Here is a 63,331-nt window from a genome sequence, read left to right on the forward strand (position 1 = left end):
TAAGAGACTTTAAATGCACCAGAATTATATACCTCTTACGTGTATTCTGAATTCTGTTACAATTCCAACTCACAAGTCTTATCATAATTTACTATGCTGTCCTTAGTGGAAATGGTATTCATTTAGTTCATTAGTTTCCCATCACCTACATGACCTTAAGACTTGTTTGCTGTATAAACGAGGTGAGTTGTGGCTCCACTTCGATGTCATAAACCAATGCCCAAAACAATATACAGACACTTGGATGTCAGCATCTCTTTAGTACAAAGACAACAGATCCACTAGGGAGGGAGGGAGGGAGGGAGGCAGGGAGGGAGGGAGGGAGGGAGGCAGGGAGGGAGGGAGTCAGGCAGGCAGGCAGGCAGGCAGGCAGGCAGGCAGGCAGGCAGGCAGGCAGGGGAGGGAGGCAGGCAGGCAGGCAGGGAGGCAGGCAGGCAGGCAGGCAAGCAGGGAGGTAGAGAGGCAGGAGGGAGGGAGGCAGGGAGAAGCAGGGAGGTAGAGAGGCAGGGAGGGAGGCGGGAGACAGGGAGGGAGGGGTGGAGAGAGGGAGGGGTGGAGAGAGGGAGGGGTGGAGAGAGGGAGAGAGGGAGGGGTGGAGAGAGGGAGAGAGGGAGGGGTGGAGAGAGGGAGGGATGGAGAGAGGGAGGGGTAGAGAGAGGGAGGGGTGGAGAGAGGGAGGGGTGGAGAGAGGGAGGGGTGGAGAGAGGGAGAGAGGGAGGGGTGGAGAGAGGGAGGGGTGAAGAGAGGGAGGGGTGGAGAGAGAGAGGGAGAGAGGGAGGGGTGGAGAGAGGGAGGGGTGGAGAGAGGGAGGGGTGGAGAGAGAGAGGGAGGCAGACATAATAATAATTTTAACAGATTGGAGGGGACACAATGTAGACTGGCTAGCGACTGACTAACTGCCATGGAATGCCTGTTGGAGATCATCACTGTTACATAAGCCTGTACCATACACGAACAACACACACACAGAAAACAACACACACACACACAGCAGGGTGTATGTGAACGCACACTATGCAGAGCACAGAGGGTTACACACATACACACACATGGTCACATGCACACAGACACACACACACACACACACACACACACACACACACACACACACACACACACACACACACACACACACACACACACACACACACACACACACACACACACACGCGCACACACACACACACACACACACACACACACACATAGAAGAGTGACAGTGAAGAGAGTACCTAGTGATTACATGTTCTAAAGATGAGGGGAGAGCGATGGAGGAGGGAGAGAGGAGAGAGAGGACAGTGTTTACATTACGAAAACAAACTGCTGTCTGAGGACAAAGACAACACTGATTACTATTGTTGTCTCCTACCTCCAACTCTCTTCCTCCTCTCTCCCTTTCTTTCCCACTCTCCATTCCTCCCAACTCTCACCTCTCTCTTCATCCATACAATTTATACTGTCTCTCTAACCCCTTTATTTCCCTCATACTCTTGCCTTGTTTTCTGAAATATCTCTCTCCATAGTTCTTTACCTCTCCCCCACCCCCCCTCTTGTTTATTCCACGGCCTTCCACAGACCATTAAATCCCAGTGTTATTTCACTCAAGGCAAACTCCAAACAATTGGCCAGCCTACTGGCCCTCATTTGAATATTACCCTACACCCTCAACTGTCTCCATCACATTCACAACTAATTCAGATAGCAACAGTCACTTTGCAATAGTCCAGACATATAGGGTATATTTCAATAGTCAAATATGACTTCCTTTCTTTGTCTGTCTTTCATCTGCACTGACGTGAAGGAACTAGACTGGTAAAAACAGGTATAGGCTGGTATAGGCTGGTATAGGCTGGTGGTGGCTGGTATAGGATGGTATAGGATGGTATAGGCTGGTATAGGCTGGTGGTGGCAGGTATAGGCTGGTATAGGCTGGTGGTGGCTGGTATATGACGGTATAGGCTGGCATAGGCCGGTATAGGATGGTATAGGCTGGTATAGGCTGGTGGTGGTTGGTATAGGCTGGTATAGGTTGGTGGTGTCTGGTATAGGCTTGTATAGGCTGGTATAGGCTGGTATAGGCTGGTGGTGGCTGGTATAGGCTGGTATAGGATGGTATAGGCTGGTATAAGCTGGTGGTGGCAGGTATAGGCTTGTATAGGATGGTGGTGGCTGGTATAGGCTTATATAGGATGGTATAGGCTGGTATAGGCTGGTATAGGCTGGCATAGGCTTGTATAGGCTGGTGGTGGCTGGTATAGGCTGGTATAGGATGGTATAGGCTGGTATAAGCTGGTGTTGGCAGGTATAGGCTTGTATAGGATGGTATAGGCTGGTATAGGCTGGTGGTGGCTGGTATAGGCTTGTATAGGATGGTATAGGCTGGTATAGGCTGGTTGTGGCAGGTATAGGCTGGTGGTGGCTGGTATAGGCTTGTATAGGATGGTATAGGCAGGTATAGGCTGGTGGTGGCTGCTATAGGATGGTATAGGCAGGTATAGGCTGTTGGTGGCTGGTATAGGATGGTATAGGCAGGTATAGGCTGGTGGTGGTTGGTATAGGATGGTATAGGCTGGTATAGGCTGCTATAGGCTGGTATAGGCTGGTATAGGCTGGTGGTGGCTGGTATAGGTTGGAATAGGATGGTGGTGGCAAAAGCATATTAAAATGTCAATCTAATGTCAAACTCTGTATTGGTTTGTGTGTGGACTGACAGCATATTGTGAGTATCGGTTAGGTGTGCTGGGCAGGGTCAAGATTTGCTCACCACAGAACAAATACCACTGGAACCATGCTGAGGGGATGAGGAGGAGAAGAGATCATGAGGAGATGGAGGAGGAGAAGAGAGGATGAGGGGATGGAGGAGAAGGAGGAGGAGAAGAGAGGATGAGGGGTTGGAGGAGAAGAGAGAATGAGGGGATGGAGGGATGGAGGAGAAGAAGAGAAGACGAGGAGATGGAGGAGGAGAAGAGAGGATGAGGAGAAGGAGGAGGAGAAGAGAGGATGAGGGGATGGAGGAGAAGAGAGGATGAGGATATGTGTTCACTGGTTATGAGAATCCACAGAAACCCACTGCTGCCCAAAAACCCTACAGCGATAGCTGAACTCAACTATGTATTGTACTCTGTGTGTGTGTGTGTGTGTGTGTGTGTGTGTGTGTGTGTGTGTGTGTGTGTGTGTGTGTGTGTGTGTGTGTGTGTGTGTGTGTGTGTGTGTGTGTGTGTGTGTGTGTGTGTGTGTGTGTGTGTGTGTGTGTGCGCGCGCACGTGCGTGTGTGTATGAGAGAGAATGAGAGTGCAACAGAAAGTCTGACTGTGCACTTGTGTAGCCTGTGCATCCATTTCTGTGTGTTTCTGTGTGTGGGCATGCATGTCTGATACTGTGAGTCTGTCTGCAAGGTTTTAGCATGCTTGAGTGTGAGGGTGCAGAGTAGACTGATTATTTATGACTCATCATGACAGGAGAGGAGAAGAGGAGAGGAGAGGATTAGAGAGGAGGAGAGGAGGAGAGAAAAGAGGAGGAGAGAGAAGGGAGAAGGAGAGGACAGGAAGAGATACTTGTATCAATCACATCATCACATCTAGGGCGGTGGCGGTTACGAAATTCCATCAGCCGGTGATTGTCAAGCAAATAACTGTCGGTAATTGACCGTTAATTAACATAAACACATTTAGCATCCAGGCTTCCTCGCATAGCCTACAAGCCACTGATTCAGACCTTCGGAACATCTACATTTAAAAAGTCTAATAAATCCATGTAATAAGGCCTACACCATCACAATAAATTCATTATTTATTTTAGACAGGTCTAAAGAAACATGAAATGAAGAAAATGTAGTTTATTTCAGAAGAACAGAATAGCATACTCTGAGTTGTCCTTGTGTTAGGTCCTGATCTGGCTATGTCATATGGCTGTGGGCTACACTAGTTCATTTAGCAGACAAGATTTGCTTAGAATTCAGTGGCATTATTTTATATTACTTTATACTATGAAGAATTCAATTGAACAAAGCTGAATAAAATAAAACAATATTCTCTTCAAACGATTTGAGGGAGTGTGCACATGAGGCTATTTTGTGTTGAGCGGTTAACAAAGAAATAGGTACTGCTATATGCTTAATTAAGAGCTATTTATGTAACTTTTTTTGTTCTGCAAACATTGGTCTAGGCTGCATGGCACAACTAATGAGGATTTGAAAAAAGTCACTTGAAAGGCATGAGCTCAGCTTTGTGTTTTTTGGGCAGGCTGTACACACTTTGTCAGTCTCTCATTAACAATTTCAGAAGCACTTGATAATACGTCGAATTTCCTGGTGGCATTCCCTTTGTGTGGCCATAATGCACCCTAAAAAAAACATGCCTTTTGCAGCCCGTCTCCCTGAATGCTGCCTGCTCCGAAGACATTCTCACTCACACAGCTCTCCATCACATGATCTGGTCTTTCTCACAGGCTACAAGTGAAGACAGACACATCGGGGACGCAACTGCGCGCATCCTTATCTAATTCCGAGGTGCATATTGAAGATATTGGAAGAACTGTCCACATTTACTTTTCGTCAGCCAACAAGATGAGTAGACCTATCAAACAGCAAAAGCACTTGCCTATGTCAATCTACTATCTCCCATAGTTCAAAAGTTCACCTATTCTATTCTGTGCGAGAAATACATATTCCAAATATAGTCTGGGACAGTTGTGGGATGTGATAGATCCCAAATGAATAAAACCACCAGCATTAAACAACATTTTTGACCCACTAAGGCTGATGCAAGAGATCAGAACATTTAGCTTAAAATGTTGATAAACTATTAGGCTATTTCTTCACATTATAAGTGCAGAAATGCGCACATGGTAGTAGGCTGTAAGCGCAAATATTATCAAAAGTGACTGAAAATGTGATTATGCATGTAATGTTTTTATTATAAGGGTGCATTTTTATGGTGAAAATGATCTTCCCAAACCTGAAACCGTCCACCAAAACTCATGGACCAGGCAAGGAGGGAATTATTCAGAGAGAACAAAGTTAACCCTGAAGGAGCTGCAAAGCTCCACAGCGGAGATTAGAGTATCTGTCCATAGGACCACTTTAAGCCGTACACTCCACAGAGCTGGGCTTTACGGAAGAGTGGCCAGAAAAAAGCCATTGCTTAAAGAAAAAAATAAGCAAACATGTTTGGTGTTCGCCAAAAGGCATGTGGGAGACTCCCCAAACATATGGAAGAAGGTATTCTGGTCAGATTTAGCTTTTTGGCTATCATGGAAAACGCTATGTCTGGTGCAAACCCAACGCCTTTCATCACCCCGAGAACACCATCCCCACAGTGAAGCATGGTGGTGGCAGCAACATGCTGTGGGGATGTTTTTCATCAACAGGGACTGGGAAACTGGTCAGAAATGAAGGAATGATGGATGGTGCTAAATACAGGGAAATTCTTGAGGGAAACCTGTTTCAGTCTTCCAAAGATTTGAGACTGGGACGGAGGTTCACCTTCCAGCAGGACATTGACCCTAAGCATACTGCTAAAGCAACACTTGAGTGGTTTAAGGGGAAACATTTAAATGTCTTGGAATGGCCTAGTCAATGCCCAGACCTAAATCAAATTGAGAATCTGTGGTATGACTTAAAGATTGCTGTACACCAGCGGAACCAACTTGAAGGAGCTGGAGCAGTTTTGCCTTGAAGAATGGGCAAAAATCCCTGTGGCTAGATGTGCCAAGCTTATAGAGACATACCCCAAGAGACGTGCAGCTGTAATTGCTGCAAAAGGTGGCTCTACAAAGTATTGACTTTGGTGGGGTGAATAGTTATGCACACTCAAGTTTTTGGTTTTTGGTCTTATTTCTTGTTTGTTTCACAATAAAAAATATTTTGCATCTTCAAAGTGGTAAGCATGTTGTGTAAATCAAATGATACAAACCCCCCAAAAATGAATTTTAATCCCAGGTTGTAAGGCAAAAAAATTGGGAAAATGCCAGGGAGGTGAATACTTTCACAAGCCACTGTACTAAATAATATACACTACCATTCAAAAGTTTGGGGTCACTTAGAAATGTCCTTGTTTTTCAAAGAAAAGCAAATTATTTGTCCATTAAAATAACATCAAATTGTTGTAAATTACTACGTTAGCTGGAAACGGCAGATTCTTTTAAAGAATATCAGACCCAGTCATCCGACAATGACAAAATGAGACCTAAATACAGCCTAATCCAGGCCAAAAATAGGCTAAATACAGTCTAAATACAGCCTAAATCCAGGCTAAATATAGGCCAAAAATAGGCTAAATACAGCCTAAATCCAGGCTAAATATAGGCTAAATACAGGCTAAATACAGGCTAAATATATCCTAAATACAGGCTAAATACAGCCTAAATCCAGGCTAAATATAGGCTAAATACAGGCTAAATATATCCTAAATACAGGCTAAATATATCCTAAATACAGCCTAAATCCAGGCTAAATATTGTCTAAATATAGGCTAAATATATCCTAAATACAGGCTAAATCCAGGCTAAATATAGGCTAAATATAAGCTGAATCCAGGCTAAATATATCCTAAATCCAGCCTAAATCCAGCCTAAATATAGGTTAAATATAGGCTAAATCCAGACCAAATATATCCTAAATACAGGCTAAATACAGGCTAAATCCAGGTCAGACTTCTGTGACTGCCAATGCATTGCAGGTGACTCTGATCCTGCCTACACCCTCACACTAACTCTCTCTCTCATCACCAGTATCTACTATGTCTTAAGCCGTGTTTCATATTCCCATTGATAATATAGTGGCCCAATAGCTGACCGCCTGCAACCCTGTCCAGGCTCCACATCCATAAATAAGCTCTTTGATTGGCTGAGGGCTGTGCCAACAGCCCCACCCTCGACCACCCCTGACATTTGGCAGATGACATTAACAGTTCCTCTGATGGACGGGTTCAACACAGCTTTCACACATAGGCTAACCATACAGTAGCCTTGACAACAATGAAAACAACAACAGTGAATAGCTTCTGGAGGAATGAGATGCAAAGTAACTTATCAGCATTACTGGAAACAAGATATCAATCAGAGTTTTCTGCTCTAATCTGCTCTTACTGTCTGTTTATTATATATCCTGATTGCCTAGTCACTTTTACCATATTACCTCAACTACCTCATACCCCTACACATTGATTCGGAACCACTACTCCTTGTATATTGCCTGATTTGTGTTATTTTATTGTGTTACTGTTTCCTTTTTTGTGTGCTAACTTTCTTTTTTTAACGCATTGTTTGGAGATGGCTCGTAAGCATGTCACAGTAACGTCTACACCTGTTGTATTCGGCGTGTGTGTGTGTGTGTGTGTGTGTGTGTGTGTGTGTGTGTGTGTGTGTGTGTGTGTGTGTGTGTGTGTGTGTGTGTGTGTGTGTGTGTGTGTGTGTCAGATGAGAGTCCCGTGCTAAAGGCATGTAGGGGAACAGTCGCATGGCCCACAGCTACCAAGTTCCTGACGTGCCTGCCCTCTCTCCCTCTCTTTCACTCTCCCTCTCTCCCTCCCTCCCTCTCTCTACCCCCTCCCTCCCTCCCTCTCTTGCTCTCTCTCTCCCTCCCTCCCTCCCTCCCTCCCTCCCTCCCTCCCTCCCTCTCTCTCTCTCCCTGGCTCCCTCTCTCTCCCTGGCTCCCTCCCAATATCTCCCTTTCACACATTCATCTATCAATCTCCCTCTCTTTTCCTCTAAGTCCTCCTGCTCTTATGCTTGTGTCATCATACGTTTCAACATTTGTTTTGAACGACATAAAAATATATATGATTTGCCAAGAGGATATCCGAACACCTCAACAAGCAGTACACAAGTCAAAATCATGTCTGTCACTCCCTGTCATGACAAGGATAAAATTACTTTTCAATAAGCCTACACATCCCATTCCCCTCAGATCAAACACTAGGACATGGAGGTAGCTAACACACAGCTCAGATCAAACACTAGGACATGGAGGTAGCTAACACACAGCTCAGCTACAACTTATGTCATATGGGTAGAGTATATACAGTGCATTCGGAAAGTATTCAGACCCCTTAACTTTTTCCACATTTTGTTACATTACAGCCTTATTCTAAAATGGATTAAATCGTTTTTTTCCCTCATCAATCTACACATAATACCCCATAATGACAAAGAAAAACGTTTTTTTTTAATGTTTTCACTTTGTCATTATGGGGTATTGTGATGTCATTATGGGGTATTGTGTTGTCATTATGGGGTATTGTGATGTCATTATGGGGTATTGTGATGTCATTACTGGGTATTGTGTGTAGACTGATGAGGAACAACATTGATTTAATCCATTTTAGAATAAGGCTGTAATGTAACAAAATGTGGAAAAAGTTAAGGGGTCTGAATACTTTCCGAATGCACTGTATGTAGATATATGGGCTATAGACAGAGAGCCATGTGTCCTATAATGTAGCAGGCCTACTGTTTTACGTAAGCAGTTCTGATTAGTAACCTAGCTACGGTACAGTACCAGCTCCCGACATGTGGCAGGCTAGGTTCCACTCTTCCAAGTCATATTGCAATCTGAGCATCAACTATTTAAATAAAATATCAACCGTGAGAATATGGGATGAGCTAGACTCCACTTTAACTCTGAGAGATAGATACTGAAAATGCAGTGTCATCTTCACCATGTTAAGAGAGATATGCTTGTCTCTGGCTCAGGGGGGAATATGTTGAGGCTACAAGACATCAACCATAATAATCAAATACAATGAGCCAAAAGCCAACACAAAGTCTGATAGCAAATCAAATCAAGTGCAGAAAATAAGCCAGCATGTATGCGATGCATAAAGGTTTATAATGAATTCACTGTCATATATAGTTAAGTTTAAAAAGACTGAGCCATGACCCACCATGAACATGACCTCTCTCTCTCTCTCTCTCTCTCTCTCTCTCTCTCTCTCTCTCAAAAAGGTTACCAATCTAATTACAGCAGTAAAAATACATGTTTTGTCATACCCTTGGTATACGGTCTGACATACCATTGCTGTCTGCCAATCAGCATACAGGGCTTGAACCGCCCGGTTTATAATACCTGTTGGCTCATAGATAGTACAGCTGTGCAACCAAATGTGGACAACAAGTGAAACAGCACTTGGGGACAGAGTTTATGCTTACCTCTTGCAGATAGCTTTTTGGTGTTGATTATTTTGGCAGCATATTCCTGTCCAGTACACAGCTTGACACATCTGCGCACCACTGAAAATGCTCCCCTGGAAACAGAGAGAAAAGAAACAGAACAGCCAGTCAGACATATTTCATAGTTAAAATGAGGGAGCTATACAGTAGTTTCTCTGAATTGTATACACAGTAACCTACGGCATAATAAGGCTTTCTGCCAGCACAGCAAGTGTCTCCGCCTTCTATACCTGGCTGGGCTGGCATGATAATGATGGTAACAGAATATACTGTAAGAGTTTGTCTACATAACAGGTTCCCCTGAGGTTCACTCCACAAAGTCAGCAAGTACTGTATCATATAAGATGATTTTGTGTGTGTGTGTGTGTGTGTGTGTGTGTGTGTGTGTGTGTGTGTGTGTGTGTGTGTGTGTGTGTGTGTGTGTGTGTGTGTGTGTGTGTGTGTGTGTGTGTGTGTGTGTGTGTGTGTGTGTGAGAGAGAGACACGTGAGAGAGAAGGTGTGTGTATTTGTGTATTTGTTGCTGTTGTTTGTTGTTTTTACATATGCCTAACGCAAAATCAGCGTTGCCAAGATTTGCTTTTCGTGTCAATTTTAATGAAGTATCCAAATTCAAATGGAAGCAGTTTAGATTTGATTATTAGTCACATGCACAGGGTCGCAGATGTAATTGCAGGGTACAATGAAATTCTTAAACACAGAGTTCCAACTGCAGGTCAAAAAGAAAAGTGAATGAAACAATAATACATATAATTCTGATACACATTTACAACTGTAACAATGATAAATGTCCATTGGGGGGTGGGGGCAGGGTAAATATCTGTTGTGGCCTTGTCAAATAGATGTAATTTACTATGATTTGTTTAAGGCCCAGTGCAGTCAAAAACGTGATGTTCCTGTCTTTTATAAACTCTGCTGCTGCTACTCACTGTTTATTATCTATGCATAGTCACTTTACAAATTACCTCGACTAACCTGTACCCCCGCACATTGGCTCGGTACCGGTACCCCCTGTACATAGCCTTGTTATTGTTATGTCATTTTCTTGTGTGACTTAAAAAATAAGTTTATTTAGTAAATATTCTATTTCTTGAACTGCATTGTTGGTTAACCTCTACAGGATCGGTGTCCCTATACCGGGGCGGTTGTTGCTAACGTGCGCTAATGTGAATAGAATGACGTTGTAAATAACATCCAACTTTCCAGGACATAGACATGTCTTATGAACTCAGCAAAAAAAGAAACGTCCTCTCACTGTCAGCTGCGTTTATTTTCAGAAAACTTAACATGTGTAAATATTTGTATGAACATAACAAGATTCAACAACTGAGACATAAACTGAACAAGTTCCACAGACATGTGACTAACAGAAATTGAATAATGTGTCCCTGAACAAAGGGGGGGTCAAAATCAAAAGTAACAGTCAGTATCTGGTGTGGCCACCAGCTGCATTAAGTGCTACAGTGCATCTCCTCCTCATGGGCTGCACCAGATTTGCCAGTTCTTGCTGTGAGATGTTACCCCACTCGTCCACCAAGGCACCTGCAAGTTCCCGGACATTTCTGGGGGGAATGGCCCTAGCCCTCATGCTCCGATCCAACAGGTCCCAGACGTGCTCAATGGGATTGAGATCCGGGCTCTTCGCTGGCCATGGCAGAACACTGACATTCCTGTCTTGCAGGAAATCACGCACAGAACGAGCAGTATGGCTGGTGGCATTGTCATGCTGGAGGGTCATGTCAGGATGAGCCTGCAGGAAGGGTACCACGTGAGGGAGGAGGATGTCTTCCCTGTAACGCATAGCTTTGAGATTGCCTGCAATGACAACAAGCTCAGTCCGATGATGCTGTGACACACCGCCCCAGACCATGACGGACCCTCCACCTCCAAATCGATCCCGCTCCAGAGTACAGGCCTCGGTGTAACGCTCATTCCTTCGACGATAAACGTGAATCCGACTATCACCCCTGGTGAGACAAAACCGCGACTCGTCTTTTTGCCAGTCCTGTCGGGTCCAGCGACGGTGGGTTTGTGCCCATAGGCGACGTTGTTGCCAGTGATGTCTGGTGAGGACCTGCCTTACAACAGGCCTACAAGCCCTCAGTCCAGCCTCTCTCAGCCTATTGCGGACAGTCTGAGCACTGATAGAGGGACTGTGCTTCCCTGGTGTAACTCTGGCATTTTTTGTTGCCATCCTGTACCTGTCCCGCAGGTGTGATGTTCGGATGTACTGATCATGTGCTGGTGTTGTTACACGTGGTCTGCCACTGCGAGGACGATCAGCTGTCCATCCTGTTTCCCTGTAGCGCTGTCTTAGGTGTCTCACAGTACGGACATTGCAATTTATTGCCCTGGCCACATCTGCAGTCCTCATGCCTCCTTGCAGCATGCCTAAGGCACGTTCACGCAGATGAGCAGGAACCCTGGGCATCTTTCTTTTGGTGTTTTCAGAGTCAGTAGAAAGGCCTCTTTACTGTCCTAAGTTGTCATAACTGTGACCTTAATTGCCTACCGTCTGTAAGCTGTTAGTGTCTTAACGACCATTCCACAGGTGCATGTTCATTAATTGTTTGTGGTTCATTGAACAAGCATGGGAAACAGTGTTTAAATCCTTTACAATGAAGATCTGTGAAGTTATTTGGATTTTTACTAATTATCTTTGAAAGACAGGGTCCTGATAAAGGGACGTTTCTTTTTTTTGCTGAGTTTATATAGTGCCTTCAGAAATGATTCATACCCCTTGACTTGTTCCACATTTTGTTGTGTTACAGCCTCAATTCAAAATGGATTCAAATTTAAATAAAATCACCCATCTACACCCCATAGTAAGTGAAACACTTTCAATAGCTCATTTATTGAAAACGAAAAACACAACTATTGAATTTACGTAAGTATTCACTCCCAAGTTAATACTTTGTAGAAGCACCTTTGCCAGCGATTACAGCTGTGTCTTTCTGAGTAAGTCTCTAAAAGCTTTCCACACCTGGATTGTGCAACATTTGCCCATTATTCTTAAACAAATTCTTAAAGTTATGTCAAATTCGTTGTTGATCATTGCTAGACAACCATTTTCAGGTATTGCCATAGATTTCCAAGCAGATTTAAGTTAAAACTATAACTCGGCCACTCAGCAACATTCACTGTCTTCTTTCTAATCATCTCCAGCGTAGATTTGGCCTTATGTTTTAGGGTATTGTCCTGCTGAAAGGTGATTTCATCTTCCAGTGTCTGGTGAAAAGCAGACTGAACTAGGTTTTCCTCTAGGATTTTGCCTGTGCTTAGTTCTATTCCGTTTCTTTCCAATCCTGAAAAACTCCCCAGTCCTTAACGATTACAAGCATACCCATAACATGATGCAGCCGACACTATACTTGAAAATATGGGGAGTGGTAGTCAGTGATGTGTTGTATTGGATGTGCCCCAAACATAACACTTTGTATTAAAGACAAAAAGTTAATTGCTTTGCCACATTTTTTGTAGTGTCTTGTTGCAAACAAGATGCATGTTTTGGAATATTTATATTCTATACAGCCTTCCTTCTTTTCACTCTGTCAATTAGGTTAGTATTGTGGAGTAACTACAATGTTGTTGATCCATCCTCAGTTTTCTTTTATCACAACCATTAAGCTCTGTAACTGTTTTAAAGTCACCATTGGTCTCATGGTGAAATCCCTGAGCGGTTTCATTCCTCTCCAGCAACTGAGTTATTTGTAGTGACTGGGTGTATTGATACACCATCCAACATTTTTGTTTTTTACTCATGTTTTTTACTCAGGGTATTGTGTGTAGGTCAGTGACAAAAAAATCTCAATTTTATTAATATTTAATTCAGGGTGTAACAACAAAAATTGAGAAATTCAAGGGGGTGAATACTTTCTGAAGGCCCAGTATATTTCCAAACTATATGAAGTTGGAATTATACTGTGAAATTTAGAAAATTATGATAATGCCCTTTAAGTGTAAGAACTGTTTGAAAAGACTTCCTGAAATTTTAGCCTGTTTTGGTGGGAAGGATTTTAAGGCCTTCCGTGATGACATCACCATGCGGTAAATTAGTTAATAGACCGATAAGAACGAGAGTTCCAAACCTTTCCTGCAAATTTTCAGTTTTCCCCTACCCACTCAAACCACTCCCAGACAGTCCTATCAGACCCGGCACCAGGATAAAGTGACTTAGGGGGCAGTTGAAATCGGTGAGGGGGCACAATTTGGGGAGTTCTTGCATTGAAATGATATTGAATTCTGCTTCTATAATCACGCTATACCACAATAAATATCAAGTTAATATACCAAGACTCTGAGATCATTGAGTGATTTTGAAATCTTTAGCCTATCTCTGCTGTGCTGTATCAGCACAATATACAGCCCCCTACAGCTAGGCCGGTTTGGTAATGAAAATAGGCTACAAGATAGATAGTCTGTTTTTAAATTGGTGAATGCCCTATGTGAACGCAGCCGTACACACAGCTGTCTTGCCAAAATAATGAGATCTAAATGCAGAAAGTAGTAGACTAGTTATTCATGCATCCAAACAAAAATACTGAATAGCGTTTTGAATACAAACGCAACTGTGAATGCGAACCAATGTCAACAGAACAAAACAGAGGTACCAAGTAGTAGGCCTAGTAAACAAAATATCAGATCGATAAAGTTATGACACAATCTACATTTAGGCTAGTTACATTAACAGTAAACAAAATATCAGATCGATAAAGTTATGACACAATCTACATTTAGGCTAGTTACATTAACAGTAAACAAAATATCAGATCGATAAAGTTATGACACAATCTACATTTAGGCTAGTTACATTAACAGTAAACAAAATATCAGATCGATAAAGTTATGACACAATCTACATTTAGGCTAGTTACATTAACAGTAAACAAAATATCAGATCGATAAAGTTATGACACAATCTACATTTAGGCTAGTTACATTAACAGTGAACAAAAGGGGAGTGAAGATCCAAACAACCAAAACATAGCCTACAGTCTAGTACAGTGACATGCAGCCATGCACAGCTGTCTTACCAAATAAATAGGCCTATACTGTCAAGGCTCAGGAGAAGACCCTGATACAGACAGGCACACACCTGTCTACATAAGGTCGCACAGTTGACAGTTCATGTTAGAGCAAAAACCAAGCCATGAGATCGAAGGAATTGAAGGTTCATAAGAACACGCTGGCCTCCAGCATTCTTAAATGGAACAAATTTGAAACCACCAATACTCTACCTAGAGCTGGCTGGGATAGATGATGGTCTCATGTCCTGTCCAATACTGACCACTACTCTGGTGCATAGCCCAGTATGCATACTCTGGGTTTTCAGATGCTTCCCCGTTCCTGTTGATCTACTCCTTGGCCACACCTCTATACCAGTGAGGATGGTCCCCCACCTCCACCTCCCAGCTGAGCTTTCCTGAGCTGAACCCCTCAGAGCCCAGAACTGTGATGCAAATGGTATTCCTCTCTGGGTTGTCAGGGAGCTGCTGCCTTTTGCCTAAATGTCTCACACTGGTCAGATCAGAGAGAGAGAGCCAGCGGGAAGCAGTGTTGGGGTCCAGAATCACAGGAGTGTATTTGACAATCCCCTGCATATTCTCTCAGACTCTGAACTGCAGGTTGCTCAGGTATTTGGCCACATCTATCAGTGCTCCTGAGACCAGCTGTGGATCCGGCAGTGTGTACTGGGCTCTGGAGAATGTCTGGGTGTGTTTGTAACTCTTGAGAAATGGCACCTCTCATTTCAGGAATTCTTGTTTCACAGCAGTGATGCTTTCTGTGAGAGAAGAAATATGGTCCTGAATGTTCTTCATCTCTCTAGCAATCATTTTCCTCTTCTCCTCCTCTTCCTCCCTCAGTGCTGCCAGTCTGGCCTCCTCTGCCTCTCTCAGGAACTGGTGAAGCTTCTCAAACTCACCTCTGATCTGTCTCTGTGGATACCAGCTGCTTCTTGGAGTATTGCATTTCATTGTACGTCTTTTCAATGTTTGTACATTTGTCCCGCCTGTTCTGCAATGACTCTAAATCTGATTCTAGACATTCTAGACATGCCTTCCTCACACATGTTGATTTTGTACCCCCACACCAGACATGATCAGGCCACGCAGGATGAAATATGAAAACAAACTCTGAACCAATTATATTAATTTGTTGGCAGGTCAAAAAGCATTAAACATTTATGGAAATTTAGCTAGCGAGCTTGCTGGGATATAAACATTGGGTTGTTATTTTACCTGAAATGCACAAGGTCCTCTACTCCGACAATTAATCCATAAAACGGAATTCCTTTCATGTCATCTCTCCTCCTTCCTCAGGCTTCTTTTTGATACTTCTTTTGACTTTATATGGTGGTTGGCAACCAACTTTCCGATACATTACTACAACCGACTGGAGTGTGGATGTCAGTTCATCTTTCAATCACCCACGTGGGTATATGCTCTTAAAAACCAATGAGGAGACGGGAGAGGCTGGACTCGCAGCGCACTGAGCGTCACAAATATAACCTATTTCTGTTTTAGAGGCACGCGAGCAGTGTGGGTGAAATGACTGGATAACATCTACAGTTGAAGTTGGAAGTTTACATACACTTAGGTTGGAGTCATTTAAACTCGTTTTTCAACCACTCCACAAATTTCTTGTTAACAAACTATAGTTTTGGCAAGTCGGTTAGGACATCTACTTTGTGCATGACACAAGTAACTCTGTCACGAGTGCTGTCTTCGAATTCCCTGTCATAAATTAGCCAAGGCGCAGCGTGCCGGTAGTTCCACATATTTTATTTGTGAACTCGAACAAAACAATAAACAGCTGAAAGTGAAACAAACGTGACGTTCTGGGGCTGCACAAACACAGCTGCACAAAAACAAGATCCCACGAAAACACAGGGAAAAACAGGCTGTCTAAGTATGGCTTCCAATCAGAGACAACGATAGAAAGCTGCCTCTGATTGGAAACCATACCCGGCCAAAACATAGAAACAAAAACATAGAATGCCCACCCACCTATCACACGCTGGCCTAGCTAAACAGAGAAAACACAGCTCTCCTAGGTCAGAGCATGACAGTACCCCCCCAAAGGTGCGGACTCCCGGCTGCAAACCTGAAGCTATTGGGGAGGGTCCGGGTGGGCATCTATAATTGGCGGCGGCTCTGGTTCCGGGCGTAGCACCCCCCCCCACCCCCGCTCACTGATCCTCCCGCTTCTGTGTGTCTGGAGGAACCAGACCGTGGATCATCGCTGGAGGCTTTGGAACGCCAACCGCTGCTGAAGACTCTGGGCTGAAGGCCGCCGCTGAAGACTCTGGGCTGCAGACCGCCGTTGAAGACTCTGGGCTGCAGACCGCCGTTGAAGTCTCTGGGCTGCAGACCGCCGTTGAAGACTCTGGGCTGCAGACCGCCGTTGAAGACTCTGGGCTGCAGACCGCCGTTGAAGACTCTGGGCTGCAGACCGTCGCTGGAGGCTCCGGACTGGAGAGCGTCGCTGGAGGCTCCGGACTGGAGAGCGTCGCTGGAGGCTCCGGACTGGGGAGCTTCGCTGGAGGCTCCGGACTGAGGAGCGTCACTGGAGGCTCCGGGCTGCAGACCGCCGTTGAAGACTCCGGATTGAGGAGCATCGCTGGAGGCTCCGGGCTCAGAAGCGTCACTGGAGGCTCCGGGCTGAGGAGCGTCACTGGAGGCTCCGGACTGAGGAGCGTCACTGGAGGCTCCGGGCTAAGAAGCGTCGCTGGAGGCTCCGGACTGAGAAGCGTCGCCGAAGGCTCCGGACTGGAGAGCGTCGTTGTAGGTTCCGGACTAGGGACCGTTGTTGCAAGCTCCATGCCTTGGATCATCAATACAGGTTCCGTGCCCTGGATTATCACTGGAGGCTTCGTGCCATGGATCATCTCTACAGGTGCCGGGCCATGGATTATCCCTACAGGCTTCGTGCCATGGATTATCCCTACAGGCTCCGGACCATAGATAATCCCTACAGGCTTCTTGCCATGGATTATCTCTACAGGCTCCGGGCCATGGATTACCTCTGGAGGCTTCGTGCCATGGAACATCCCTACAGGCTCCGGGTCATGGATCATCACTAGAGGCTTCGTGCCATGGATCATCTCTACAGGCTTCGGACCATAGATTATCACTGGAGGCTTTATTCGTGGAGCTGGAACAGGTCTCACCGGACTGGGGAGACGCACTGAGGACCGAGTGCTCAAAGCAGGCACCGGCAATACTGGGCTATGGAGGCGTACTGGAGGAAGAGTGTGAGAACCAGGCACAGGACGCACTGGGCTATGGAGGCGCACTGGAGGAAGAGTGCGAGGAGCAGGCACAGGACGTACTGGGCTCTGGAGGCACACTGGAGGAAGAGTGCGAGGAGCATGCACAGGACGTACTGGGCTCTGGAGGCGCACTGGAGGAAGAGTGCGAGGAGCATGCACAGGACGTACTGGGCTCTGGAGGCGCACTGGAGGAAGAGTGCGAGAAGCAGGCACAGGACGTACTGGGCTCCGGAGGCGCACTGGAGGAAGAGTGCGAGGAGCTTGCACAGGACGTACTGGGCTATGGTGGCGCACTGGAAGGAGAGTTCGCGGAGCAGGCACAGGACGTACTGGGCTCTGGAGGCGCACTGGAGGGCAGGAATGCTGAGCGGGCATACTCCAAGCTGGCTGAGTGCCAACCTTAGCACGACAATGGTGAGGAGCTTGCACCGAGCGCACCGGGCTGTGAGTGCGCATGGGTGACACTGTGCACACCACCGCATAACACGGTGCTTGTACAGTCACTCGCTCCCCACGGTAAGCACGGGGAGTTGGCTTAGGTCTTAAACCCGCCTTAGCCAATCTACCCGTGTGCTGCCTCTCGGGCTCCTGTAGCTCTCTTGGCCGTTCTTCCCAGTATCGCCGTTCCGCCTTCGCTGCCTCTATCTCCTCCGGCGGGCGGCGATACTCTCCCGGCCTTGTCCAAGGTCCTGCCCCATCCAGGATCTCTTCCCAGGTCCAGTCCTCTGATCCACACTGCTTGGTCCTGCTCGTCTTCTTGGTGAGCGCACGCTGCTTGGCTTTCTTTTGGTGGGATCTTCTGTCACGAGTGCTGTCTTCGAATTCCCTGTCATAAATTAGCCAAGGCGCAGCGTGCCAGTGGTTCCACATATTTTATTTGTGAACTCGAACAAAACAATAAACAGGTGAATCTGAAACAAACGTGACGTTCTGGGGCTGCACAAACACAGCTGCACAAAAATAAGATCCCACGAAAACACAGGGAAAAACAGGCTGCCTAAGTATGGCTTCCAATCAGAGACAACGATAGACAGCTGCCTCTGATTGGAAACCATACCCGGCCAAAACACAGAAACAAAAACATAGAATGCCCACCCACATATCACACCCTGGCCTAGCTAAACAGAGAAAACACAGCTCTCCTAGGTCAGAGCGTGACAAACTCTTCCAACAATTGTTTACAGACAGATTATTTCACTTATAATTCACTGTATCACAATTCCAGTGGGTCAGAAGTTTACATACACTAAGTTGACTGTGCCTTTAAACAGCTTGGAAAATTCCAGAAAATTATGTCATGGCTTTAGAAGCTTCTGATAGGCTAATTGACATCATTTGAGTCAATTGGAGGTGTACCTGTGGATATATTACAAGGCCTACCTTCAAACTCAGTGCCTCTTTGCTTGACCTCATGGGAAAATCAAAAGAAATCAGCCAAGACCTCAGAAAAAAAAATTGTAGACCTCCACAAGTCTGGGTCACTCTTGGGAGCAATTTCCAAATGCCTGACAGTACCACGTTCATCTGTACAAACAATAGTACGCAAGTATAAACACCATGGGACCACGCAGCCGTCATACCGCTCAGGAAGGAGACGCGTTCTGTCTCCTAGAGATGAACGTACTTTGGTGTGAAAAGTGCAAATCAATCCCAGAACAACAGCAAAGGACCTTGTGAAGATGCTAGAGGAAACAGGTACCAAAGTATCCATATCCACAGTAAAACGAGTCCTATATCGACATAACCTGAAAGGCCGCTAAGCAAGGAAGAAGCCACTGCTCCAAAACCGCCACAAAAAAGCCAGACGACGGTTTGCAACTGCACATGGGGACAAAGATCGTACTTTTTGGAGAAATGTCTTCTGGTCTGATGAAACAAAAATAGAACTGTTTGGCCATAATGACCATCGTTATGTTTGGAGGAAAAAGGGGGAGGCTTGCAAGCTGAAGAACACCATCCAACCTTGAAGCATGGGGGTGGCAGCATCATGTTGTGGGGGTGCTTCGCTGCAGGAGGGACTGGTGCACTTCACAAAATAGATGGCATCACGAGGCAGGAAAATGATGTGGATATATTGAAGCAACATCTCAAGACATCAGTCAGGAAGTTAAAGCTAGGTCACAAATGGGTCTTCCAAATGTACCCCAAGCATACTTCCAAAGTTGTAGCAAAATGGCTTAAGGACAACAAAGTCAAGGTACTGGAGTGGCCATCATAAAGCCCTGACCTCAATCATATAGAACATTTGTGGACAGAACTGAAAACGCGTGTGCGAGCGAGCAAAGAGGCCTACAAACCTGACTCAGTTATGCTAGCTCTGTCAGGAGGAATGGGCCAAAATTCACCCACCCTATTGTGGGAAGCTTGTGGAAGGCTACCTGAAATGTTTGACCCAAGTTAAACAATTTAAAGGCAATGCTACCAAATACTAATTGAGTGTATGTAAACTTCTGACCCACTGGGAATGTGATGAAAGAAATAAAAGCTGAAATAAATCCTTCTCTCTACTATTATTCTGACATTTCACATTCTTAAAATAAAGTGGTGATCTAACTGACGTAAGACAGGGAATTTTTACAAGGGTTAAATGTCAGGAATTGTGAAAAACTGAATTTAAATGTATTTGGCTAAGGTGTATGTAAACTTCCGACTTCAACTGTATGTGCAAATGTTTTTTGCTACGCTAGCGGTGTGGTCAGCATGTTCGCTCCAGGTAAATGTTACATTTGTTCAGCCATTCCTGGACATGTGACCATCAACAAGCTACATTTGGACAGTACCAAAACAAATGATCTAATGAATCTGTCTCTTCGCAGAAAATATGAAGAGCTGGGATGGTTGTATGCCCCATATACTGTATATAACATTCTATTGGTTGCAAGAATGTTGCATAATAATTTAAATGGAAAACTGAGTTTTGAATCCGCCCTTTTTTTGCGCATCAGTTCATAAACCATGTTCCATGGAATGGTACATCGAAAATATCTTCCCAACTACTGTATCTTGCCATCTATATTGCACAGCTGTCCATTTTTTTGGTCTTTAATTGAAACTGGTATACTTTTTTTTATTTATCACAATTTTCTTTAACCAATTTTGGTATTTAATGCAGGGTCGACAGACAAGTTACTTACTTTTCCCCCGTTTCACTTACCTCTTTCATATTTGCAAAAATGCTGCAATTAGTTGGTTGTAGTTTTGGGTAGAGGAGACGTTTCCATATATTTTTGTTAGCTGCATGTGTGACAGAACTCCACCATTTTTATTTATGATATCATTTAGAAAGATTCTACGTTTAAAAAAAAAACATTAGTATATTGGAATTGAAACACAATATTTGTTGTAATATTTGTTCTGTCTTTTCTGGTGGATTAAATTGAAATTGCAACCAACTTTCTATGTCTTGTTTTAAAAATAGCGATATTTGGGGATTATTTAATTTTCAAATAACCGAAAGTGAGAGGTCATAATCTGAATAAAGGGAAAAAGGCCAGTTACACATTATTTACGGCAAACTGCCGCCCCGCTCTTCGACAGCTCAAAATGTCACTGTCTCCCGGGTCGCTTTGCCTGCTGATAGCGGACCGGGAGAGAGAGAGGGGCGATTTGGAGAGCGGTGTAGCTCGCCAACCGACGCGCTATAGTGCCCAGTGTCCAGTGCCTAGAGTATGGATACATTTTTGGATAGTTTTGACTACTTTTTTAAAGAGCGCAGGGAACAATCATTTATTGTGAGTGTGTGTGAGAGAGATAGAGAGAGAGAGAAATGAGAGTGAGACATTTGAAATGTCTTTATTATTTTGGAACTTTTGTTAGTGTAATGTTTACTGTTCTTTTTTTATTGTTTATTTCACTTTGTTTATTATCTATTTCACTTGCTTTGGTAATGTAAGCATATGTTTACCATGCCAATAAAGCCTATTAAATTGAAATTGAAATTGAGAGAGAGTTGCGCTGCTGTTGAAAAAGACAACGGTAACAACACAGCTCCCTGACGCAAACTAACGACAACAGTCAGCCAGTCACACATTCCCATTCATGCAAATAACCACAATAAATAAGCTTACTTTCCCAGCTCTTCGTATAGCTGAAAATCGTCCGTGAATCGTGTACAGGTTGTCGCAGCCATGTCTCCGTATCTCGTGCTTCTCTCACGGTTGCTCCTTCGCTTGATATGATCCTCCTGCGCGATATGTACTTTATCTCAAAATATGCGTGTTCTTTCTGAGCTGCGGCGATTCAAAGATAGACTTGTACGGCAGCGGATAGGTTTCGGTTTGATAAGGAATGCAGGCAGGCGAGCGAGCGAGCGACCAAGTTGGCTTGCTTTACCTCGTCTATCCCACTATCTATCTACTTACTGTACCCTATCGTTCCTCACCCAGTGCGCTTGACAGCAAATGGTGAAGCGCTCCAAAGACCTGTGACGAGAGCTGCTCAGCGCTGCCCTCGTTTGGGCGCTGCGCTTAACTACCCGTGTGTACAGTACTTCCAAACATGGGCAGATGTAATAAGCTATTTGTGTTTGGTGGAAGGGGTATGATGTAGATTCAAATTATTTCAATGACAGATATAAAATGCAATGGCAATGCATTACAAACAATAGCCTACATTAAAATCAATCTGTATGTATTGTAATCGTCTGTAGGCCTAGGCCTATGTAATGTTAGAATAGGCCTACAGTCATGCAAGTATATTAAACAAATAATAATATAGAAAATGTTTCAAGGTACATGGTTGTGGTATGGACTGCCCAATGCAACAGCTGCAGTAAATCATATTGAGCTGTCAAATAACTTCCTTTACACATGCTACAGGATGTGGTCTATATTGAAATAATTCTATAACAGCTTCATTCTGTTGTGACATTACCCCTCTGTCTGTAGTCCAGCTGTAATCTGATCCTCTGGGGTCTCCTCTTCAGAGTGAGGGTCTCATGTCCTGCCCAGTACTGACCACTACTCTGGTGCATAGCCCAGTATGCATACTCTGGGTTTTCAGATGCTTCCCCGTTCCTGTTGATCGACTCCTTGGCCACACCTGTATACCAGTGAGGGTGGTCCCCCACCTCCACCTCCCAGCTGAGCTTTCCTGAGCTGAACCCCTCAGAGCCCAGAACTGTGATGCAAATGGTGTTCCTCTCTGGGTTGTCAGGGAGCTGCTGCCTTTTGCCTAAATGTCTCACACTGGTCAGATCATCAGGCAGAGAGAGCCAGCGGGAAGCAGTGTTGGGGTCCAGAATCACTGGAGTGTATTCTACAATCCCCTGCATATTCTCCCAGACTCTGAACTGCAGGTTGCTCAGGTATTTGGCCACATCTATCAGTGCTCCTGAGACCAGCTGTGGATCCGGCAGTGTGTACTGGGCTCTGGAGAATGTCTGGGTGTGTTTGTAGCTCTTGAGAAATGGCACCTCTCGTTTCAGGAATTCTTGTTTCACAGCAGTGATGTTTTCTGTGAGAGAAGAAATATGGTCCTGAATGTTCTTCATCTCTCTGGCAATCGTCTTCCCCTTCTCCTCCTCTTCCTTCCTCAGTGCTGCCAGTCTGGCCTCCTCTACCTCTCTCAGGAACTGGTGAAGCTTCTCAAACTCACCTCTGGTCTGTCTCTGTGGATAGCAGCTGTTTCTTGGAGTATTGCATTTCATTGTACGTCTTTTCAATGTTTTTACATTTGTCCCGCCTGTTCTGCAATGACTCTAAATCTGATTCTAGACATTCTAGACATGCCTTCCTCTGAAACAGTATCCCCCTTCCCGCTTCACACTCTACCCTGGACTCCCATCTCTCCCTCAATCTTTGTCAGGAAGCTTCTCCAATGAAAAGTGAATTACAGCGAATCTTGAATCAAGTGAATCTTCCTTAGAAGATTTCCTCTTACAGACCAGACAGTTCTTGTACAGTGGCTTGCGAAAGTATTTACCCCCTTGGCATTTTTCCTATTTTGTTGCCTTACAACCTGGAATTAAAATTGATTTTTGGGGGGTTTGTATCATTTGATTTACACAACATGCCTACCACTTTGAAGATACAAAATATGTTTTATTGTGAAACAAACAATAAATAAGACAAAAAGCAGAACTTGAGCATGCATAACTATTCCCCCCCCCAAAGTCAATACTTTGTAGAGCCACCTTTTGAGCCAGTCTCTTGTGGTATGTCTCTATAAGCTTGGCGCATCTAGCCACTTGGATTTTTGGCCATTCTTCAAGGCAAAACTGCTCCAGCTCCTTCAAGTTGGATAGGTTCCGCTGGTGTACAGCAATCTTTAAGTCATACCACAGATTCTTAATTGGATTGAGGTCTGGGCTTTGACTAGGCCATTCCAAGACGTTTAAATGTTTCCCCTTAAACCACTCGAGTGTTGCTTTAGCAGTATGCTTAGGGTCATTGTCCTGCTGGAAGGTGAAACTCCGTCCCAGTCTCAAATCTCTGGAAGACTAAAACAGGTTTCCCTCAAGAATTTCCATGACTTTAGCGCCTTCCATCATTCCTTCAATTCTGACCAGTTTTCCAGTCCCTGCCGATGAAAAACCTCCCCACAGCATGGGATGGTGTTCTCGGGGTGATGAAAGGTGTTGGGTTTGCGCCAGACATAGCATTTTTCTTGACAGCCAAATAGCTCAATTTTAGTCTGATCTGACCAGAATACCTTCTTCCATATGTTTGTGGAGTCTCCCACATGCCTTTTGGCAAACACAAAACGTGTTGGCTTATTTTTTTCTTTAACCTGTTGGGGGTAGGGGGCAGTATTGACACGGCCGGATAAAAAACGTACCCGATTTAATCTGGTTACTACTCCTGCCCAGTAACTAGAATATGCATATAATTATTGGCTTTGGATAGAAACACCCTAAAGTTTCTAAAACTGTTTGAATGGTGTCTGTGAGTATAACAGAATTCATATGGCAGGCAAAAACCTGAGAAGATTCCTTACAGGAAGTGCCCTCTCTGACAAGATCTTGTTCTTCTTGTCTCTGTTTATTGAAGACTGAGGATCTTTGCTGTAACGTGACACTTCCTACGGCTCCCATAGGCTCTCACAGCCCGGGAAAAAGCTGAATGATATCGAGGCAGCCCCAGGCTGAAACACATTTGCGCTTTTGGCAAGTGGCCGATCAGAGGACAATGGGCTTAGGCGCGTGCACGAGTCGACCCCGTGCTTTATTTTCTTTCGTCTTTTTACCTAAACGCAGATTCCCGGTCGGAATATTATCGCTTTTTTATGAGAAAAATGGCATAAAAATGTATTTTAAACAGCGGTTGACATGCTTCGAAGTACGGTAATGGAATATTTAGAATTTTTTTGTCACGAAATGCGTCGTGCTCATCACCCTTCTTTACCATTTCGGATAGTGTCCTGAACGCACGAACAAAACGCCGCTGTTTGGATATAACTATGGATTATTTGGGACCAAACCAACATTTGTTATTGAAGTAGAAGTCCTGGGAGTGCATTCTGACGAAGAACACCAAAGGTAATCAAACTTTTCTAATAGTAAATCGGAGTTTGGTGAAGGCTAAACTTGCTGGGTGTCTAAATAGCTAGCCCTGTGATGCCGGGCTATCTACTTAGAATATTGCAAAATGTGCTTTCACCGAAAAGCTATTTTAAAATCGGACATATCGAGTGCATAGAGGAGTTCTGTATCTATAATTCTTAAAATAATTGTTATGCTTTTTGTGAACGTTTATCGTGAGTAATTTAGTAAATTTTTTGTAAATTCACCGGAAGTTTGCGGGGGGTATGCTAGTTCTGAACGTCACATGCTAATGTAAAAAGCTGGTTTTTGATATAAATATGAACTTGATTGAACAAAACATGCATGTATTGTATAACATAATGTCCTAGGGTTGTCATCTGATGAAGATCATCAAAGGTTAGTGCTGCATTTAGCTGTCTTCTGGGTTTTTGTGACATTATATGCTAGCTTGAAAAATGGGTGTCTGATTATTTCTGGCTGGGTACTCTGCTGACATAATCTAATGTTTTGTTTTCGTTGTAAAGCCTTTTTGAAATCGGACAGTGTGGTTAGATTAACGAGAGTCTTGTCTTTAAAATGGTGTAAAATAGTCATATGTTTGAGAAATTGAAGTAATAGCATTTCTAAGGTATTTGAATAACGCGCCACAGGATTCTACTGGCTGTTACGTAGGTGGGACGATTTCGTCCCGCCGACCCTAGAGAGGTTAAGCAATGGCTTTTTTTCTGGCCACTCTTCCGTAAAGCCCAGCTCTGTGGAGTGTACAGCTTAAAGTGGTCCTACGGATAGATACTCCAATCTTCGCTGTGGAGCTTTGCAGCTCCTTCAGGATTATCTTTGGTCTCTATGTTGCCTCTCTGATTAATGCCCTCCTTGCCTGGTCCATGAGTTTTGGTGGGCTTCATAGTAAAGGGGGTGAATACATATGCATGTATCACTTTTTCATTTGAAATTTGTTCGAATTTTTTGAATCAAGTAATTTTTTTCATTTGACCAATTTGGACTATTTTGTCTATGTCCATTACGTGAAATCCAAATAAAATCCATTTAAATTACAGGTTGTAATGCAACAAAATAGGAAAAATTCCAGGGGGGGATGAATACTTTTGCAAGGCACTGTATTTGTTCTGATCCCAGAATGTCTCCAGACAGCTGGAACAGTAGCTGTGATGGCAGCCTGGAGAAACAGGCTCTCTGAAACAGGCTCTCTGAAAGTCTCTGAACAAATATGACAGCCCAGAAAACAATCCAGGAGAGATCATTTATCTGCCTTTTTTCTGTCACGATACTGCTAGTATCCTACTGTCCTTCACTTTGCAAATGGCACCTCTGTTCTGTTCAGCACACTTGATGGTCTACAGACATGCTGTGATAAATGATTAACTAAGAAATAAAACAATGAAACATCAGTTTGAGGACACTTCTCAATTTTAAATATATTGATCTTTCAACAAACCTGAAAACAGTCTTAAAACCTCTTACATCTAGACTAGCGGAACGCCTCACCAATATCCAATGTTATAGCGTGGCGCGGATTACAAATACCTAAAAAATGCTAAAACTTCCATTTTTCAAACATATGACTATTTTACACCATTTTAAAGACAAGACTCTCCTTTATCGAACCACATTGTCCGATTTCAAAAAGGCTTTACAACGAAAGCAAAACATTAGATTATGTCAAGAGAGTACCCAGCCAGAAATAATCACACACCCATTTTTCAAGCTAGCATATAATGTCACAAAAACCAAAACCACAGCTAAATGCAGCACTAACCTTTGATGATCTTCATCAGATGACACTCCTAGGACATTATGTTATACAATACATGCATGTTTTTTTCAATCAATTTCATATTTATATCAAAAACCAGCTTTTTACATTAGCATGTTTTGTTCAGAACTAGCATACCCACCGAAAACTTCCGGTGAATTTACTAAATTACTCACGATAAACGTTCACAAAAAACATAACAATTATTTTAAGAATTATAGATACAGAACTCCTTTATGCAATCGCGGTGTCCGATTTTAAAATAGCTTTTCGGTGAAAGCACATTTTGCAATATTCTGAGTAGATAGCCCGGCTATCATGGCTAGCTATTTTGACACCCACCAAGTTTGGCACTCACCAAACTCAGATTTACTATAAGAAAAATTGGATTACCTTTGCTGTTCTTTGTCAGAATGCACTCCCAGGACTTCTACTTCAATAACCAATGTTGTTTTGGTTCCAAATAATCCATAGTTATATCCAAAAGCTGCGTTTTGTTCTTGCGTTCAAGACACTATCTGAAGAGTGACGCGCCGGCGAGTATCGTGACAAAAAAAATTCAAAATATTCCATTACCGTACTTCGAAGCATGTCAAACGCTGTTTAACTTGGGAATCCATAACTGAATATCATACTGTTAGTTTCTCTTTACTGATTCAGTGATATCCAGTGTGTACTCCATACTACCTGTCTGTACTATAAGTCAATAACTCTTCAGTCAGTACCTAATTCCACATAATTGCTTCCAATTAGCCTTGTTAGTTAGATCAATGACTCATTGTGAAGTTGCTGCTTCTCTCTCTTTCACTGTTTCCAAATGGCACCCTATTCCCTAAGTAGTACACTATGGACAAGGACCCATAAGACTCTGGTCAGAAGTAGTGCACTATAATGGGATAAGTGTGATATTTCGTACGCACCTTTTCTTTCCCTTGTTTCCAAACCAGTAGATTACTACTGTACCATCATGGGCCCTGGGGGGTTGCCACAGACAGTTGACATGAACACAGCCAATGACCTTTTAGAAATTGACATCATTATCATTGTTCTAATGTTCTTATTAGGTAATGCTTCAACTCGATATTACAAATGTTGTGAAGCTAAATCTGTCTGTCTCGCTTCACTGTGGACATTTACGTCAGAGACAGTTAATTAGCTGAATGCTCACTTGTTCTGAAGTCACTTGTTCTGATGTGCTTTTAAAACCTTGTGTAGGTCTATTGCCTATCACAGGAAAACTAAATAAAGTAATGTAACCCTTTCCTGCAGTCAATGGCCTTCTTTGGCCTCATGGGTTGAATGTTATTAACATAATTCCATAATTAATAAAGATTATTTTTAAAACAATGGACGAAAAACGGTGTTTCTACAGTATGCCAAGCATTTTGTTATATTTCAGTATTCTGTGATTTATACTAAACCAAAATATAAATGCAACATGCACAATTTCAAAGATTTTACTGAGTTACAGTTCATATAAGGAAATCAGTCAATTGAAATCAATTCATTAGGCCCTAATCTATGTCTTTCACATGACTAGGAATACAAATACAGTGCCTTTGGAAAGTATTCAGACCCCTTGACTTTTTCCATATTTTGTTACGTTTCAGCCGTATTCTAAAATGTATTAAATAGTTATTTTTCCCTCATCTATCTACGCACAATATCCCATAATGACCCAGCAAAAACTAGTCGTTTTTTATTTTACAGAAGTATTCAGACCCTTTACTCAATACTTTGTTGAAGCACCTTTAGCAGTGATTACAGCCTCAAGTCTTCTTGGATATGATGCTACAAACTTGGCACACCTGTATTTGGGGAGTTTCTCCCATTATTCTCTGCAGATCCTCTCAAGCTCTGTCAGGTTAGATGGGGAGCGTCGCTGCACAGCTATTTTCCGGTCTCTCCAGTGATATTTAATTGGGTTCAAGTCCTGGCTCTGGCTGGGGCACTCAAGGACATTCAGAAACTTGTCCCAAAGCCACTCCTCAATTGTCTTGGCTGTGTGCTTAGTGTCGTTGTCCTGTTGGGGTATTGTGTGTAGATTGATGAGGAACATTTTTCATTTAATCAATTTTAGAATAAGGCTGTAACGTAACAAAATGTGGGAAAAAAGGGGTCTGAATACTTTCCGAATGCACTGTGTGCATCTGTTGGTCACAGATACATTACAAAAAAGTAGAGGCGTGGGTCAGAAAACCAGTCAGTATCTGGTGTGACCACCATTTGCCTCATGCAGCATGACACATCAGGCTGTTGATCAGGCTGTTGATTGTGGCCTGTGGAATGTTGTCCCACTGCTCTTGAATGGCTGTGTGAAGTTGCTGGATATTGAAAGGAACTGGAACACTCTGTTGTACACGGCGATCCAGAACATCCCAAACATGCTCAATGGTTGACATGTCTGGTGAGTATGAAGGCCATGGAAGATCTGGGACATGTTCAGCTTCCAGGAATTGTGTTCAGATCCTTGCGACATGGGGCTGTGCATTATCATGCTGAAACATGAGGTGAGGCCGGCGGATGAATGGCAGGAGAATGGGCCTCAGGATCTCATCATGGTATCTCTGTGCATTCAAATTGACATTGATAAAATGCAATTGTGTTCGTTGTCCGTAGCTTATGCCTGCCCATACCATAACCCCACCGGCACCATGTGGCACTCTGTTCACAACGTTGACATCAGCAAATCGCTCACCCACGACACCATATACATGGCCTGCGGTTGTGAGGCTGGTTGGACTTAATGCCAAATTCTCTAAAACGACGTTGGAGGTGGCTTATGTTAGAGAAATGAAAATTCAATTCTCTGGCAACAGCTCTGGTGAACATTCCTGCAGTCAGCATGCCAATTGCACACTCCCTCAAAACTTGAGACATCTGTGGCATTGTGTTGTGTGACAAAACTGCACATTTTAGAGTGGCTTTTTATTGTCCCCAGCACAAGATGCACCTGTGTAATGATCATGCTGTCTAATCAGCTTCTTGATATGCTACATCTGTCAGGTGGATGGATTATCTTGGCAAAAGAGAAATGCTCACTAGCAGGGATGTAAACAAATTTGTGTACAACATTTGAGAGACATAAGCTTTTTGTACGTATGGGCAATTTTTGGGATCTTTTATTTCAGCTCATGAAACATGGGACCAACACTTTACATGTTGCACTTATATTTTTGTTCAGTGTACAGTACCAGTCAAAAGTTTAGACACACCTACTCATTAAAGGGTTTTTCTTTATTTTTACTAATTTCTACAGTTTATAATATTGGTGAAGACATCAAAACTATGAAATGAAGTGTAATACTGGAATACAAACTTAAAATTGAATACAACTCTATATCTGACATGGTACAGGTGTCTTCTTGTTTTAATCCCATAATCCAAGTGTGTGAGGTGTATACACTTCTTCCCTGTGGCTCAGTTGGTAGCGCATGGTGTTTGCAACGCCAGCATGGTGTGTGCAACGCCAGGGTTCTGGGTTCGATTCCCACGGGGGGCCAGTACAAAAAAAAAAAAAATGCATGAAATGTATGCATTCACTATTGTAAATCGCTCTGGATAAGAGCGTCTGCTAAATGACTAAAATGTAAATGTATACTGTTTAACACTACCAAGAAACACTCTGTGTGACCCTGATTTAGGTTACTAAATGTAATTACATTTTATATGACTGTGCATAAAAGTCATGTTTATTTCAGCAATTTGTTTGTACAGTAGAGGGTTGTACATATGCATACGTTACACACACACACACACACACACACACCACAACACAACACGGAGGGATTAGAGTGTTGTCATGGAATAAATGAACATATCAAGTACACCCTTCTGTCTTCATCCAGATGAGAGATGCTGACAGTCAGCTACACTACTAACAGTCAGAGAAAATAACAGTAGTCAACAGTTTATACACACACACACAGCTTTAACGTAAACACGTCAAACATATCTCAAGGCAATCAGATTGTTAAACAGCCATCACTAACACAGAGAGGCTGCTGCCTACATACAGACTTGAAATCATTGGCCACTTTAATAAATGGATCACTAGATCACTAGTCACTTTAATAATGCCACTTTAATCATGTTTACATATCTCACATTATTCATCTCATATGTATATAATGTATACTGTATCCTTCACTATCTATTCTTTACTGTCTACTGCATCTTAGCCGCTCTGTCACTGCTCATCCATATATGTTATACTTATTATTATATATTATATATCCCATTCCTTTACTAGATTGTGTGTATTAGGTTTTGTTGTGGAATTTCTTAGATATTCGTTTTTTTTGTGGAATTGTTAGATATTACCTGTTAGATACTGCTGCACTGTCGGATCTAGAAGCATAAGCATTTCACTACACTCACAATAACATCTGCTAACCGTGTGTATGTGACCAATAACATCTGCTAACCGTGTGTATGTGACCAATAACATCTGCTAACCGTGTGTATGTGACCAATAACATCTGCTAACCGTGTGTATGTGACCAATAACATCTGCTAACCGGTGTATGTGACCAATAACATCTGCTAACCGTGTGTATGTGACCAATAACATCTGCTAACCGTGTGTATGTGACCAATAACATCTGCTAACCGTGTGTATGTGACCAATAACATCTGCTAACCGTGTGTATGTGACCAATAACATCTGCTAACCGTGTGTATGTGACCAATAACATCTGCTAACCGTGTGTATGTGACCAATAACATCTGCTAACCGTGTCTATGTGACCAATAACATCTGCTAACCGTGTCTATGTGACCAATAACATCTGCTAACCGTGTGTATGTGACCAATAACATGTTATTTGATTTGAAAAGTTATTAATACAACAGTCAAACAAATAAGACATGACCATTTGCTGATGCCCTCCAGTACAACAACCAGTTGCATACTGTACATCAAATAAGGATACGATCATTCAGATGTGGTTGAGGTGATCTGAACAAACCCCTAGCCATCCTGCTGAAAACACCAGGGTCATGTTCATTAGGTCCCAAACAGAAGAAAAGCTGAGTGAAACATGGGAGGGATAAGCTGGACTTGTCCAATAAGAAACCAACGTTTGCGTTTCCAGTTCAAAACATTTTACAACTAACGAACCAGCAGTTGTATAGAGTTGACATGGAGGTGGTACAGGAAGTCAGCGTAGCTCGCTCCCCCATTGGGACTCTTATCTTCTACCAGGAGGCGCTGTAGAGCCTCCTCACAGCTGTCCCCCTGCTTCACCACACGCAGCTGGGGAGAGAGGGAGGGGAGCAGGGAGAGAGAGAGACACACACAGTCATTCATATCTAAGATATTAGTCAGGGGTTATTTTGTCATAACTACTTAACTTCCTCTCTCGAATGTTCATGCCAACCCCAAGAAGGAAGTTTTCCAGAGTCTCACCTTGCGAGTATAGTGTGTCTGTGAGTTCAGGGTGTTGATGAGTGACCTCACACTAACAGACAGAGGGTTGTCCAGCACAGGCAGCTTCGTCTGCACAGACACACACAGATACACATATTATAAATACTGTAGATATCGACTTTAAAATCAGCAGTGGTCCTTTCACCGCTTTCCACTAATAATTTACAATCTATTCCACTTCCACGCCCTCATCCTTCACATTCCCTCACTGTCTCCCCTCTCACCTTCTCCCTCACCCATCCTCCCTTCTTCCCCCCTCCCTCTCTCACCTCTCCAGAGGGTAGCGTGGACAGACAGGTGATGTTGAAGAGTTGGACCAGGGAGGTGTTGGCGATGTTGTGGCCCACCCAGAGTAGCAGAACCAGGGGTCCGTGGACCAGGTAGAGACCTCCATGGTCCAGGCTAGCAGCAGTGCAGCGAACAGCCTCCCCTAGGCTGAGAGGACTGGAGGTATTGCCACCTACTGGCTGGAGGTGGAAGAGACATAGTGGAGTCAGTGTGAGAGAGGGAGGGAGAGAGCTGTGACAGAAATACATAGAGAAACTGATGTGGCTATCTCAATTATTGTGATGTCGTCACCATCACCATCCACCACCCCCACCATCACTACCATCACCCCCATCACCATCCACCACCCCCACCATCACTACCATCACCCCCATCACTACCCCCACCATCACCCCCACCACCATCACTACCATCACCATCACCCCCACCATCACCCCACCACCATTACCATCACCATCACTACCATCACCATCCACCACCCCCACCATCACCCCCACCCCCATCACCACCCCACCATCATCACCATCCACCACCCCACCATCACTACCATCACCATCACTACCATCACCCCCACCACCATCACTACCATCACCCCCACCACCATTACCCCCACCACCATTACCCCCACCACCATCACCACCATTACCATCACCCCCACCACCACTACCATCACCATCCACCACCACCACTACTGTCATGACGTTGGCCTGTGGGTAAGGTTTATGACCCCCCATAAATACCTTTCTCCCTTCCCCTCTCTCTCTGACCCTACTGAAGGACTGTTGAATAGCCTTTGTTAAATATAGAGTGTCTGGGAACATCAAACAAGTGGGGGGAAAGGAACCATATTTCGGTAATAGAACCAGTTGGAAATATGCGTTGGAACTTAATGAGTATGGATGTCAGTTCGGTTGTCATCTGAGACATTATGACTGATGACAGGACGACATAAACTGTACCTGGGAAAGTCCACACATTCTAGTTATCAAATTCACTTGGAATTAGTGTGCAATTTAAATGTTTGATATTGAAACTGTTTGTTAGAAGATTAAATGTAATTTTAGCTTCCAAATGAGAGAATTGGGTTTTCATAAGGAAAGTGCCCTTCTTAATCAGTGGCCCGTCCCTGTGAAGAGACAGGGGTTATAAACCATGAAACACACCCTTCTCCCTCTCCACTATATAAGCCTTTGACGAAAAGATAACCACGAGTTCCGGTACGTGAGGTCTGCAGCCTCTGCGTTAAAAGGACACACATGTCAAGTACAGAACTAAGCCAACCTCGGCGTGAGCTTTGGTTGTGAATGGTATGAACTTTGAACTTATTCACTACAGAAGTGATACTTCCTAGCCATTGAGTTAGCAGCGGCCGCTGTAGACGTGGGCTAGGAAAGGACGGACGACGGATCCAGTCTAACACACGACGAAGATACTACAAGTATCCATTTTACCACCAGTGGCATTCTTCCGAGGACAGGAAGATCTCTGTTGGCCAACCCGGCCAGCATCTACGCCCAACCTACCGAAGCGCAGCTCAGAGTAAATATTTATTGCATTTTCCTTTTCCAAATGGGCGGTGATTTAGAATGCATACGATAATGTATTTACGATGGCATAGCTGCAGTTTCTGTGTTCCTCAGTCTTCCCGCTCTTTCATTCAAGCCCAACCCCCTTTCTTTGTTTAACAAGCCGCCATGCCGGTTTAGCCCACTAGGGCACATTCTTCTATCATTTCCTTGTAACCATATCTGTTTGTTTTGCATTTCTGTGAATTATTTAGTTAGTAAATAAATAATTAAACCCAATTTTGTATTGCTGATTCAACTTGTTAGCCAGGATTCGTGCAGATAACCAACAATTTAAGACGTTTGGAATGAGACTGGTGTGAGGTAAACTAACATATCATTAATCAGAGGACTCATGGATCAGATATTATAATATCTGAAAGTTATATTAGGAAAATTATAACTTTGTAATCTGAATATTTTCCTTGGTGCCCCGATCTCCTAGTTAATTACAGTTACACGATTAATCAGTTTAATCGCGTAATAAAGAGAGTTATTTGATAAACATGTCTTCAGTTTAATGATGCAGAAGACACGACATATTGGAGCCCCCATGCGAGGAATCTAAAATAGGATGACGCTTTCATTTTGATTCAGCCTATATAAAATTGAAAAGCTGATTACATAATATACCAAGTTTATTATATACATTATGGGAGTTGGAGACAGGAATTATTGGTGGGGTGTGCTGGAGATTCCCCGCCTCCGTGTTGTTCTCTGATGTAGTCAGTGGGTAGCGTAAACGAATACACTTCTGTATTTGGGCTGATAAAGCTATCTGTGAAATAGTGTTTGGCCAAACGCAGGGCTATTTCTGCCTCGCGCGTTTCAGACGCGTGTAGGCTCGGTCATTATTAATTTCTCGAGCGAGGACAAAGAGCCAGCCGATTGAAATTTAGTAGAGATTAGCTTGACCAGCGATAAGTATCTGTCTGTCTCTCTCGTGTTTCCACGCGAGTAGACCACGGCGCATTTCGTTGTTTGCCGCGAGTTCCGGTTAAAACATCGTCAAATATCGCCGAAAAGGGTTTGAACATAATACGTTATGAGTAAAACCTTTGCCCTGCCAAGGGAATCCTATGTTATGCCTGAAAAATGCAAAAAGTAGGATTAGCTTGCTCGAGATGCTAAGCTAACAAAAGGGAAAACAGCCATTTTGTTTTGTGCCACATTGTAATTCCTCCGCCTTGCGGAACGGAAGTCCTGCCCTGGGTACTTCCGTTTGATTTCAGTGTGGGCAATCAAGGACCTCTGAAGTGTCACCAGTACTTTCCTTCAAGAAGAATTAGTCAGGTGACACTCAAGTCGTTACTCGTGATATCCAGACGGATTTCGATGTCTTATTCAATTGAACTAAGAAGTGAAATTGCCAGATTTACATTCTCAAGTGGATCTTTTAAATAAGTTTTCTAAATGAGACATTGTCAACTTTTTCCACGTTAACCTAGATGAATAAAACCTCTCAGGTTAATTAAAGTTTAAATCCCAAATAGCCTATACAGGTTTGATTTATCATTAAAATTGATCAATCAGTAAAATGTGGTTTTTGCAAAACCCATTCAGTAATCCAGTACTGACAGAAGTCCCGCCCCAGCGGGAATCCCATGTGGCTTCGGCCCAAGGGAGAAGTGTACCATAGTGGGGAGTGTTCCCAACATTTGATCTACTGTTTACACTTATGATATCCAATCAATGGAGATTGTATGGATTATCGTCTCATTGAATTTAATACGTTAAATTGTTGAACATACCTTAATGTTCTTTCAATCAAATGAGACACTATAAACTTATCATATTAACCTGGATGAAGCAACCTCTCAGGTTAATTCAAGTTTAATACCCAGATAGCCTACCCAGGTAGGATTAATCATTGGCATCGATTAATTAAATTTGCTTTTGCAAATTCATTCACGTCCAACTTCCACATTACTGGTACAGTACTGATGGTTCGTCAACATCTATAAATAGATTAAACTTGTCTTTGCAGCTTCCAATGAATTCCAAACCCAAACAATTGAAAAAAATAGGAACATTTTTCCTCTAAATATTTCTAATAATGTGCAAGCTACCAAAGGAGGTGGTCACCACTCCTCCGCTAATTAGTGAACCTCCACCCATAAAAGGATTGATCTCTGACCTCAGCAGCGATACCAACCCTAATTATGCCATTAGCGAAAAAACAGCCAAAATTGCGAACGCTCTCCAAAATCAACCATCAAACCCAGGCTTTGTGACGGTTCTCTCCACTTTAGCACTTATGTATCGCCATCAAAGGTTGGCATCGGGCCAATACCACAGTGCACAGCTGAAGCACGTGCAACACATGGCTAACATGAGGGCACAGGTGGAGAGAACTGAGCAACTATTGACAAAAGCAGGAAATTAAACATTCTGCTAGTCGAGGAACTGCGCTTGAAATCGGAACAATTAAAAGTAATTGCAAATACTTATGACGATGAACGAGCACAAACTCTCCAACAAAATTGTCATCTGCAGGAACAACTCGATTTAGCCAAAACTAAATGCGATGTAGTCCACTCCAAACTAGATAAATCTGTCGAGTTATCTACAAACAGGAACGCGCAATTTGATAACATGCAGGCAGTTTTGTTGAACGTTACTCAAGGTAACAATGTTCTACTCCAAATTCTGCAGACTAAAGACGATCAGTTGATGAACACAATGACTACATACGTACATATCATTAATCAGAGGACTCATGGATCAGATACTATAATATCTGAAAGTTATATTAGGAAAATTATAACTTTGTAATCTGAATATTTTCCTTGGTGCCCCGACCTCCTAGTTAATTACAGTTACATGATTAAGCAGGTTAATCGTGTAATAATAATTAAAGAGAGTTATTTGATAAACATGTCTTCATTTTAATGATGCCAAAGACACGGCACTACCATCACCCCCCCCCCACCACCACCACCACCATCACCCCCATCACTACCCCCCACCCTCACCCCCACCCCTTACCAGTGGTAGCAGCAGAGGGTAGAAGTGTCCTGCTGTGGTCTTGGTATCCATGGAGACCACTTGACAGCGGAGCTGCAGGCGTTGGTGTACTGAGCTGCGGAGGCCGGGTAGCAGAACTTCACTCTTCCTCAGGCTGTTGAGGTAGACTGGCAGGGTCTTCAGGTACTGGGGAAGGACCAGCTATAGTAAGATACACACAGAGATGCACACAGTCAACTCAGGCTGTTGAGGTAGACTGGCAGGGTCTTCAGGTACTGGGGGAGGACCAGCTACAGACCTGTGACCCCATTTTGATAGCAAAACATTTTTGCGAACCCACTAAGTGAAAAAAGGTTTAAAGTGACTGAAATACATCAGAAAGGTATTGGAAGGTTGGTTCAGAAAATCATCAGGCAATCATGTTCTAGGATCTTCTGTGTAGAAAATATAACAATCATGTTCTAGGATCTTCTGTGTAGAAAATATAACAATCATGTTCTAGGGTCTTCTGTGTAGAAAATATAACAATCATGTTCTAGGATCTTCTGTGTAGAAAATATAACAATCATGTTCTAGGATCTTCTGTGTAGAAAATATAACAATGATTGATGATGTTCTTTTTCCCCCAGTCTGATTTAGCACCTCGTCTTGTCCACTGTTCTACTGAGGCTTGTGGGCATGGTGGAGGGAAACAGTACAAACATACGTGTTCCAGAGAGTCCTATCTTTCAGCGATGAGGTCACAATATTTTGTAGCTTGAACCATTCAAAAGATAGAGCCACATTATTAGGAAGAAGAGAAACCTCTCTGTTCATTACAACTGTATCTAGTGGCTACAGGAGGTTACTGACGTAACCCCGGTGCTGTGAACAACACGCAACATTTTCTCTCAAGACCCCATATGGGGTCACGACCCCTAGTTTTGAAAACTCTGAGCTATAGTAAGATACACAAAGAGACAAACACAGTCAACTCAGGCTGTTGAGGTAGACTGGCAGGGTCTTCAGGTACTGGGGAAGGACCAGCTAAAAGAGAGACATACAGAGAGAAAATCACCTAACAACCACATGAACTCTTGACAGGGAGAAAAGTGCTATTCAAATCCATGATGTCCAATGTCCACTCACCTGTCCCGGGGACACAGAGGACGAGCTGCAGTGTTTCCTATAGCAGGCCAAAGACTCTGTCACCTCTGTCTGCAGTTCCTCTCTCAGCTCCTGTAGAGGGCGCTCCAACACGGCACAGTACACTGGAGAGAGACAGAGAGAGAGACAGAGAGAGAGAGACAGAGAGAGAGAGACAGAGAGAGAGAGAGAGAGAGAGAGAGAGAGAGAGACAGAGAGAGAGACAGAGAGAGACAGAGAGAGAGAGAGAGAGACAGAGAGAGAGACAGAGAGACTGGCCATCAGGAAGAAATATAGGGCAGAGTTCAGGCAGCGTCCTAAACATAATATATTAACTCAGAACTTTCTGATATAGATGAAGAGTTAAAAACAGAACCAGCCAGGACTGGTTAGAAGAGACCCTCTACTTTAACGCTATCCAATGGGTACAAATCTTATCTATGCTGTCAAATCAGTCATTTCCTACAGTAAGTCTTCTAGACTGGAAATGTCCCTTTACTCTTCTTGCAGTAGAAGGTTAAGGTTAGTCAGTGAGTGATCTTACTCTTCTTGCAGTAGAAGGTTAAAGTTAAGGTTAGGGTTAGGGTTAAGGTTAGGGTTAGTCAGTGAGTGATCTTACGCTTCTTGCAGTAGAAGGTTAAAGTTAGGGTTAAGGTTAAGGTTAGGGTTAGTCAGTGAGTGATCTTACTCTTCTTGCAGTAGAAGGTTAAAGTTAGGGTTAAGGTTAAGGTTAGGGTTAAGGTTAGGGTTAGTCAGTGAGTGATCTTACTCTTCTTCCAGTAGAAGGTTAAGGTTAGGGTTAAGGTTAAGGTTAGGGTTAAGGTTAGGGTTAGTCAGTGAGTGATCTTACTCTTCTTCCAGTAGAAGGTTAGGGTTAAGGTTAGGGTTAAGGTTAGGGTTAGTCAGTGAGTGATCTTACTCTTCTTCCAGTAGAAGGTTAAGGTTAGGGTTAAGGTTAGGGTTAGTCAGTGAGTGATCTTACTCTTCTTGCAGTAGAAGGTGAGCAGGGTCTGGGCCTGGCAGTTACAGAAGGTGTCCAGTAGGTGGTGTGAGCAGCACAGAGACAGACTGTGGACCCTGGTCCTCCTCTCTCCCTGCTGGCTGGTGTACGACAGGATGGTCTTAGGAGAGAATGAAAGGGTAACAGTATCATCAACATGTAGTAAAGCTTCATAGCTTGTCAAAGACATAATACAACAGTGTTGACAAATACAATTACAAGTTACAGTATTCTGACCTGCCTTTCTAGACCAATTACATGTTACAGTATTCTGACCTTATGACCTGTCTTTCTAGACTATTCACATGTTACAGTATTCTTACCTGTCTTTCTAGACCAATTACATGTTACAGTATTCTGACCTTATGACCTGTCTTTCTAGACTATTCACATGTTACAGTATTCTTACCTGTCTTTCTAGACCAATTACATGTTACAGTATTCTGACCTTATGACCTGTCTTTCTAGACTATTTACATGTTACAGTATTCTGACCTGTCATTCTAGACTATTCACATGTTACAGTATTCTGACCTTATGACCCGTCTTTCTAGACTATTCACATGTTACAGTATTCTGACCTTATGACCTGTCTTTCTAGACTATTTACATGTTACAGTATTCTGACCTGTCTTTCTAGACTATTTACATGTTACAGTATTCTGACCTGTCTTTCTAGACTATTTACATGTTACAGTATTCTGACCTGTCATTCTAGACTATTCACATGTTACAGTATTCTGACCTTATGACCTGTCTTTCTAGACTATTTACATGTTACAGTATTCTGACCTTATGACCCGTCTTTCTAGACTATTTACATGTTACAGTATTCTGACCTGTCTTTCTAGACTATTTACATGTTACAGTATTCTGACCTGTCTTTCTAGACTATTCACATGTTACAGTATTCTGACCTGTCTTTCTATACTATTTACATGTTACAGTATTCTGACCTGTCTTTCTAGACTATTTACATGTTACAGTATTCTGACCTGTCTTTCTAGACTATTTACATGTTACAGTATTCTGACCTTATGACCTGTCTTTCTAGACTATTTACATGTTACAGTATTCTGACCTTATGACCCGTCTTTCTAGACTATTTACATGTTACAGTATTCTGACCTTATGACCCGTCTTTCTAGACTATTTACATGTTACAGTATTCTGACCTTATGACCCGTCTTTCTAGACTATTTACATGTTACAGTATTCTCACCTTATGACCTGTCTTTCTAGACTATTTACATGTTACAGTATTCTGACCTGTCTTTCTAGACTATTTACATGTTACAGTATTCTGACCTGTCTTTCTAGACTATTCACATGTTACAGTATTCTGACCTGTCTTTCTAGACTATTTACATGTTACAGTATTCTCACCTTATGACCTGTCTTTCTAGACTATTTACATGTTATAGTATTCTGACCTGTCTTTCTAGACTATTTACATGTTATAGTATTCTGACCTGTCTTTCTAGACTATTTACATGTTACAGTATTCTGACCTGTCTTTCTAGACTATTCACATGTTACAGTATTCTGACCTGTCTTTCTAGACTATTTACATGTTACAGTATTCTCACCTTATGACCTGTCTTTCTAGACTATTTACATGTTATAGTATTCTGACCTGTCTTTCTAGACTATTTACATGTTATAGTATTCTGACCTGTCTTTCTAGACTATTTACATGTTACAGTATTCTGACCTGTCTTTCTAGACTATTTTAGATCAGCAACTGTCACAAAGTGCTTCTACAGCAAAACTCCACCCACCTGTATGACCACGCCCCTCTTTTCGTCCAGAGCTCTGCTGTGTGTTAACTCAACGGCCAGTGTCGTCCGCCAATCAAGGGTTGCCATAGCGACGTGGGCGGGGTTGGGCCCGGGGACGAACGAGCCATAACACCCTGACACGCGCAGATCTGGAGGGACAGAGATCAATAACTTTATCAGTCAGAACATGTCTATCATCACGTTGTCTTCCGAGAGAGAGAGAGAGAGAGAGAGAGAGAGAGACAGAGATCAATAACTTTATCAGTCAGAACATGTCTATCATCACGTTGTCTTCGTAAAGAGAGAGAGAGAGAGAGAGAGAGAGAGAGACAGAGGGAAGGAGAGAGAGAGGGACAGAGATCAATAACTTTATCAGTCAGAACATGTCTATCATCACGTTGTCTTCGTAGAGAGAGAGAGAGAGAGAGAGAGAGAGACAGACAGACAGAGACGAGAGAGAGAGAGAGAGAGAGAGAGAGAGAGACAGACAGAGGGAAGGAGAGATCTGGTCTTACCTTTACTGACGTGTACCCTGAGTGTGGCCCTATAGCCCGTCTCTGTCTCTACAGTCCTCCTCAGGTCACTGCTGAAACGCTCCCTGTCCAACTCTCCCTGGTACATTAGTTAGAATAGACTATTAGAATTGTGCACCCCAAACTAAGGGTGTTTTCACATATGAAATTCGGTTCACTTGTTCGGTTTCCTGAAGCGTTTGTGAGAATTCTACAAATATGTTTAACTTTCACAAGACCTGTGACGTCAGCAAGCTATCTTGTTTGCACCGTCATAGGATGCCACCTTTCCAACAAGTCAGTTAGTCAAATTTCTGCCCTGCTAGAACCACCCCGGTCAACTGTAAGTGCCGTTATTGTGAAGTGGAAATGTCTAAGCGCAACAACGGCTCAGCCGTGAAGTGGTAGGCCACACAAGATCACAGAACGGGACCCGCCGAGTGTTGAAGCACGTAACAATGTCTGTCCTCGGTTGCAACACACTACTGAGTTCCAAACTGTCTCTGGAAGCAACGTCAGCACAAGAACTGTTCGTCGGGAGCTTCATGAAATGAGTTTCCATGACCAAGCAGCCGCACACAAGCCTAAGATCACCATGCGCAATGCCAAGCGTCGGCTGGAGTGGTGTAAAGCTCACTGCCATTGGACTCTGGAGCTGTGGAAACAAGTTCTCTAGAGTGATGAATCACGCTTCACCATCTGGCAGTCCAACGGACAAATCTGGGTTTGGAGGATGCCAGGAGAACGCTACCTGCCCAAATGCATAGTGCCAACTGTAAAGTTTGGTGGAGGAGGACTAATGGTCTGGGGCTGTTTTTCATGGTTCAGGCCCCTTAGTTCCAGTGAAGGGAAATCTTAACGCTACAGCATACAACGACATTCTAGACAATGCTGTGCTTCCAACTTTGTGGAATCAGTTTGGGGAAGGCCCTTTCCTGTTTCAGCAAGACAATGCCTCCGTGCACAAAGTGAGGTCCATATTGAAATGGTTTGTCGAGATCAGTGTGGAACGAATTGGAACGCCGACTGTGAGCCAGACCTAATCCCCCAACATCAGTGCCAGACCTCACTAATGCTCTTGTGGCTCAATGGAAGCAAGTCCCTGCAGCAATGTTCCAACATCTAGTGGAAAGCCTTCCCAGAAGAGTGGAGGCTGTTATAGCAGCAAATGGGGGAGACCAACTCCATATTAATGCACATGATTTTGGAATGAGATGTTTGACGAGCAGGTGTCCACATACTTTTGGTCATTTCATGACATTCCACATTAGAAATGAATGGCAGCAGTGTTTAGATAAAACATTTTTTCCATGAACAGTGTTTATACATACGTTAATGCTTATGTCTAATTAGTGGGGTTCCTTTTAATTACTCTATCTCAATTGTTTAGCCACATGTAGAATTCGTGCATTCCTAAATCTCTGCTACCTGGAGACTGTGGTAGCAGTGCAGCTCTCCACCTGTCAGGTAAGGAACGTGTCCCGGCCAAGCCCCGCCCACATCCTGCTGGGAGAACACAAACAGGTGCACGCCACAGCCCTGACTGACACACTCCTTAGCCAATGACACAGCAGTGTCCGGAGGCTGAAACAGAGACTGGGATACAAAACAGAGAGAGAGAGAGAAGAAAGGGTTAAATTACTGAATGAGTGTGTGTGTGTGTGTCTTTACCTTTGGTTTGTTGGAGCTGAAGAAGCCAGAGGAGTTGTGTGTGTGTGTTCCCTCGGTGAAGGGAGCGGTTTGGAAGACCAGCAGCTTGCCAGGACAACCCACCTCCTGCAGGGTGAGAAGAGAAGCCCTGTGTTATATCTCTACTACTGAGTTCTCTCAGAGTTGGTGTGTGTGTATGTGTGTGTTAGAGAGAGGTTCTGACCTGTAGAACGGCCAGTCCAGCCTTGACAGGCAGCTCCAGGAGAACTCCACTGGCCTCCTCAAACTCTGCACTGAACACAGGGATACGCTGCAGGACACTACACAACACAGAGAGGAAAGGTTGACTCAATTAAACAAATCATTGTGTGCATTAAGGGAAGCCTTTCTAGTATTACAGCCAAGTTAATACTTTTCTGCAGGGTTAGAATTCTATATTGACACTTTGGCTGGACTTATTGGCAATCGCTGATTTGTTCTGAGTGTGCTTAGCTAGTATACGCAGTAGGCAGGCCCACATACTTGACTGTCCAAGCTATGTCTCCATGCTATACTGTACACTCTTAGAACAAATGGTTCCAAAAGGGTTCTTCAGCTGTCCCCATCGGAGAACCATTTGTGGTTCCAGGTTGAACCCTTTTTGGTTCCAGGTAAAAGCCTTTTGGGTTCCATGTAGAGCCGAAAAGGGTTCTACCTGGAACCAGAGAGCGTTCTACCTAGAACCAAAAAGGGTTCTTCAAAGGGTTCTCATATGGGGACAGCCGAAGGTTCTAGATAGCACTTTTTTTCCCTTTTTTTTTAAAAGTGTTGAACCTACCTGTTGATACTGTCTATGCAGTCTTTGAGTGGCACCAGAAGCCCCTCCCGCACAGGAAGCTGCAGGTCCTCTGTCTCCGTGACGACCAGCATGTGTGGGCGGGACAGGGCAGGGCTGAGGTCATAGAGGTGGATTCGGCTATCATAGGTCATCAACCCCACACGGACATCTGATTGGAACGCACCTTCCTCCCTTAAAAAACCAAGAGGGATCTCACTAAGTATGATGTTGTGTGTGTGTGTGTGTGTGTGTGTGTGTGTGTGTGTGTGTGTGTGTGTGTGTGTGTGTGTGTGTGTGTGTGTGTGTGTGTGTGTGTGTGGTTTTACCTATTTAGTGATGTGAGTAGAGAACGTAGCTGCTGACTGATGAGCTCCAGGTTTCCTCCTCTCAGTGCTGCAGCAGACACATCCACAGCCAGGAGCAATACAGCAGCAGGCACATCCTGTTGACTGTCCAGTATCTCATAGGAGCCCAGACTGAGCTCAGGTCTCTGCTCTCTGTCCACTCTGTTCCCCTCTACTCCCTGTGTTGGCTGGTAATGCTGCCATCCAACTGAGAGACAGGGGGAGAGACAGGGGGAGAGAGAGAGCGAGAGAGACAGGGGAGAGAGAGAGAGCGAGAGAGACAGGGGAGGGAGGGAGAGCGAGTAAAAGGATAACGATTAGGAGGGAGAGAGAGAGTAAAGATGGACAGAAACAAAGGGAACATGAGTTATGTAAAGGAGAATAAGAGAAAGGGCAGGGAGAGAGAAAGAGATGGAGACAACAAGTGCTGTGTTCCAGGCTGAGAAGAGAACAGAAGACATTGAGCAGGATAAATGTATCTTACCTTCACGGAGTTTCCCACAGAATGGGCAGTAGAATCTCTGTCCACAGTCCTGCCATCCCATAGCTGAACACATGTAAGCCCCACACTCCCCACAGCCCTTTACAGTGTCTGCCTCCATACACACAGACAGGGGGCGCTGGAGAGCACAACACAACCAGGGAAAGGAACAGGATTCACAAGCCAGACAGACTCTAGTGGTTCTCTATTCTAAATATAGTGATGGCTTAACTCTTATTTTGTTATCAATAGTTCCCACCAGCCCTTTCTTGTATTTAATGTATTTGTATTTGTCATGAGACTAGCCTGGTGCCACTCTCTGATTCAGAGGGGTTGGGTTAACACTATGTAAGTAAATATATATTTCCCACTACTCATTTGTCAGAATGTTGAAATCACAAACAGAAAAGTATTTAGAGCCTTTTTACCTGTTTTTTTTCACACCTATTAATTATAATCCACCAAGACAATGTGCTGTAGGACGTTGGTACCCAGCCTAACTGATGATGAGGAAGGTGAAGAGGTTGATGTCATTTAAATGAAGCCTAACTGATGATGAGGAGGGTGAAGAGGTTGATGTCATTTAGAAAGACAATAGTGTAATGAGGAGTTTGTGTTATGCCTATTTATCAGCAGCAAATCATTTGACCGCACGCCTTGGGGGTTGATACCTTTCTCTTTACGCTTTACTTTGTAAAAATCAGCTGTTATGGGACCGTTTTATTTACTAGAACTATATTACTGATCACATGTATTGTAAGGGAAATGAAAACACGATATGTGTTAGAGCAGGCTTTTAGAATAATGATAAACATCCTTGACTCTATCAAACTTGATGAGTGGGAAACAAACGATGCCAGTCCGCCTGCACAGCCGGCCCATCCAAACTACACCTAAAAAAACAGATTATAAGAGGTAGACAAGATTAAATTGACAATAATCTGATGAGTGACAATATTAGGCCTAACAGTTGTCAAATTGTACATGAAGAGATGGGCGCATCTTGTAATTTACAGATGCAGGGAAAAGACAATCACTTCATCAAATCCTCCTTCAGAGTCAGATGCAGGAAAAACATTGAGATTTCTATATAGTATCTGAAAGAGCAGATTCCGCAGTTCCTAAGTCACTTCCCTTTGTCAAATAACTCCCATAATTCAAGAGGTGCAGCTCTATTTCCAAATGTCACTTTTTCAAGAATATCTGTGCTGTCCATGTGTTTAGCACATGACCACGCCACTGTCCATACATTCATCACATGACCACTCCACTGTCCCTGCATTCAGCACATGACCACCCCACTGTCCCTGCATTCAGTACATGACCACGCCACTGTCCATACATTCATCACATGACCACTCCACTGTCCCTGCATTCAGCACATGACCACTCCACTGTCCCTGCATTCAGCACATGACCACGCCACTGTCCCTGCATTCAGCACATGACCACGCCACTGTCCATACATTCATCACATGACCACTCCACTGTCCATACATTCATCACATGACCACCCCACTGTCCCTGCATTCAGGACATGACCACCCCACTGTCCCTGCATTCAGGACATGACCACACCACTGTCCATACATTCATCACATCACCACTCCACTGTCCCTGCATTCAGCACATGACCACTCCACTGTCCCTGCATTCAGCACATGACCACCCCACTGTCCCTGCATTCAGTACATGACCACGCCACTGTCCATACATTCATCACATGACCACTCCACTGTCCCTGCATTCAGGACATGACCACCCCACTGTCCCTGCATTCAGTACATGACCACGCCACTGTCCATACATTCATCACATGACCACTCCACTGTACCTGCGTTCAGCACATGACCAATCCACTGTCCCTGCATTCAGCACATGACCACCCCACTGTCCCTGCGTTCAGCACATGACCACGCCACTGTCCCTGCATTCATCACATGACCACTCCACTGTCCCTGCATTCAGCACATGACCACCCCACTGTCCCTGCGTTCAGCACATGACCACTTGCGCAGCAGCATTGCTCTGGCAACAAAGCAAAAACTAGTAACATAATAAACTTAAAATATGCTGTTTATTTATGCAATTCATCCTTTACAATTGTTCATGCACTGGTGCAGGAATACAGTCAATCATTTGACCTGTGACCTGGCTGGTTATATTATTATCATTATATTTTTCTGTTTCTACTTTGTCAAAAGAAGCTGTAACTGGACGGTATGAATTACTAATTACCTTTATTTAACTAGGCAAGTCAGTTAACAACAAATTCTTATTTACAATGACGACCTACCGGGGAACAGTGGGTTAACTGCCTTGTTCAAGGGTAGAACAACAGATCTTTACCTTGTCAGCTCGGGGATTTGAACTTGCAACATTTCAGTTTACTAGCCCAACGCTCTAACCACTAGGCCACCCTGCCGCCCCACTATAACTCTTATTACTAATCAAATCTACAAATCAAGTTGATCGAATGGATTACACCGTCATGTTTTTATCAGAAGGGAAACTAAAATAGGCTATAGGCCTAGATTTTTGTTGTATGACTTTGCAGAATTATACAAAACATATCCTTGACTCTATCTGAACAAATAACTATTGTTGTCGTCTATTTTTATTGGTGTATTTCTTCATGCAATGAATTATTTACAATAGTTTATGTACTATTTATCAAGCGTTGGTGCTTCTGTTTGCTGCATGTTGCAGGTTGATATGCATCTGATGTGTATGCTGAAGGAGACACCCGACAACGAGCTCTAGAGGGTACTGATAGGCTGAAACGCCAGGCGGTTCTAGTGTTAAATGCAAAAGACACATTTCAGTTGTACAACTGGCGAGGTATCCCTCTTTCCCTTTCCCTTCCAGATCTGTTTGTGCTGTACAGCCAACTCCAATGGTCGCTATTATGGCATAACAACAACCATATGGTCGTTATAGCCTATAGTAGTTGGCTATACAGCACAATTAGATCTGGGACCAGGCTGTAAGAGGCTATAACTGTGATAGTACAGGTTAGTACCTCTCCTGTGTGTAACCTAGCCAGAGGGGTGACTAGGGCCCCCAGGGGTAGGTGGCTCTGGAGGGCTGTCTGGCCCTCACACGGAACGCAGTAGGAGGTAGAAAGGATGAACCGAGGACTGCAGTTACCTAGGGACACAGAGAGAGACAACCACAGACCGGGTCTGCTGCCAAAGCGTACACGCTCACACACAGCAAGCCTGCAGGCCAGGGGCTGGGTGATAGGCTACATTGATATAATTATAACTATAGCTACAATAAAATGTTCTATTTTTTTGTCTTATTTATAAAATATGTTTATTTATGTCAATATTATACAGAATTGCTGTATTGCCTGAGGCCTACCTCTGTCCTCAACAACACAGTCTGTGGTAGCCAGCGGAGGTAGAGAGGAGATGGGTTCAGACACAAACACCTTCCCCTCCCACGCTGTCCTGTCCTCCTCCATCACACGCACCTGTGACAGAAAGAGAGAGGAGAGAAAGAGAGGAGAGATGGAGAAAGAGAGGAGAGAGAGGAGAGAAAGAGAGACAGAAAGAGAGGAGAGGAGAGAAAGAGAGACAGAAAGAGAGAAAGAGAGATGGGTCATTAGCAACTAGTCCATTTCCTCAGTGAAAACAACACACTGAGCAAATGTCAAATTGGCTTTTTACCAAATTACCGTAAGACAGACCACGTATTCACCCTGAACACCCTAATTCACAAACAAACCAGAACAAAGGCAAAGTCTTCTCATGCTTCGTTGATTTCAAAAAAGCTTTTGACTCAATTTGGCAAATTGATGGAAAGTGGTGTTGGAGAAAAAACATACGACATAAAATCCATGTACACAAAAAAAAGTGCGTGGTTAAAATTAGCAAAAACACACACATTTCTTTCCACATGGCCATGGGATGAGACAGGGATGCAGCTTAAGCCCCACCCTCTTCAACATATATTTTATTTGACCTTTATTTAACTAGGCAAGTCAGTTAAGAACAAATTCTTATTTTACAATGACGGCCTAGGAACAGTGGGTTAACTGCCTTGTTCAGGGGCAGAACGACAGATTTCTTTTACCTTGTCAGCTCGGGGATTCGATCTTAGAACCTTGCGGTTACTAGTCCAACGCTCTAACCACTAGGCTACCTGCCGCACCGTTGATATATATCAACGAATTGATGAGGGCACAAGAACAGTCTGCTGCACCCGGCCTCACCGTAATAGAATCTGAAGTCAAATGTCTACTGTTTGCTGATGATCTGAGGCGTCACCAACCAAGGAGGGCCTAAAGCAGCACCTAGATCTTCTGCACAGATTCTGTCAGACCTGGGCCCTGACAGTAAATCTCAGTAAGACAAAAATAATGGTGTTCCAAAAAAGGTTCAGTCGCCAGGACCACAAATACAAATCACATCTAGACACCGTTGCACTAGAGCACACAGAAAACGATACCTACCTCGGCCTAAACATCAGTGCCACGGGTAACTTCCACAAAGCTGTGAACGATCTGAGAGACAAGACAAGAAGGGCCTTCTATGCCATCAAAAGGAACATAAAATTTGACATACCAATTTGGATCTGTCAAAGAAATACTTGAATCAGTTATAGAACCCATTGCCCTTTATGGTTGTGAGGTCTGCGGTCCGCTCACCAACCAAAAATTCACTAAATGGTACAAATTAAGACTCCGCATGCAGAATTCTGCTAAAATTTCCTCCGTGTACAACGTAAAACACCAAATAATGCATGCAGAGCAGAATTAGGCCGATACACACTTATTATCAAAATCCAGAAAAGAGCCGTTAGATTCTACAACCACCTAAAAGGAAGCTATTCCCAAACCTTCCATAACAAAGCCATCACCTACAGAGAGATGAACCTGGAGAAGAGTCCCCTAAGCAAGCTGGTCCTGGGGCTCTGTTCACAAAACACAAACACACCCCACAGAGCCCCAGGACAGCAACACAATTAGACCCAACCAAATCATGAGAAAACAAAAAGATAATTACTTGACACATTGGAAAGAATTAACAAAAAAACAGAGCAAACTAGAATGCTATTTGGCCCTAAACAGAGAGTACACAGTGGCAAAATACCTGACCACTGTGACTGACCCAAAATGAAGGAAAGCTTTGACTATGTACAGACTCAGTGAGCATAGCCTTGCTATTGAGAAAGGCCGCCAAAGGCAGATCTGGCTCTCAAGAGAAGACAGGCTATGTGCCCACCTCCTGCCAAATGTATGACCATATTAGAGACACATATTTCCCTCAGATTACACAGATCCACAAAGAATTTGAAAACAAACCCAATTTTGATAAACTCCCATATCTACTGGGTGAAATACCACAGTGTGCCATCACAGCAGCAACCAGTGAAGAACAAACACCATTGTAAATACAACCTATATTTATTTTCCCTTTTGTACTTTAACCATTTGCACATTGTTACAACACTGTATATAGACATAATATGACATTTGAAATGTCCTTATTCTTTTGGAACTTGTAATGTTTACTGTTCATTTCTATTGTTTATTTCACTTTTGTTTATTGTCTACTTCACTTGCTTTGGCAATGTTAACATATGTTTCCCATGCCAATAAAGCCCTTAAAATGAAATTGAATTGAGAGAGGAGAGAGAGAGGAGAGAAAGTGAGAGAAAGTGAGAGGAGAGAAAGAGAAAGCAGAGAAAGAGAAAGGACAGAGAGATAAGACAAATAGAGAGAGAAAGAGAAAGAGAGGAGAGAGGGATGAGAGAGAAGAGAAAGAGAGAAGAGAAGAGAAAGAGAAGAGGAGAGAAAGAGAGAAGAGGAGAGAAAGAAAGAAAGAAAGAAAGAAAGAAAGAGAAGAAAGGAGAGAAAGAGAGAGAGAGAAGAGAAAGAGATAGAAAAGCAGTTGTGCAGTCACTTCAGTGGGAGAAACATAGCGAGAGAGGAGGATGACGTCTAGAGGAAGAGGAGGGAGACTTACAGCGCTGGGTAGAAGCTGAGGGTGTAGCCCATAGCGAGACTCTGAGATAAGTGAGCTGGGGCCGGACACCCCACTGTCCCCCGGAGATGGACAGGACTGGACACGGACACACAGAAAGAGACACCATTATAATTAAGCAATAAGGCCGGGGGGGTATATGGCCAGTATACCACGGCTAAGGACCGTTCTTAAGCACGATGCAACGCGGAGTGCCTGGATACAGCCCTTAGCCGTGGTATATTGGCCATAGGTGCCTTATTGCTATTATAAACTGGTTACCAATGTAATTAGAACAGTAAAAAAAAAAAAAATTGCCATACCCGTGGTATACGGTCTGATATATCACGACTGTCAGCCAATCAGAATTCAGGGTTTGAACCACCCAGTTTATAATCAGTAATAATGACACACTAATGATGTGAGCGTCTGTTACTACATGTTGTTGTTAATATGGTCTGTTTTGTTACCGGTTGCATGGTGGTACCCTCCTGTACAGGATGCGAGATGGTACCAGGCTTGTACATTACACCTGAGAGACAGAGAGGAGTCAAGAACAACATACTACAACACAATTATTCACATATATTATAGGAAAAATGTGTCCGATTTTTACTGCCTGCACCTGACTCTTGTTTGCGTGTTAGTGTATAGCTTACCACTATGACTCTGTTTGTGTGTAGCTTACCACTGTGACTCTGTTTGTGTGTTAGTGTGTAGCTTACCACTGTGACTCTGTTTGTGTGTTAGTGTGTAGCTTACCACTGTGACTCTGTTTGTGTGTTAGTGTGTAGCTTACCACTGTGACTCTGTTTGCGTGTTAGTGTATAGCTTACCACTGTGACTCTGTTTGTGTGTTAGTGTGTAGCTTACCACTGTGACTCTGTTTGTGTTAGTGTATAGCTTACCACTGTGACTATAGTGTTGCTGAGGCAGGGCCCATTGAGGTTGGTGCTGGACTGGTGAGGTGAGTTGTGGAGGATACGGGTGTGAACACTGTTGGCCCTGGCTCCCACATGGTGACATGGATGAAAAACTGCTGTTGGGAGGTCCTTGGTTTGGACTTGTCAACGTCACCGGAGGGCCATTCACAGAGCCTTGGTTTGGACTTGTCAACGTCACCGGAGGGCCATTCACAAAGCCTTGGTTTGGACTTGTCAACGTCACCGGAGGGCCATTCACAGAGCCTTGGTTTGGACTTGTCAACGCAGAGGGCCATTCACAAAGCCTTGGTTTGGACTTGTCAACGTCACCGGAGGGCCATTCACAAAGCCTTGGTTTGGACTTGTCAACGTCACCGGAGGGCCATTCACAAAGCCTTGGTTTGGACTTGTCAACGTCACCGGAGGGCCATTCACAAAGCCTTGGTTTGGACTTGTCAACGTCACCGGGGGGCCATTCACAAAGCCTTGGTTTGCATACGGATATGGAGGATATGGAGGAGAGGAAGAGACTGGAGGAGAGACAGTATTCTGGGGACCGTGGTTTGAAGACGGTATCGTGGATGGAGGCCGGCTAGCTGGCGGTCCTTGTTTCAGAGGGAGGAGTGTTGATGGTGGAGGGATGTTGTAGGAAATATAAGGACCCATGTCTACATGTGGTATGTGAGGCTCTTGATTCAGGCATGGTATCAGAGTTGAAGGTGATTGGTTCCTAAATGGGGGCATAGGAAGACTGCTGAGACAGCCCTGGTGTGAGTACTGTAACTGAACCATGGATTGAGGGATGTTATTAGAGAGATTCTGGTGTGAGGCTGGGCCCAGGTTCAGACCCTGTAAGCTGGGTAGAGGGTCACTGGAGAGTCCTTGGGCAGTGGTACATCCAAGACCGGTCGGGGGTGTGGTTGCTGACCAGCCATTATGACACACCCCGGGCTGCCCGCCATGTCCGTAGCTCTGATTGGCAGTTGGAATGTCCATCTTCTCCCATGCTAGTCTGTGATTGGATGTATGTCACCTTGGAGGAGGGTCCTGGTAGAATGCAATGAATAATGGATGAGAAACAGGTACATTACTGATTGAGTAGTCATCTCATGATCATCTTCCCAATACAGAACACTAATCATTATCACCATCAACTCTAAAGCCACAGAGACACAGAGATAATGATAGCAGAGTTTCAGAAAAATATGTTTTGTGATTCAAGGTATTGAACAAGCATGATGACAATGCCTTAACACTGATCGACTGGGACCAAAAACCTGACATATAGCTATCATAACATACATAGATGGGATAGGACAGAATTAACCAAATTGTCTTAGACACACAGCACTGCTGTATACAAAATAGACACTGTACATTACACACTAGACATAATACATAGATTGCACGTTACCCTTATTATCATACACTTATCATATAGCCACATACATAATACTTTACATATTCCCGTAGTCTGTCAGTGACGTACTAACTAACACAACTCAGAAACATATTCATTGGCATGCATGGTATTCATAATAAAATATATAATTTAAATATGTCACCGCACCTTAGACATCGGTTGAAAAGGCTTTAGCTCTTACGTCAACACCGCAATGGCTCGTGCAAACCTCCCTCAAGTCTTCCGGATATCCTACCGCTGTCAATGTGACAGCGCCTGATATTTAGACCGCAAACCATGTATTCGTTGATTAATTGCCACCCGGTATTCCAGGTGATGGATATGACATGAATGATATGTTCTGCGTTTGAAAATAATGTTCCGATTAGGATTTACATTGTAATTTGATGATTAGTTACAATGTAGCGGTACAGGAAACGCAGAGCGCCCTCCCACATTTGACCTACGCTTTTATCACGTATTTTACGCAGGAATTGCGTAGCCAACGTCAAAATATTCAACACTAGATGGCGGAAACGGGAAACAAATTGGGAATTTGCTACGGTCAATTTCACTATGTTTACTAGTACCAGATATATTATGGGGTGAAATTAATGCTATGTAATACAAAATCTTTTGAGGATTTTATTTATTTTTTGCATTTCTGGTAGTGCCATAACCCTTCAGGTGCTTTAGAAGTAATTCCACACGTGGCTGCCCATGTGCTACAATGCAATGGATATCCTGCTTTGCAAATTAAGTAGTTAATAAAAGTAATTTCCATACCATGTCATTTTTTGCTTGTCATTTTTTTGTCTGACCTACCATGTTTCCCAGTTGAGATCACCCTTGACAGGAGCCATTTCTTAGTGGCTGTGTCCTTGTTTACTACTTAAACCAACAGGCCCCATAGGAACGCTGAATAACTGAATACTGTAGTACCCTCCACTCCACAACCACAGCTCTTCCCTCCTTCAGTTGAGGAATAAGTAATGAAAGATTTCTCCTAAATGGCACCCTATTCCCTAAAATGCACTACTTTTAACCAGGGCCTATAGGGCACACCCTATTTCCTACTACAGAGCATTTGGAAAGTTTTCAGACCCCTTCATTTTTTCCATGATTTCTTACGTAACAGCCTTATTCTAAAATGTATTAAATTGTTTTTTTCCCCCCTCATCAATCTACACACAATACCACATAATGACATCACAATACCCCATAATGACACAGCAAAAACAGGTTTCTATATATTTTTCAAATTTAGAAGAAAGAAAATACAGAAATAGATCACATTTACAGAAGCATTCAGACCATTTACTCAGTACTTTGTTGATGCACCTTTGGCAGCGATTACAGCCTCGAGTCTTCTTGGGTATGTCTCTACAAGTTTGGCACACCTGTATTTGGGGAGTTTCTCCCATTATACTCTGCAGATCCTCTCAAGCTCTGTCAGGTTGGAGGGGAGTGTCGCTGCGCAGCTATTTTAACCTCTTCGCTATAGGGGGCAGTATTTTCACGGCAGGATGAAAAACGTACCCAATTTAAACAGGTTACTACTCTGGCTCAGAAACTAGAATATGCATATTATTATTAGATTTGGATAGAAAACACTCGGAAGTTTCTAAAACTGTTTGAATGGTGTGAGTATAACAGAACTCATATGGCAGACAAAAACCTGAGAAAATTCCAAGCAGGAAGTGGCCTGTCTGAGAATGTGTAGTTCTTCTTTTGGTTCTCTATCGAAACTACAGTATCTGTGCTGTTACGTAGCACTTTCTAAGGCTTCCATTGGCTCTCTAAAGCCTTCAAAAAGCGGATTGAGGCATCTCCTGTCTCTGGGCAGAGTTTTGTAGCTCAGTTTGTCAGTGGTCTGCCTGGTGACTAAGAGATTGGATATGCGCATTCACGAGACCACGCTGTTTTTTCTTTTCCTCTTTGAATGAATACACTATTGTCTGGTTGGAATATTATCGCTATTTTACGAGAAAAATACCATAAAAATTGATTTTAAACAGCGTTTGACATGCTTCTATGTACGGTAAAGGAACATTTCCAATTTTTTTGGTCTCGAAATGCGCTCGCGCTTTACCCTTTGGATAGTGACATGAACGCACGAACAAAACGGAGGTATTTGGACATAACTATGGATTATTTGGAACAAAAAAAACATTTATTGTGGAAGTAGCAGTCCTGGGAGTGCATTCTGACAAAGATCAGCATAGGTAATACAATTTTTCTAATAGTAATTCTTAGTTTAGTGAGCCCCGAATTTGGTGGGTGTCAAAATAGCTAGCCGTGATGGCTGACCTATGCACTCAGAATATTGCAAAATGTGCTTTCGCCGAAAAGCTATTTTAAAATCTGACATAGTGATTGCATAAAGGAGTTCTGTATCTATAATTCTTAACGTAATTGTTATGTATTTTGTCAACGTTTATGATGAGTAATTTAGTAAATTCACTGGAAGTTTTGGGTGGGAATGCATGTTCTGAACATCACATGCTAATGTAAAAAGCAGTTTTTGGATATAAATATGAACTTGATTGAACAAAACATGCATGTATTGTATAACATAATGTCCTAGGAGTGTCATCTGATGAAGATCATCAAAGGTTAGTGCTTCATTTAGCTGTGTTTTGGGTTTTTGTGACATATATGCTTGCTTGGAAAATGGCTGTGTGATTGTTTTTGGCTATGTACTCTCCTAACATAATCTAATGTTTTGCTTTCGCTGTAAAGCCTTTTTGAAATCGGACAATGTGGTTAGATTAACGAGAGTCTTGTCTTTAAATTGGTGTAAAATAGTCGTATGCTTGAAAAATTGAAATTATTGCATTTTTGAGGTTTTTGTATTTCGCGCCACGTTCTTCCATTGGATATTGGAGAGGCGTTCCGCTAGCGGAACCCCTAGATATAAGAATTAAGATCTTTCCAGAGATGATCGATCGATTTCAAGTCCGGACTCTGGTTGGGCCACTCAAGGACATTCAGAGACGTGTCCCGGAGCCACTCCTGCATTGTCTTGCCTGTCTGCTTAGGGTCGTTGTCCTGCTGGAAGGTGAACCTTCACCCCAGTCTGAGGTCCTGAGCACTCTGGAGCAGGTTTTCGTCAAGGATCTCTCTGTACTTTGCTCCGTTCATCTTTCCCTCAATCCCAGTACCTGCCTCTAAAAAACATCCCCACAGCATGATGCTGCCACCACCCTGCTTCACCCTAGGGATGGTGGCAGGTTTCCTCCAGACATGAAGCTTGGCATTCAAGCCAAAGAGTTGGTTTCATCAGACCAGAGAATATTGTTTCTCATGGTCTGAGAGTTCTTTAGGTGCCTTTTGGCAAACTCCAAGTGGTCTGTCATGTGCCTTTTACTGAGGAGTGGCTTCCGTCTGGCCACTCTACAATAAAGGTCTGATTGGTGGAGTGCTGAAGAGATGGTTATCCTTCTGGAAGGTTCTTCCATCTCCACAGAGGAACTCTGGAGCTCTGTCAGAGTGACCATTGGGTTCTTGGTCACCTCCCTGACCAAGGCCCTTCTCCCCCAATTGCTCAGTTTGGCCGGGCGACCAACTCTAGGAAGAGTCTTGGTGGTTCCAAACTTCTTCCATTTAAGAATGATGGCCATTATGTTCTTGAGGACCTTCAATGCTGCAGAAATGTTTTGGTACCCTTCCCCAGATCTGTGCCTCGACAAAATCCTGTCTCGGAGCTCTACAGACAATTCCTTTGACCTCATGGCGTGGATTTTTCTCTGACATGCACTGTCAACTGTGGGACCTTACATAGACAGACAGTGGACTCCAATCAAGTTGTAGAAACATCAATTTCGAGTCTCATAGCAAAGGATCTGAATACGTATGTATATACGTTATTACAGTTTTTAATTGTTTATTCATTTGATAAAATGTCTAAAAACCTGTTTTCGCTTTGTCATTAAGGGGTATTGTGTGTAGCTTGATGACGAAATGGTTGTATTTTTAGAATAAGGTTGTAAAGTAACCAAATGTGTAAAAAGGAAGGGGTCTGAATACTTTCTGAACGCACTGTATTAACATTATTAATATTCATTCCATCCTCTTGGTCACATATATATTATTAATAATCATTCCATCCTCTTGGCCACATATATATTATTAATATTCATTCCATCCTCTTGGCCACATATATATTATTAATATTCATTCCATCCTCTTGGTCACATATATATTATTAATATTAATTCCAGCCTCTTGGCCACATATATATGATTAATATTCATTCCACCCTCTTGGTCACATGTACATTATTTGAATTGAGCATTGAGAACCAGCAGTGACATTTTATCCCTTAAAGGCCCAATGCAGCCGTTTCTTGGGGAAATAACATTAAGTATAGTATAACTATAGTTTATGGGGAAGGGCCCAGGGTACTCCACGTGGGGGAATAACATTAAGTATAGTATAACTATAGTTTATGGGGAAGGGCCCAGGGTACACCACATGGGGAATAACATTAAGTATAGTATAACTATAGTTTATGGGGAAGGGCCCAGGGTACACCACATGGGGAAATAACATTAAGTATAGTATAACTATAGTTTATGGGGAAGGGCCCAGGGTACACCACATGGGGAATAACATTAAGTATAGTATAACTATAGTTTATGGGGAAGGGCCCAGGGTACACCACATGGGGGAATAACATTAAGTATAGTATAACTATAGTTTATGGGGAAGGGCCCAGGGTACACCACATGGGGAATAACATTAAGTATAGTATAACTATAGTTTATGGGGAAGGGCCCAGGGTACACCACATGGGGAAATAACATTAAGTATAGTATAACTATAGTTTATGGGGAAGGGTCCAGGGTACACCACGTGGGGAAATAACATTAAGTATCGTATAACTATAGTTTATGGGGAAGGGCCCAGGGTACACCACGTGGGGAATAACATTAAGTATAGTATAACTATAGTTTATGGGGAAGGGCCCAGGGTACACCACATGGGGGAATAACATATTTATAGGGGTCAGAAATGGAAGAGTATTTTCTTGTTTCTGCCTTCCACTGTCACTATGGATGTTCACATCACCAGGAACCCTGTCTCACCTTTTCCTATTGGACACCTGTCTTCCTCTTTCCTCTTTCCTCCATCACCAGGGGAGCACTTCAGCACTGTGACACCTCTTCCTACAGAATACCTGTCTCTTCCATCACTAGGGGAACACTTCAGCACTGTGACACTTTTCCTACAGAACAGCTGCAGACACGCAGGGCTGAGCTTCACAGGAGAGCAGAGAGTGTGAGAGAGAGAGAGAGAGAGAGAGCAGAGAGAGAGAGAGAGAGAGAGAGAGAGAGAGAGAGAGGTTGTGAAGAGACTGTATGGGATGAGCATGAGGTGAATTTACACCAGGGAGGCTCAGAAACCCAGCCTTTTATCTCTTTTAAGATTCTCTCTTTCCTTTCTTCAGTCAGTAGAAGTTGTACACAGTGTCTAAGAGTTGCCTTAATCTTTTTCACCCTCCTTCCATGTTTGTACCTGATGATAACATGGCTCCTAGCCAACTTTGAAGTTATTTTTTTTGTGTCTGTTATTTTTGACATTATTTGCTGAGAACATTTCTAGTATTATTACATACACCCTAAAATACATTTTGGACATTAGATCAGCGGTCACTCACCAGAAATTCGACCTGGAATTTGAATTTCCTGACCTGGATCCTTTGTTTTAGGTTTCTGAGGCAGCCCGATTCATCCCCGATGCTACACCAAAACGTCAACAACGGAGAAGAGGGAGGAGAAATGGGGTTCTAGTCAGGCTCAGGTGGCGAGCAAACCATTCACCACTTCTGAGTATATTACTCACTAACTTTCTGTCCATGGACAATAAAGTAGACGAGCTCAGGGCAAGTGTTTCATTTCAGAGAGACATAAGTGGCTGTAACATACTCTGTTTTTCCCAGAGAGTTCTTTCTTCCTGTCCTTGCAATGAACGGAGAACTCCGCTGGCTGTATGGACAGCGACAATATATCCGGAGAGAGCCATGATTGTGTAAAACAGAGGTGGAGGGGTATGTCTCATGATTATAACAACTCATGGTGTGATTGTGGTAACGTACAGGAACTCAAGTATTTTTGTTCTCCCAATCTGGAATACCCCACTATCAAATGCCAACCACATTACCTTCCGAGAGAATTTTCTTCGGTTATTGTCACCGCCGTGTATATTCTCTCCCCCCACCCAAGCTGACACCGCAATGGCTCTCAAGGAGCCACATATTGTTGTAGCAGGGGACTTTAATAAAGGAAATCTGAGGAAAACACTACCCAATTTCTATCAACACATCTCCTGTGCTACACGTGAAGAGAACACGCTTGACCATTGTTTTTCTTACTTCTGGGGAGGCTACAAGGCCCTCCCCGCCCTCCCTTCAGCAAACCAGGTCACGCCTCCATCCTGCACCTACCTGCCTATAGACAGAAACTTAAGCAGGAAGCACCCGGGTCGCCTCTGGGAATAGTATTGACGTATATTCTGACTCTGTGACTGGGTTCATCAGGAAGTGGATAGAGGATGTTTTTGTGACTGGGTTCATCAGGAAGTGGATAGAGGATGTTGTTGTGTCTGGGTTCATCAGGAAGTGGATAGAGGATGTTGTTGTGACTGGGTTCATCAGGAAGTGGATAGAGGACGTTGTTGTGTCTGGGTTCATCAGGAAGTGGATAGAGGACGTTGTTGTGTCTGGGTTCATCAGGAAGTGGATAGAGGATGTTGTTGTGACTGGGTTCATCAGGAAGTGGATAGAGGATGTTGTTGTGACTGGGTTCATCAGGAAGTGGATAGAGGATGTTGTTGTGACTGGGTTCATCAGGAAGTGGATAGAGGATGTTGTTGTGACTGGGTTCATCAGGAAGTGGATAGAGGATGTTGTTGTGTCTGGGTTCATCAGGAAGTGGATAGAGGATGTTGTTGTGACTGGGTTCATCAGGAAGTGGATAGAGGATGTTGTTGTGACTGGGTTCATCAGGAAGTGGATAGAGGATGTTGTTGTGACTGGGTTCATCAGGAAGTGGATAGAGGATGTTGTTCCTACTGTGATGATTAGAACTTATCCAAACCAGAGACCGTGGATAGATGGCAGCATTCACGCAAAACTGAAACAACAAACCCACACATTTAACCATGGCAAGGTGACTGGGAACATGGACGTGTACAAACAGACCAGCTACGACCTCCATAAGGCAATCGAAGAGGAAAAATGACAGTACAGGGACAAAGTGTAGTCACAATTCAACAGCTCAGACACAAAACGTATGTGGCAGAGACTCTAGACAATCACGGATTATAAAGGAAAAGCCAGCCACATCACGGTCACCCTCAATCCTGGACAAGCTAAGCATCTTCTTCGCTTGCATTGAGGAAAACAACACTGAGCTGCCGACATGGGCCCTCGCTGCTCACGAGGACTGTGTGCTCCTGATCTCTGTGGCTGAAGAGAGTAAGATATTCAAGCGTGTTAACCCTCGCAAGGCTGCCAGCTCAGCTGCATCCTCAGAGCATGTGCAGAACAGCTGGCTGGAGTGTTTACTGACGCATTCAATCTGTCCCTATACCAGCCTGTTGTCCCCAAATGCTTCAAGATGTCCACCATTGTTCCTGCACGCAAGAAAGCAAAGGTAACTGAACTAAATGACTATCGCCCCGTTAAACTCACTTCTGTCATCATAAAGTGCTTTGAGACGCTAGTTAAGGACCATATCTCCTCTACCTTAACCGACACCCTAGACCCACTACAATTTGTTTATTTCCACAACAGATCCATGGACGACGCAATCGCCATTGCACTGCACCTACCCTATCCCACCTGCAAAAGAGATATACCTATGTAAGAATGCTATTCATCGACTACAGCGCAGCCTTCAACACCATAGGGCCCTCCAAGCTCATCACTCAGCCATCACTCAGCTCTCCCTCACTGTGCAACTGGGTCCTAGACTTCCTGATTGGCCAATCCCAGGTTGTGATGGTAGGCAACAACACCTCTGCCACGCTGATCCTCAACATGGGGGCCCCACAGGGGTGCATGCTCAGCACCCTCCTGTACTCCCTGTTCACTCATTACTGCATGGCCATGCACGTTTCCAACTCAATCATCAATTTTCTGACGACACCACACTGGTAAGCCTGATTACCAACAACGACGAGACAGCCTACAGGCAGGAGGTGAAGGCCCTGGCCGAGGTGTGCCAGTATAATAACCTCCCTCAACGTTAACAAAACGGAGCTGTTCCTGGACTACTAGAGACAGCAGAGCGAGCATGACCCCATTCACATCCACGGGACCGCAGTTGAGAGGTTCAAAAGCTTCAAGTTCCTTGGCGTGCAGATCACTGGACCTGAAATGGTCCCTTCACACTGACAGGGTGGTGAAGAAAGCGCAACAGCGTATCTTCAACCTCAGGAGGCTGAAAAAATGTGTCTTGGCCCCTAAGACCCTCAAGCCTCAACACTCCTCAACACTGGGTCCCCACAAGGAGGCGTTCTCAGCCCTCTCCTGTACTCCCTGTTCACCCACGACTGCGTGGCCATGCACGCCTCCAACTCAATCATCAAGTTTGCAGACGACACTACAGTGGTAGGCTTGATTACCAACAACGACGAGACGGCCTACAAGGAGGAGGTGAGGGCCCTCGGAGTGTGGTGTCAGGAAAATAACCTCACACTCAATGTCAACAAAACAAAGGAGATGATCATGGACTTCAGGAAACAGCAGAGGGTGCACCCCCCTATCCACATAGACGGGACAGTAGTGGAGCAGGTGGAAAGTTTTAAGTTCCTCGGTGTACACATCATGGACAAACTGAAATGGTCCACCCACACAGACAGTGTGGTGAAGAAGGCGCAGCTGCGCCTCTTCAACCTCAGGAGGCTGAAGAAGTTTGGCTTGTCACCAAAACAATCACAAACTTTTACAGATGCACAATCGAGAGCATCCTGTCGGGCTGTATCACCGCCTGGTACGGCAGCTGCTCCGCCCATAAAGGTAAGGCTCTCCAGATTGTAGTGAGGTCTGCACAACGCATCACCGGGTGCAAACTACCTGCCCTCCAGGACACCTACACCACCCGATGTCACAGGAAGGCCAAAAAGATCATCAAGGACAACAACCACCCGAGCCACTGCCTGTTCACCCCGCTATCATCCAGAAGGCGAGGTCAGTACAGGTGCATCAAAGCTGGAACCGAGAGACTGAAAAACAGCTTCTATCTCAAGGCCATCAGACTGTTAAAGAGCAACATCAACAACATCACTAACATTGAGTGGCTGCTGCCAACATACTGACTCAACTCTATCCACTTTAATCATGGAAAAATTGATGTAATAAATGTATCACTAGCCACTTTAAACAATGCCACTTTATATAATGTTTACATACCCTACATTACTCATCTCATATGTATATACTGTACGCTATACCATCTACTGCATCTTGCCATCTTGATGTAATTAAATGTATCACTAGCCACTTTAAACAATGCCACTTTATTAAATGTTTACATACCCTACATTACTCATCCCATATGTATATACTGTACCATCTAACGCATCTTGCCTATGCCGTTCGGCCATCACTCATTCATATATTTTTATGTACATATTCGTATTCATTCCTTTACCCTTGTGTGTATAAGGTAGTTGTTGTGAAATTGTTAGGTTAGATTACTTGTTAGATATACTGCATGGTCGGAACTAGAAGCACAAGCATTTGGCTACACTCGCATTAACATTTGCTAACCATGTGTATGTGACAAATAACATTTGATTTGAACTTCTACAGATGCACCATTGAGCACATTCTGTCGAGCTTCTGTCACATTCTGTCGAGCAACTGCACCGTCCGCAATCGCAGGGCTCTCCAGAGGGTGATACGGTCAGCCCAACGCATCATTGGGGGCACACTGCCTGCCCTCCAGGACACCTACAGAACCTGGTGTCACAGGAAGGTCAAGAAGATCTTCAAGGACCTCAGCCACCAGAGCCACGGCCTGTTCACCCTGCTAACATCTAGAAGATCATCAGAACATTAACCACCTGAGCCACTGCCTGTTCACCCTGCTAACATCTAGAAGATCATCAGAACATTAACCACCTGAGCCACGGCCTGTTCACCCTGCTAACATCTAGAAGATCATCAGAACATTAACCACCTGAGCCACTGCCTGTTCACCCTGCTAACATCTAGAAGATCATCAGAACATTAACCACCTGAGCCACTGCCTGTTCACCCTGCTAACATCTAGAAGATCATCAGAACATTAACCACCTGAGCCACGGCCTGTTCACCCTGCTAACATCTAGAAGATCATCAGAACATTAACCACCTGAGCCACGGCCT

General features: G+C 43.6%; 2 protein-coding genes and 1 pseudogene across 38 annotated transcripts in view; all 3 read right to left on the reverse strand.

The window, feature by feature from the left end:
• The window catches only part of LOC100195738 (calcium/calmodulin-dependent protein kinase type II subunit beta), a 190,945-nt gene extending 169,093 nt beyond the window's left edge, over positions 1-21,852 (reverse strand). For 16 of the 29 annotated variants that reach the window (XM_045695301.1, XM_045695306.1, XM_045695305.1 and 13 more), the window contains exons 1-2: positions 21,506-21,850; positions 9,148-9,242 (exon numbers count right to left, since the gene is read on the reverse strand). In XM_045695301.1, the coding sequence (XP_045551257.1) occupies positions 9,148-9,242; positions 21,506-21,567 (157 nt within the window). In that variant the 5' untranslated portion in view covers positions 21,568-21,850. Of the gene's footprint in view, positions 1-9,147; positions 9,243-21,505 lie in introns of all 29 variants that reach the window. The other 13 variants (XM_045695302.1, XM_045695300.1, XM_045695299.1 and 10 more) reach the window with 3 other exon arrangements.
• A 438-nt stretch (positions 21,853-22,290) lies between these two features.
• Positions 22,291-27,697, reverse strand: LOC106570799 (zinc-binding protein A33-like; annotated as a pseudogene).
• A 3,668-nt stretch (positions 27,698-31,365) lies between these two features.
• On the reverse strand, positions 31,366-53,995 carry si:dkey-13n15.2 (protein transport protein Sec24C). Of its 9 annotated transcripts, none has more exons than XM_045695309.1 (21): positions 53,122-53,423; positions 51,857-52,598; positions 51,537-51,815; positions 51,099-51,160; positions 50,632-50,727; positions 48,023-48,134; positions 47,679-47,806; positions 44,660-44,795; positions 44,158-44,383; positions 43,832-44,023; positions 43,238-43,334; positions 43,036-43,140; positions 42,793-42,960; positions 41,368-41,464; positions 40,853-41,001; positions 39,054-39,192; positions 38,075-38,196; positions 36,968-37,132; positions 32,396-32,593; positions 32,106-32,195; positions 31,366-31,952 (listed from the first exon to the last, which is right to left on the reverse strand). In XM_045695309.1, exons 2-21 carry the CDS (start codon positions 52,545-52,547, stop codon positions 31,809-31,811), a joined length of 3,396 nt encoding a protein of 1,131 aa, XP_045551265.1. In that variant the 5' UTR covers positions 52,548-52,598; positions 53,122-53,423; the 3' UTR covers positions 31,366-31,808. The 9 variants fall into 9 exon arrangements, with proteins under 9 accessions (XP_045551265.1, XP_013998823.2, XP_045551266.1 ...); XM_014143348.2 differs by having other exon boundaries at positions 36,968-37,147; positions 51,537-51,680; positions 51,771-52,598; XM_045695308.1 differs by lacking the exon at positions 53,122-53,423 and adding an exon at positions 53,779-53,995 and having other exon boundaries at positions 31,367-31,952; positions 36,968-37,147.
• Between the last annotated feature and the right edge of the window lie 9,336 nt (positions 53,996-63,331).

This window comes from Salmo salar, chromosome ssa15 (assembly GCF_905237065.1).
Source record: "Salmo salar chromosome ssa15, Ssal_v3.1, whole genome shotgun sequence".
Classification (NCBI taxonomy): domain Eukaryota; kingdom Metazoa; phylum Chordata; class Actinopteri; order Salmoniformes; family Salmonidae; genus Salmo; species Salmo salar.

What these genes read in the sequence shown, in the direction of transcription:
- si:dkey-13n15.2 (XM_045695308.1), bottom strand. Translation starts at nt 52,547, where the DNA reads ATGGACATTCCAACTGCCAATCAGAGCTACGGACATGGCGGGCAGCCC. An exon ending in GTTGACAAGTCCAAACCAAG is followed by an intron (nt 51,816 to 51,856) that starts GCTTTGTGAATG and finishes GTCCAAACCAAG; the next exon opens with GCTCTGTGAATGGCCCTCCG. An exon ending in AGGGTACCACCATGCAACCG is followed by an intron (nt 50,728 to 51,098) that starts GTAACAAAACAG and finishes GTCCGTGTCCAG; the next exon opens with TCCTGTCCATCTCCGGGGGA.